This window comes from Helianthus annuus, chromosome 16 (genome assembly GCF_002127325.2).
Source record: "Helianthus annuus cultivar XRQ/B chromosome 16, HanXRQr2.0-SUNRISE, whole genome shotgun sequence".
NCBI classification, from domain to species: Eukaryota; Viridiplantae; Streptophyta; class Magnoliopsida; order Asterales; family Asteraceae; genus Helianthus; species Helianthus annuus.
The window spans coordinates 75,371,653-75,443,741 of record NC_035448.2 but is presented as its reverse complement, the minus strand read 5'-3'; the positions used below and the strand labels follow the sequence as shown (position 1 = coordinate 75,443,741).

The 72,089-nt window shown below is 39.2% G+C and overlaps 1 protein-coding gene, 1 long non-coding RNA gene and 1 other non-coding gene across 3 annotated transcripts; all 3 read left to right on the top strand.

The window, feature by feature from the left end:
• The first annotated feature begins 24,668 nt into the window (after positions 1-24,668).
• LOC110919347 (glutamic acid-rich protein-like) lies at positions 24,669-26,462 on the top strand. The gene is made up of 4 exons (XM_022163619.1): positions 24,669-25,133; positions 25,185-25,290; positions 25,442-25,785; positions 26,454-26,462. Exons 1-4 carry the CDS (start codon positions 24,669-24,671, stop codon positions 26,460-26,462), a joined length of 924 nt encoding a protein of 307 aa, XP_022019311.1.
• A 3,678-nt stretch (positions 26,463-30,140) lies between these two features.
• On the top strand, positions 30,141-30,747 carry LOC110915848. The gene is made up of 2 exons (XR_004884435.1): positions 30,141-30,254; positions 30,537-30,747. It is a non-coding gene; the product is annotated as an uncharacterized LOC110915848 (transcript).
• A 664-nt stretch (positions 30,748-31,411) lies between these two features.
• LOC110918285 lies at positions 31,412-31,807 on the top strand. Its single transcript, XR_002581203.2, has 3 exons — positions 31,412-31,461; positions 31,586-31,640; positions 31,722-31,807. It is a non-coding gene; the product is annotated as an uncharacterized LOC110918285 (long non-coding RNA).
• The last annotated feature ends 40,282 nt before the right edge of the window (positions 31,808-72,089 follow it).

Sequence of the window (72,089 nt, the reverse complement as noted above, 5' to 3'; positions counted from 1 at the left end):
AATTCACTCAGTGTTGATGCAATCATTCAGCAATATGCTGAAGAAGAGGAAGCTAGACAAAGAGAATGGTGGGGTGAAAGTGAAAAGAAAGTGGAAGAGAAAGTAGAAAAGGTGAAATTGGCAGAAAAGAAGATCGATGATGGATTGATAGATACATCACAGGAGCTCACAGCCGAAAATCTGATGAAGATGGCAGACAAAGTTCTAGCTGCAAAAGAACTGGAGGTAGATTCTAGTTCTGGAACTGAGTCAAACGGCAAGGTCAGTCAGATTAACACGAATGTAGTGTCAGGTAAGAAAGAGAAAAGCGAAAGTGACTGCAAGAATTGCAAGAAAAACTACAAAGATTTTAGTACTATCGCTTATCTCAACAACAAAAAGGTTGAAGATCTGACAAAAAGGGTCAGAGAGGTTGAAAACCAAATCTTAAACCGGGATAAATTGCTAAAAGCTTCAAACGATCGTGCAAAAGAGTTAACTGAAAAAATTGAAAGTGATAAAAGTGACATAGAAAGAACAACAAAAGAAAATGTTCAACTGTCGGGTGTGTTAAGGGTGAAAGAGGAATTAATAAACAAACAATTGGATGAAATTGCTAATCTGAAGCTTCAATTCCAAGAAGCGAAAATCGAAAACGAATGCATCCAATTAAAATTAACCAGTTACAACTCCGCAAGCTTTGTTCTGCAGCACATTGTTCCCAAACCCATCGGGAAAAACAAAGCTGGCGAAGATGTATTTTCGAACGAAACTGGAGTGGGATATCATCAAGTTCCACCACCTGTTTTAAACAATTTCTCAAAGAAAAAATCCGGGCTGGTTAATGATGATGAAAATTTAGATGAAATAAAACTTCCAGAGTCGATTGATGTTACATTCTCATCATCATCATCTGATGATAGTGTTCAGACTGATATTGTCAAAAGCATGGCGGAAAGTGTTTTAGAGTCTGATTCAAATGAAGATGATGGATGTTTCTTGGATAAATACATTCCGAAACAAAAGTCCAAGAACAACTTAAATGAAGAACCAAATCTTGTCATGTACAAGATGTTGGGTTCAGATAAGTTGTTTTCGGATTCTGAGTTTCCGAATGAGAATGTAAATATCAACAAATTGAAAAATGTTTACAAATTGATCGAAGTTGAGTTGACAGAAGTGAAGAGTTTGAACTAAACAAAAAGACAAATGAATTTTGAAAAAGATAAAGCTTACTACAAGAAACCCGTTATTCCTCCACGTTTTTCTAATAACAATCGAAACAATTGGTCGGGTGGACATCAGGGGGGTAAGTCTTATCAGAAGAAAAATGTTCAAAACAAGAAGTTTGTTGAAAGGAAAGTGTTTGTGAACAGTTCGACTTCATTTTCTAATGAAGAACCTGAAATCTTTTCAAAATCAAACAAAGAGTTCTTTGAGGAAAAAGCTTCACAACCTCAGTCTGAAGGGACAAGTCGGGTTGTTGACACCCGAACATGCTTCAGATGCAATCAAGTTGGGCATATTGCATGAAAGTGTACCAACTTGAAGCCTAAGACTGATGTTGTTGAAAATCAAAAGAAGAAAAATGATGTGAAAGAAAAAGCTCCATTGGTTGTTGAGAAAAAGAGCTTGAAAAATGACAACACCAAAGTCAAAACTGAACCCCTAAAAAAGGTGGTAATTAAAAATGATAAATTTTACAAACGGGTCGCAACAACTCAACAAACATGGAAGCCGTAAGTTGCTGAAATGAGAGCAAGTGGTTCAAAACCAAAGGTTTCTGAAATGGAAAAACAATCATCTTCTACCACATCGGTAAAGATGAGTATTCCTTTAGATCTTTATGAAAAGCTTGAAAAGGAAAAATCAGTTACTGAAAAGAAAAGGGTTGCATTATCTCAACAAGTTTGGAAACCAAAAAGTGAGAAGAAAATTTCAATTTCTGAGGTGAAAAAGTCTGAAGAATCAATTACGGTTGATTATGATGCAAATTTTCCACCTCTCAAGGCTGAAAATTTCAAAATTCAAATTGCGAGAGTCAAAGTTACACCTAAGGCTGATGAGGCCTGGGTGGACTCGATGGTTGACTAAACAATTTGAAATGCCGGAGCTTCCTTGATCGCGAAGCATGAATCGGCATCCTTAATTGAAATGTTCTAATCAGTTTGGTTTATATGCAGGATCTTCCACAACTTGTTTCATGATGGATCATGGATAGTGGAGCTTCCAGACATATGACAGGGAAGACTGCATTGTTTTACGATGTAAGGAATATAAATGGAGGATATGTTGGATTCGCGGGTAATCAAGGTGGTCGGATCATTGGTGAAGGAACGTTATCCAATGGGATTGTAACGTTTGAAAGAGTCAATTACATTGCCGAACTGGAAAATAATCTACTAAGTATTTCTCAGATCTGTGACAGAAAGTATACCACTCACTTCACTGACAAAGAGTGTTTGATTCTAAAACCGGGATTTGTTGTCCCTGAGGAGTGGGTCATCATGAGGGCACCAAGAGTCAACGACCTGTATGTATTGGATATGAGCATAGCAACAACAACAACGGGTCAGGCTCACTGTTTTGTGTCAAGAGCAACTGAGAAGGAGTCAAGATTGTGGCACCGAAAGATGGGGCATATACATCTTCGAAAAATGAATCACTTGGTGCACAATGATCTGGTTACAGGAGTTCACATCAAAGGTTTTCATCTGGAAGGGGAGTGTATAAGTTGCATTAAAGGCAAACAGAAGAAAAAGTCACACCCCAAAAAGCAAGTCAATTCAGTTTCACGACCGCTGGAAAGACTTCACATGGATTTATTTGGTCCTGTGAATGTCAAAAGCATTACAGGAGATTACTATTGCTTGGTCGTCACTGATGATTATTCTAGATTTTCTTGGGTATCTTTCTTGAAGACAAAGGATGAAACGTTTGAGAGTCTGATGGCGTTATTCAAAAAGATTGAGAATTTGTACCAGAGGCGTATCCGAAGAATTAGAAGTGATAATAATACTGAATTCAAAAACAACAAGATGGAAGAATTTTATGAAGAAAGAGGTATACTGCGTGCTCCATACACTCCGCAGCAGAATGGAGTAGCAGAACGCAAAAACCGGACACTAATCGAGACAGCCAGAACTATGCTCACAGATTCAAAACTTCCAATAAATTTTTGGGCTGAAGCTGTTTCCGCCGCATGCTATACTCTCAACAGAGTTCTCACTGTCAAGAAATTCAACAAAACATGTTTTGAATTGATCAATAACCGTAAGCCTAACTTGAAGTATCTTGAACCGTTCGGGTCACCCTGTACGGTGATAGAACCTTTTGGAAAATTTGGTCCAAAGTGCATTGAGGGTATATTTGTTGGATATGCAAGTCCTTTGCGTTGTGTTTTCGTGCCAAGTGAAAAGCGGATTATTGAAGCTGCAAATGTTGAATGTCAAGGTAATACGATGCCGCCTCAGAACCCAGGAGATTCATGGCGTTACCACTACGACACGTTGTGGGATTCATTTGATGTAATGGAAGAACCTGAAGATGAAGAAGACTTCTTTGATGAGTTGGATATTCTTAGAGACTATGAGTCATCAGAAGAAAGATTTCCAGCACAGTATTCTAGGCAATCTCAGAAAACTTCAAATGATGAAGAAGCAGGTCCTAGTAATGCTGGTGAAAAAGATGATACCTCTCAAACTCCAGAGAATCAGACAGCAACAAATGATGATACAACATCTGATGTTGGTCCAACTTTTGATCATGGGGATTCAGAATCTGAGGGGGAGCAAATCCAGATCTTAGATCAAGCAGATCCTATCAGTGAAGAAGGTGCAAATCAAAATGTCACTAATCTGGAAGGCAATGTAGATGTTCCGAGTGAAGTAATGCCCAGAACTCTTTCATATCATCCAGAGGAGCTGATCATCGGAGAGCTTCAATCAGGAGTTCGCACCAGACATCAAATTGACCAAGGGCTTACTAGTTTTTATTCATCAGTAGCACCTCTACAAACTGAATTTTCACTATGTTGTTTTATCTCGCAGATCGAACCTCGAACGTACAAAGAGGCGCTTACTGAAGAATCTTGGGTCAACGCGATGCAAGAAGAGCTGAACCAGTTTGAGAAATTAGGTGTTTGGAAACTGGTGGATTTACCTGAAGGTCATAGGAAAATAAACACCAAATGGGTGTTCAAGTGTAAGAGGGACGACAGAGGAGTAGTTGTAAGAAACAAAGCTCGACTCGTTGTTCAGGGCTTCAGTCAGCAGGAGGGAATTGATTTTACCGAAGTGTATGCTCCAGTGGCACGACTTGAAGCAATCAGAATCTTCCTAGCATTTGCATCATGGAAAAACTTTAAAGTCTACCAGCTTGATGTGAAGTCAGCCTTTCTCTACGGCAAAGTGAAGGAGGAAGTCTATGTCGGCCAGCCACCTGGCTTCGTCGACCCATACCAGAAAGACAAAGTGTATCTCTTGGATAAAGCGTTATATGGCTTACACCAGGCCCCGAGAGCCTGGTATGAGACATTATCTAAGCATTTGCTAGCCAATCACTTCATCCGGGGAACAATAGACGCCACCCTCTTCACAAAGATAGTCGACGATCACCTGCTGATAGTACAAATTTATGTGGATGACATAATTTTTGGGTCAACAAACGAGAACTTGTGCAAAGACTTTGAACAAGTGATGAAGCAAAAGTTCGAAATGTCATCAATGGGGGAAATGAAATTCTTTTTGGGACTCCAAGTTGATCAACTTCCTGAGGGAATTTTCATACACCAGACAAAGTATGTTCATGATATTCTAGAGAAATTCGGAATGTCAGGTTCTACTCCTGCGGCAACCCCATTAGCAACAAATCATGGAATTCACCCAGATCTCACTGGAGATAGGGCAGATGAAACACTTTATCGTTCCATGATTGGTTCATTGATGTATCTAACTGCTTCAAGACCCGACATTATGTATCCGACGTGCCTCGCAGCAAGATTTCATTCTAACCCGAGAGCTTCGCACTTGATCATTGTGAAAAGGATATTACGCTACCTGAAGGGAACTCTGATCGGAGTGTCGCGCTCCGGTCAAAGATAATATTTATAAGCCCAAATTACCCTTAACAATGTGTTAGTGGTAGTAAGGGGTCGAACCACGAAGAGTATGTGGTTTGTGTATGGATTCGAATGAATTAAAACAATTGTCACAATTTATGAAGCTTGCTAAAGTGTTTTTGTATTTTCGTTTGATGGAGAAATATGATTTAACTAAATGAATTGATGCGAATGGTTAACAACTACTAATTAACGATTGCAAGAAAACGATTACTAGAACAATAATGATAAAAAGGAATCACACCCGGTTTCGGTAATTATTAATCTAGGATTTCTACAAGTTTTAGTTTCAACTCAAATGCATTTGATTAAGGGATTTAGTGTACCGTGACTTAGGTGCTACTAGCTATCAACGTCCCGAAGAACGGACAAAAAGACACTTTGTAATCAACACAAGTAAATCCTAACAACGACAACGTACAATTACATATCACCGTTTCACAAAGTCATAACTTTTAACATCGTTCGACAATTCACGAATTCGTAACAAACGTAATACTATTGTCAAAAGTTTCAAAAACCAAATACAAATTGTCACTAAGATGAAACAAGAACAAATTGAAACCCTAGAATTAACAACTACCTACACCGGGGTGAAACCGAGATGATTAGCCGCTCATGGTTGATGCAACTTGATCACCGGATGCTTGGAATGCGGATGGAGTCATCTTGAAGCTTGTAGGATGGAGGAATGATGGAGAATTAGGGTTTATGGAATGATGATGGTGAGAAGGATAATGGATTGGTGAACTAGGGTTTGAGGATTGATTGTGTGATGATGATGAATTCGGGTTGTAGAGATGATAGATGATGGAATGGTAGGTGAATAATTCAAGATGGAATAGTTGGTGAATAAGGCTCCAAGATGATGTTCAAAACTCAAAAGAAGGTGTAACTCCCGAATTGAATAATCCCCAACCAATAGGAATCGATCCAACACTTCAAACCCAAAATTTCGCGTTTCTGACTTTGACGAGCCGTCGCCGACGGTGGATGTGTCCGTCGGCGACGGTGTGTGGATGTTTGAGATTGGCCGACGGCCTACTTTGCTGTCTACGGTGATAATCAGGCGACAGATATTTATACAAGCCGTCGGCGACGGCCCATATGGGCGTCGGCGACGGTCCCCAGAAACCCTTCTTTCTGTTTTTCGCACTCCTTGCTCCCGGTTGACCCGTTTTGCTTCCCGGTGGTCCCGTTTTCACTCCGGTGACCCGTAAAGATCCCGAAAAGCTCCTTAAACTCCAGTAGACCTGCAAAACACAAATCTAATCAAGAGTAGGCAATTCGAAACTAAAACTTGTGTAAAAACATCAAATTAAACAATTACAAGCACCGGTTTTCAACCATGTATCACATCCCCACACTTGTCTTTTGCTTGCCCTCAAGCAAATCTGTTTTTCACTTTCACGTGGGTCGAACAACGAATATACATCCCATTCCCGAGACAAAGGTTAAGGTCTGATGTCATGATAAAGTTCAAACTCTTTACAATGTTCAATGTATTTAATGGTCACGTGCTATTACATACACAAATGGTTACCCAAGATTAACCCGCCCGTAAAACTAACAACTCATGCATATCCCTCACAATGTGCTCTCCACTCGGCTTAAAATTTGCTAACATGTATAATGTATTAGCATTTCAACAATTAATCGCTCAAAACCGATTAGAACACGTACCCGCATAGGCTTGCAACTCAATCATTCTCCATTATCGAACACAAATACTAAGCACAAGTCAAAAGGTCTTTGAAGGGTTGTAACGGGGCTAGGCGAAGGGTAGGAAATAGGATATTTTTAAAGTGGCTAGAGTGATGAAAATTCGACTTTTTTTTATTACAAAAGACTATCCTAAACCAAAGTAAACTATAAGCATCCACTATGGGTAATAATCTTTCACCCTTTTATTCGATAACTACTAACGCTTCTTTTTGTGTTTTTCTTCCACAATTTTCAATTCTTTTTCACATATTTTCTTTTTCGCAACAACTATACAAACTTAAGCTCCTATAATCGAATTTTCATCACACGGGTTTAAAAAGAAAAGGTTTAAGGTTTATGGGCTATAGGGTGGTCAAATGAAAGGTTTAGGCTCAAAATGGGCAACTAAGGAATTTGTTCGGGTAAGGATAGAAAAATGGTTTAAAGATAAAAAGGTTTACCTAATGCCTTAATCATTCTCGTGCTTGTATTTGGTCTATAGTCTCAAACGTATCAAAAATTGCAAGTTCTACAATACGCGACTAATGGCCCACTCAAACAAAGAAACATGTAAATGTGAATCTATGATATATAGGTGGCTCAAACCTCACGTATAAGGGTATGATATGTGATATGCATATATTGCTAGTTCCTTAGGCGAATTATTCCCAAATAACCACCCGCTAAATACCCGTTATGCTTATTAATTTGAACTTGACCATGACAAAAGACCAAATGGGTTGTGACATCCCTCGTTGACTTGGTTACTTGTGCTTTTGAGATTGCTTTGAAAACAAGACATTTTTGAAAAATTTTTGAAATTTTCCCCCATCCCCACACTTGAGGTAAACATTGTCCTCAATGTGTAGTGTTTAAATGGACGGGCCAAAGTCGAAAATTTTTACTACTCCCCCATCCCCACACTTGAAGTACATATTGTCCTCAATGTGTAGGAACTAGAGTTTTTCCAATGCACAAGGGATGTGACACGACTAACCTTCCCAACTTTTCACCCCGGAAATTAAAATACACATTACAATCCACTTATTCTAAACTACCAATCAAAGTAAAAAGAAACACATGCACCTGGTTTTTATTTCTTGATGCTCATATCCTTCGTCTCTTCATAAAAGTGGTTGTCCCGCGAACCCGTTATACCTACAAATTCTAATCCTTGTGTAGAAGCATGCTTCTCACAACCATCAAAATTTGTTAGTTACTTAGTTCTACCATTTTTATGAACACATTACCAAGCCATGCATTATCTCACTTCGATTTTATGTGGAAAATATTTTACAACAACAACAAACCTAACTCACTTTCGTAGGAATCACGATTGCATTTAGCTTATGCAACAAGCCCTTTTAAACCTCCCAATAGCTTGGGAGGACGAGAGGTCTCGTGAGGGTTATCTAGGGAACACACCCACAAAGTTCATCTAACTAGGCAATAATTTAAATAATCAAAATGAGAAAAACGAAAATAAACTAATAATATACAATCAACAACAACAAAAACGTACCTCGCCTCTACCGCTGATATCTCTCATTAGGGTTCACTGGCGGGTTCGGCTGGTACAGATAACCAGTAAGGGCCTCAAACATATCCCTATAGTTATCCAGCGGGCTTGACTCTTGTTGGGGTGGCGGCTGGTACGGCATCGGAACGAAACTCGAGCCGACTGCTTAGGGCCAGTGAGGGATTGGATCGGAGGGCCCTCGCGGATGAGGAAGGTTGGGGTAATCGGTCCACCCCGAATGTTCAGCATATGGAAGCCCGGCTTGATAATCTCGTTGATGGCGTTCTTGGTCATGGAGTACCTTGAAATTTTTAATCGCCACCTGATTGGAGAAAGCCATTTCCCCCCATCGGCGTTGGTCCAACTCTGCCTGTGCATTCCGGCGCCTAGCATCCTCTTCCTCCCACGCTTGTCTGCGGGCCCTCTCCTCTTCTTGCAGCTGTATCATGCGTTCCATTTGTGATTGTTGCATCGCATATTGCAGCTGCTGTTCCTCCAACTGTTTTTCCACCCTCTCTCGAAAGGATGATTGAAAACCCCATTGTTGTTGTGAGTACGCCCCTTGCGCCTCTTCCCATTCTTTCCGACTAGCATGGTACTCTCTTGCTTCACCAATACCCGCCGACACATTGTCGTAGATCGCTTGATCCCCACGGTTCCACAACCGATACGACGGTATTTGTCTTTGATTCACAAAATCTGCCACATTGGCAGAGATTTCCCTATGCTTTTTCCAGTACCTACGCCTCGGTCCTCGTGGACCGGAAGGATCAATGTCCTCCTCAACATCGGGCATCTCCTCATCGCCCCCTTCTTCCTCACCTTCTTCATCACCCTCTTTGTCGTTGAACCGATAACTATCCCCTTGCTCATCTTCAACCGTGTGCAAATGCCCAAAAGATTTCACGGTTATGTTCCAATGTCCCCTCATAGAGGCAAAGTTGAATTGATCAATGGGTTTGGATACCCATAGTGAGTCTTGAGGTAATGCATTTTGTTGGAGAATCATGGCGCTGATCAATCTTGGGTAAGGAATCATTTTGCGTTTAAACGATTCCCGTGTATCCCATGTGTTAATCATAACAATTTGACGCCACGAGAGCTTGGGCGTCCCATATGACAATGCATGCACCACCCGACAGTCGGGTGCCTTCACCGTTCCACGGTCTCCAAACCGTACCATAATGTTCTCCAACGAGATACCTTGCAATATCTTTCCCATCAGAGACATATCTGCCCTTGCGTTACCTGCACCCCAGAACCGGGTAATGTATCCTCCAAGAGAGTCACTGGGTCAGCATCATTTCTCTTGTTGTCCAAAAACTGATCATACCCATAATAATCATACGCGTCGACCCCAAGCGAGTCAAACCTCGCTATAGCATTCATGTGCTCGAAGGACATAACCATTTGATTTTTCCCAATGTTCCCAATCAACTTCCATCTATGAGCTGGTCTATCGGAGTGTTCAAAACGAAGAGTGGATAGCCACTCACAAACTGCCCCCAAGTATACCCGATTGGTGATGTCATCACACCAATCAATCACTCGCTCCCAACCGAGTTTCTCGAACCTTTGCACTATACCAATCTTCCTAAACTCTTCAACATCCACCGTACGTTCACAAACCGCCCTGTCGGGTACGGGTTTTGAAATGCCCGTAACCATTTTCATCTTCCACATCTTGGCTTCCAACCTCTTATTATTGTATCTAGAAAGAGCCTTTGTTTTCTCTTCCTTCCATGCCGAAGCCGACCCACTGTTCTTAGCCTCTTCCCAAGCCCAATCTTGTCTTTCAAGTTGACCATCGCCTTCTTCTACATTACTAAGTTGTTCCCAACGTCTTTGATATACCCCGGAGCCCGAACCGGCTCCCGAAGATGACCCTTGACCGGAGGTCTTTGCCTTCTTGCTCCCACGAAATATGGCTACAATCACAAGACAAAGATAACAACAATTAGTACATTCCAACCTTCAACAATCTCAAACTTTGAACATGATATGTAATGTTGAACGTTAATCCAATTTTAGATGTAAAATCGCCTTTTTAAACTTCCAAAATCGCTCATTTTATCATCTATATTGACTAACACTTTTAATCCTAAGATTTTTCAATAAAAATCATGGTTCAACAATGTTCAACATCACTACTATGTTCAATCATGCAAAAATCTTAGTGTAATTACATCACTAAAACTAAGCATGCTCAAATCCCACCCAAATCAAACAAACACCCTTGAATTTATGCTTAAACATCCTACATTGTGATAAACAACCTACTCTTAAACAATAAGTCTAAAATTTTGGAAGAAATCACAACACATATGAAAATCATGCACAAATTGAGTGAAAGTTCATACCTTTAATGAAGATTGACAAGAACAACCAAAGAAAAGTGTAAAACAAGAACTTGGATGAACACTCTTCAAACCCTAAAACACACGTCCAGGAATCTTGCAATCGAGCAAGAATTGATGAATTTGGTTATGGGGGTTTTGTTCTTCTCTGAAAATCACTCCAAATAGGCCCAAGAAGCAAGGGATTTGGTGGAGATTTGAGAAAGTTATGGGAAGTAGAAGGATTAGGGTTCTAGAGGAGGTTGGGGAAGAAGGTGAAGATGAAGGACAGAGAACACGTATGGATCTGCTAAATGAGGGTAGGTGGGCATGTGATACGGTTTCTAAGACTTTTGTATGGTAAAATTCGTGTTTGGGACGACTTTCAAGTGTGTTACAAGAGTTTGGGTTCGAGTCTTGGGTTAAGTGAAAAAAATCAGCGTCGGCTGATGATAGGGGCACCGTCGGCGACGGACAACCCTACCGTCGGCGACGGTTGTTGGTTTTCAAAAGTGACGCGACGGCTTATGTTCCTGTCTACGGAGAAAGGTGGGCGACGGAGTTTTGTGAGGACCGTAGGCGACGGAGACTTATACCGTCGGCGACGGTTTGCAGAAATTCAATGTTTTAATTTTTAATTTATATATATATATTTTTTTATTTTATTTTATTTTATTTTATTATTTTATTTTTTTTTTGAAAAGAGAAGAGAATTTTAATTAACTTTTATTAAGGGGCTATGTACATATAAAAATCCTAAAAAATATTAAAAATCTTTTTGTAATTTTTTATAAGTTAAAATTTTGAAATGCGAAAGCCGTTAACGGCCCTACCAACCCCCGAAAAAATCGTGTATTGTCCTCAATACACATAAACAAGTCTAAAACATACCTTGTATCTTCATGACCTGTTCGTAATGTCTGGACTTCACACAATCAAGAAGGATTAGTAGGAATTGAAAACGATAATCCTCGAAACATCCAAACAATTGAACAAATATACATAACTTTACACAAATTGTTACCGGTCCTTTTTATTCGACCTCGTAAACCGGGAAACTTACCACGAAGCTTACCGATTCCTTGTTTTCATCCACTTTCTCGTTACCCTCAAGAAACGGTTTTAGCCGATGACCATTTACCGTTTGCCGTACCCCATCCTTCGGATCCTCGATAGTAACATCACCCAATTGTCCGACCCGGGTGACAACATAGGGTCCCATCCATTTGCTTCGGAGCTTTTCGAGAAAGAATTTGAGCTTTGAATTGTAGAGCCACACCTTTTGGCCCACTTCAAATTCTTTCTTCCTCAACTTGGCATCATGCGCTCTCTTCATTCCGTCCTTGTATTGAGATGCGTATTCATATGCCGTCTCCCGTAGCTCCTCCAATTCACACAACTTGAGCTTCCGTTCCTTACCTGCATCATCATATTGCACATTAACCTCTTTAATAGCCCATAATGATTTGTGCACAAGTTCAACCGGTAAATGGCAGTTTTTACCGTAGACCAACCGGTAAGGTGTAGTGCCTATGGGTGTCTTATGTGCCGTTCGGTAGGCCCATAAAGCATCGTTCAATTTAATTGACCAATCCTTACGGTCCGCCCGAACGGTCTTTTGCAAAATCTGTTTGATTTGCCTATTCGACACCTCAACTTGCCCGCTTGTTTGCGGGTGATAGGGGGTAGCAATCCTATGGTCAACACCAAACCGTTTTAAGAGTTTTTCAAACCGAAAATTTTTAAAATGGGATCCTCCATCACTTATGATGACACGAGGAATCCCAAACCTTGAAAAACTATTGGTTTGGACAAAGTTGCATACTACGGAATGGTCCTTTGTCTTGGTGGCTATTGCTTCGACCCATTTTGACACATAGTCAACGGCCACCAAGATGTACAAATTGCCATAAGAATTGGGGAATGGGCCCATAAAATCAATACCCCATACATCGAAAACATCGACTACAGGGATTGGTTGCATGGGCATCTCATCCCTTTTTGAAATACCCCCTAATTTTTGACACTCAATGCAATTTTTAGCAAACTCGTTTGCATCCTTGAAAATAGTAGGCCAATAAAGGCCACTATTCAACACTTTATGACCCGTTTTGTGACCACTAAAGTGACCACCACATGCAATCGAGTGTAGATGTTGCAGCACGCTCGGAATCTCTTCGTCATCAATGCATCTCCTTATAACTTGATCCGCACACTCCTTCCACAAATGCGGTTCTTCCAACCGATAGTACTTGATTTGGGACATGAAGTGTTGCCTTTTCCGTCTATTCCAATGTGCCGGGATGTCACCTGTAACAAGATAATTGACAATGTTAGCATACCATGGCAATTTATCTAATTTCATTATATGCTCATCTGGGAAAGACTCATTGATCTCAAAGGCTTTCGGATCATCTTCCACCATCAACCGGGACAAGTGGTCCGCTACCACATTCTCAATGCCTTTCTTGTCCCGTATCTCCAAATCAAACTCTTGGAGCAACAACACCCATCGGATCAATCTCGGTTTCGCATCTTTCTTCTCCATGAGGTACCTAATTGCAGTGTGATCCGAATAAATAATCACTTTACTACCCCATATATAAGACCGAAATTTATCCAATGCATATACCACCGCAAGTAGCTCTTTTTCGGTAGTTGTGTAGTTCAATTGTGCATCCGAAAGAGTCTTACTTGCGTAGTATATGGCAACGGGTTTCTTGTCAACCCGTTGTCCCAACACGGCCCCCACCGCATAATCACTTGCATCGCACATGATTTCAAAAGGTAACGACCAATTTGGCGATTGCAAGATTGGGGCCTCCACTAACTTCTCTTTTAAATGGTTAAAAGCATTTTGGCAATTTTCATTGAAATCAAACGGTTGGTCTTTTAACAACAAATTACATAAAGGCTTTGTTATATCACTAAAACCCTTAATAAACCGCCGATAAAACCCCGCATGACCTAAAAACGACCTAACACCTTTAACGGTCGTGGGATAAGGTAAAGTAGATATGACTTGTACCTTAGCACGATCAACCTCTATCCCACGACTTGACACCACGTGCCCCAACACAATTCCTTCTTGAACCATAAAATGGCTCTTTTCCCAACTAAGGACCAAACTAGTTTCAACACATCTTTTTAACACTTTATCTAGTTGGTCCAAACAAGTCTCAAAAGATGATCCAAAAATTGAAAAATCATCCATGAAGATTTCCAAAGACTTTCCCACCATATCGGAAAAAATACTCATCATGCACCTTTGGAAGGTGGCGGGAGCATTACATAATCCAAACGGCATCCGCCTAAATGCGAAGGTACCGTAGGGACATGTAAATGTAGTCTTTGCTTGATCTTCCGGATGGATGGCAATTTGGTTATAACCGGAATAACCATCTAGGAAGCAATAAAATTTTTGCCCCGATAACTTCTCAACTATTTGATCAATAAAAGGTAAAGGAAAATGATCTTTGGAAGTTGAGGTATTCAACTTCCTATAATCAATACAAATTCGCCACCCGGTTACCGGCCGGGTAGCCACCTCTTCACCTGCGTCATTTTTGACGACTTGTATACCGGCTTTCTTGGGAACCGTCTGTGTTGGGCTCACCCATTGGCTATCCGAGATCGGGTAAATGATACCCGCATCAAGCCACTTCAACACCTCTTTCTTCACGACCTCCCGCCTGTTCGGATTTAACCGCCTTTGTGCATCTCTAACGGGAGTCACATTCTCTTCCGTGATGATTTTGTGCATCACCACCGAGGAACTAATACCCTTCAAATCCGCAATGGTCCATCCAATCGCCGCCTGATTGGTGACCAACACTTCCATCAACTTTTTCTCTTGCTCTCCGGTTAAATTTGATGCAATGATAACCGGTAGAGTGTTTCCCTCTCCAACATAAGCATACTTGAGATGCTTCGGCAATGCTTTCAACTCCACTTCCGGTGGCTCCACTAAAGACGGCTTCAATTTAGTATCAATGCTCTCCGGTAAGCTTTCAACTTGGTGCGTCCATGTCGGTTTTCCTTCTCTAACCGCAAGCACCTCCAAACTCCTCACTTCCTCGTCCATGCTTTGTTCCACCTCCACCTGTGACCTGTCAAACATATAACAATCCTCCATTGTGTTTTCCCCATAAACGACTGTGTCGCAAAGAGGTATACACGTGTCAACAATGTCTGCCATAAAGCATTCATCATCAACTGGAGGGTTCATAAGTCCGGAAAAAACATGCAACCTCAACCTCCGGTTTCCAAATGTCATGTCAACCGTTCCCGTTCTGCAATCAATTTGAGCATTTGCAGTTGCTAAGAACGGTCGACCCAAAATCACCGTAGGTTGTTTGGTTGGGTCCTTGGCCACATAATCAAGTACAAGAAAGTCCACCGGATAGTAAAAATCCTCGATTTTCACTATCACATCCGAAACAATTCCACGGGGTAGTTTAGGTGTCAAATCGGCTAACACCACGGTGGTGTTTGACGATTGAAGTGGACCAAACTCGTATTGGTCATACAAACTACCCGGTAAAATGCTTACACTAGCACCAAGATCTAGAAGTGCCCGGTTGATTTTAAAATCGCCCACTTGAATTGAAATGATAGGCGCACCCGGATCTTGGAGCTTAGGTGGAAGTGCACCCGAAAGAATCGAACTCACGTTTTCGGTTAAATCTAATTTTTTTGGAAATTTGTGAGTCCGTTTTTGGGTACACAAATCCTTCAAGTACTTAGCATACGACGGTACTTGTTTAATTGCATCCAAAAGAGGTAAATTGATTTTTACTTGTTTGAAAATTTCCAACAACTCTTCTTGTTGTGGACCTCTTTTGTTTACAACCTTTTTCGTCGGTCCCTTCAATGCTTCGGGATAAGGGGCGGTATTAGCCTCCACACCCTTTTCCTTAGCCTTGGGGACGGGGATAGTCGCAACGGGAGTAACATTATTCTTTTTCAAATCATTTTTATCTTGACCCGTTTGACCATCCTCAAGCTCCTCATCACTAGCATCTTCCACCACCCCTTCGACAAATTGGGGTGGTGGTGTTTTGACACCATTATCAACAACTCGACCACTACGTAAAGTAACTTTATTAATAGGTACCTCACATGTGTTCCTCGAGCTCGACCCTTGATGCTTAGGGTTTATGGTGGTGTCACTTGGAAGCTTCCCCATGCCTCCCTTTATTTGGGCCACTTCTTCCGCTAGTTGACCCACTTGTTTCGCTAATGCCTCGTGTGCTTTGTCTCGGATCTCATTTGCCTTCTTTATTTCTTTGACATCACTGTGAGTCTCCTTTTGCATGTTGAGCAAAGCATCCATCTTGGCACTCAAGTCATCACCACCGGTTTGGTTGTTTGACCCACTTCCGTTACCGCCTTGGTTGTTGTAATTCTTTTGGTACCCACCTTGGTACCCTTGGTTGTAATTCCGTTGGTAGCCTCCTTGGTTACCACCTTGGCGGTTTTGGTATGATGACCCACTTCCTCCTTGATTACCCGATTGGAAATTCGAGTTCATTTGATTCGAAGCGTTGCCATACCGAAAGTTGGGGTGATTTCTCAAACCCGGATGCTAAGTGTTGGAGTTCATATCATATTGTTTTCTATCTCCATACACTTGATTGACTTCTTCGGTGTAACCACTCGACCCCATTGAGCATTGCTCGGTCGCATGCCCAATATCCCCACATTCTTCACAAACCGCAAACTGAACCGCGTTCACCTCTTTCTTCTTTTTCAGTTGAGCTATTTACCGTTCTAAGGTGGAAATCCGGTCTTTGGAATCGAGATCGGGAAGTGACCCGGAAACTGGATGTCTTTTTGCTCTATCGGCCGACTCTTTTTCCTTGGATCGTTTGCTCATCCTTTCCAAAAATTCCCAATCATCATCCTCATGATTGCTCAAGAGTGTACCATTACTTGTTGTCTCGAGACGATTCCAAGTTGCATCATCCAAACCCCGTACAAAGCATTTCACCAACTCCCATTTTTCTATTTGGTGATGTGGGCATCTCCTCATTAGCTCTTTGAATCGGGTAAATGCTTCATGTAGAGGCTCACTCGAAAGTTGACGGAACGACCGAATTTCATCCCTAGCATCATCGGTCTTTGCCATAGAATAGTATTCATCCAAAAATGCTTGTTGCATTTGTTCCCAAGTTCGAATACTATTGGCCGGAAGTGTAAGGAACCACTGTTTTGCTTTATCTTTCAACGAAAATTGAAATAACCGAAGCTTCACTTCCTCTAGTGCGAAATTATGCCCCCCAATAGTATCACAAATGGAAGAAAACTCCGTTAAATGTGTGTACGGCTCATCATTGGATCTCCCATTAAAGTGAGGAAGTATGTTGATGTAATGTGGCTTACAATGAAACATCCTCCTTTCGCATACTATCGGAGAATTATTCTCGGTCACTATCGGGCGGAAACGGTCATTTACTCCCCGTGGAGGTTGTTGACGACGTTGTGGACCATTAACTTCTTGATCGACCGGTCTTCGATTATCCCGTCTTTCATCTCTTTGATCCCCCCTTCGATTATCCCTTGGGTTACCACCTCCCACGAAACGAGGAATCCGGTTAGGGTTTACATTGTTGTTGTTGTTATTGTTGTTGTAAAACCCATCATTCCGGTTCCTTTGGTTATTGTTTTGTGGTTGACGGTTGTTCCCATAACCATCGTTTCTTCCACCTCCGTAACCGTATTCATCTTCCCCAACATAATTGGCGTTTTGGTAACCAAATTCCTCATCGTCATACCTTCTAGCATTGTAGACGTTTCCCCTATTCACATAACCCCAATCTTCATCATCATTAGCCCGATCATCTTAATACCCCCCATCGTCCGAATTTTCCGTATGAATGCTTACGTGTTCCGGCGATTGATAACCGGGAACACTATACGGTTCATCATCGGGGATTGCATTCCTTAAATCGTCGATGTTGAAAAACGGGTCTTCATTTGCGGGATTGCCACGATCACGGTTACCTCTTCGATCGGAATTGACATTCCGATCATCAAGGTTGATAGGTAACGATGCTTGTCGGTGAAGGGTTTGTTGTTGAGGTGTTCGTTGGGTGTTGTTGGTATTTTGGTTTCGGAAAGGTGGAGTAGGTGGTCTTGCGTTGGAGTTACCACCCGGTTGTTCTTGAGGTATAGGTTGGGAGTTTTGAGCGGGATAAAAGGTTCCTCGGGATTGGAATTGATTTGGATGGAGGTTTTGGTTGGGGTTAAAGTCTTGGTTGGAGTTGTGGTTTGCCATTGAATCGGTTTCAATGGTCGGTGTGAGTGGTGGTGTTTGGGTGGTTTGATTAGAAGCAAGAGTTGCTTCTAACCGGCTTGCTAGGTTCCTTCTTGCAAGTCTTTCAATTTCCGGTTCGTAAACTAGAGGTGAAGTCCTCCCGGAATTTCGTGTACGCATGCACTACCTGTAACCTGCACAAGTAACACACCCCGCGTAACAAGGAAAAAGACAATACAAAAAGAAAGCAAAACAAATTAAACAGATAATCACGCAAATTCAAACAATATCCAAACACAAAGCGCACGCACTCCCCGGCAACGACGCCAAAATTTGATCGGAGTCTCGCGCTCCGGTCAAAGATAATATTTATAAGCCCAAATTACCCTTAACAATGTGTTAGTGGTAGTAAGGGGTCGAACCACGAAGAGTATGTGGTTTGTGTATGGATTCGAATGAATTAAAACAATTGTCACAATTTATGAAGCTTGCTAAAGTGTTTTTGTATTTTCGTTTGATGGAGAAATATGATTTAACTAAATGAATTGATGCGAATGGTTAACAACTACTAATTAACGATTGCAAGAAAATGATTACTAGAACAATAATGATAAAAAGGAATCACACCCGGTTTCGGTAATTATTAATCTAGGATTTCTACAAGTTTTAGTTTCAACTCAAATGCATTTGATTAACGGATTTAGTGTACCGTGACTTAGGTGCTACTAGCTATCAACGTCCCGAAGAACGGACAAAAAGACACTTTGTAATCAACACAAGTAAATCCTAACAACGACAACGTACAATTACATATCACCGTTTCGCAAAGTCATAACTATTAACATCGTTCGACAATTCACGAATTCGTAACAAACGTAATACTATTGTCAAAAGTTTCAAAAACCAAATACAAATTGTCACTAAGATGAAACAAGAACAAATTGAAACCCTAGAATTAACAACTACCTACACCGGGGTGAAACCGAGATGATTAGCCGCTCATGGTTGATGCAACTTGATCATCGGATGCTTGGAATGCGGATGGAGTCATCTTGAAGCTTGTAGGATGGAGGAATGATGGAGAATTAGGGTTTATGGAATGATGATGGTGAGAAGGATAATGGATTGGTGAACTAGGGTTTGAGGATTGATTGTGTGATGCTGATGAATTCGGGTTGTAGAGATGATAGATGATGGAATGGTAGGTGAATAATTCAAGATGGAATAGTTGGTGAATAAGGCTCCAAGATGATGTTCAAAACTCAAAAGAAGGTGTAACTCCCGAATTGAATAATCCCCAACCAATAGGAATCGATCCAACACTTCAAACCCAAAATTTCGCGTTTCTGACTTTGACGAGCCGTCGCCGACGGTGGATGTGTCCGTCGGCGACGGTGTGTGGATGTTTGAGATTGGCCGACGGCCTATTTTGCTGTCTACGGTGATAATAAGGCGACGGATATTTATACAAGCCGTCGGCGACGGCCCATATGGGCGTCGGCGACGGTCCCCAAAAACCCTTCTTTCTGTTTTTCGCACTCCTTGCTCCCGGTTGACCCGTTTTGCTTCCCGGTGGTCCCGTTTTCACTCCGGTGACCCGTAAAGCTCCCGAAAAGCTCCTTAAACTCCAGTAGACCTGCAAAACACAAATCTAATCAAGAGTAGGCAATTCGAAACTAAAACTTGTGTAAAAACATCAAATTAAACAATTACAAGCACCGGTTTTCAACCACGTATCAAACTCCATCGTTGGGGTTGTGGTATCCTAGAAAAGGCGACTTTACGCTCGAAGGGTATTCCGACTCGGATTTCAGATGCTGCAAAGTCAATGCCAAATCAACAACTGCAGGATGCCAGTTCTTTGGACCTCGCTTGGTTACATGGCAGTGTAAGAAACAAACGTCTGTGGCGCTATCCACATGTGAAGCAGAGTACATTTCTGCCAGCAGTTGCTGTTCTCGGATCCTGTGGATACAGCAACAGATGCGCGACTACAGTTTGCAGTTTCTTAACACTCCTCTTTTTGTTGATAATGAGGCCGCAATAAATATAAAAAAAAATCTGGTACATCACGCTAAAACCAAACATATAGAAATTCGTCATCACTTTATTCGCGATTGTTTCGAGAAAAAGTTGTTACGAATTGAGAAAATCCACACTAACGAGCAAAAAGCTGATTTACATACCAAAGCATTTGATAGATTACGTTTTAAATATCTTTTAAAACTGAATGGTATGATGCTCTTGTCGGTGAAGGATGGAATTATTAGCGTTGATGAGAATACCACTGTAGATGATGTTGATAATCACTCTGCAATGGTTTGTCGATTTTTTTCATGTTTTGGTCTTTAGGGGGAGATAGGTATATCTGTATATACTTTTTAGAAAATCCAAAAACATTAAAAAAATCAAAAAGTCAAAAACATGATAAAATTTCAAAATCCAAAAACAATAAAAAATGAAAAAGAGCCGGTGTAAAAAGGGAATACGATAGTACATCAGCTAGACTGTTACGGTATGCTAAAGATTTGTAAAGTTTTAAAAGGTTTAGACAGTCTCACTAATGATGTGTTGATAGGTTTTTACACAGTCAATAGATTTGTTCGGCATATAAACTTAAAAATACATAACGAGACTTACTTTGTGGGGAACACTATTTGGATATATAGGTAACCCCTGAAATCTCGTTTGATAGGTCCCTTATTCTGAGATACTAGGTCTTTATACTCTGTGATATATGGGGTATTATTCCGGGACTTCTGCTGAATGGAAGTTCTGACCTAGTCCCCAAATAATACTTTCCGCAAAATGCTTGAAACATAGCATCACCCTCAGCAAGCTGATGAAACAATAAAATTGATAGTCGCTGCTGTTGAAATTAAAAGATCCTCTAAAGGGGACACACCGAAAAGTCGAAGCCGTCATCTCTCTGCGTATACGGAAGTATCGACCTGAGCTCTCACGGCCCTCGCATTTAACCCCTTACAGATATCATCTGTGGTATATTCACCTATAAGACTGAATACTGGGAACTTGATACGGGAGTATATTCAAAAGGTGGGACACATGAATGAGTCAAGTTAATAAGACATCTAAATCGTATCCTGAATAAATTGAAATCTGTGAGAAAACTTAAAATGGATCAGTATATCGACGATCTAGGTGAATTGTTTAATTCTGAGTATGAATTAAGCTTAACGGTACTTGTAACATGTCGGTAGCTGATATGATTCCCTAACACGCTCACCAAAAATATGTTTGTAAAAAGATGTCTTTCATTCTGTCTTTCAGTTTCAGTTATACTCTTCTAGTTTAGAATCTGCATTGAAAACTCAAAAAGATTTTGCATTTCTGCTTTTATTTTAACAAACCAAAGCGGAGGGTTGATCTTCAGATTCACAGTCTGATGCAAGTTGCAGGAAGTTGTTCTGAGTTGAAAAACAAGTTTGGAGCTAATCATTGATTCAAACAGAAATAATAAAAGGTCAAAATGCAAGTTCATTAAGTTGAAACTTGTAAATTTTCAGAAAAATGTTTGATCAAAACATCAGTTTGTCTTTGCTTCGGGTCAACCAAGGTCATTAAGTTGAACTTGGTAGACAAATTAAGTACCTAGGGTCATTAACTTGGACCTAGATACTTAAGTGGATTTCTCAAACACTGATAATGTGAAAAGGTCAAAAAGTCAAATCGGTTTGAAAGTCAAAGTGTCTTGGATCGAACAGGCCAGCCGATCGGCTGGACCAGCCGATCGAACAGCCTAGCCGTTCCATTACCACCTGATAAATAGTGGTTCTTGCTTCATTTGAACGTTTACGCACTTCGATCGAACAAGAACTCTCTCAACCGATTCACTGTTTTTCACTAATTTATTGGATTCTCTTTGCATCATATCATTGATTTGTTGGCTTGCTCATCATTTTCAATGGCAAAGGTATGTAATTCATCTTCAAATCTTTGAAATGCATACTGTTCTTCATGTTCTTCATCTGTCGGACCTTTAATCTCAGATTTAGGAAGATTTAGGAATTGTTGATCAAATCTGGTTATAGGGTTTTGATCGCAATGACAAGATCTACATGTTTACCGTTTCAATTTTTGAAAAATCTTGTTTGAACTTGTTAGATCTGAGAATAGATGTTTACGGCTGTCGGCGGGTTGTTCCTGAAATTAGACACTATGTAGGAAGTTTTAGAAAAAGATAAGCATAGGGTTTTGATCGCGACATAATTAGGATTCTAGATCTGTGCTTAATTTGTGATTTAGATGATAAAATTTTTGAAAGCATCTGATAGTGTTGTTCCTAGCCGATTCTGTGACAAATGCTAGCCGATCGGCTAGACCAGCCGATCGAATAGCAATGTGCTAGCCGATCGGCTAGACCAGCCGATCGAGCAGCAATGAAGATCATGTGTTTATGTTGTTGCCTTGAAATTTGTGCCAAATGAATGCTATGAAATCTGTGTGTTAGAATCTTTTGATGAGTACTGTTTGATCATAGCTTTGCCAGCCGATTGAACAGCATTTCATCATAGCCTTGCCAGCCGATCGGCTAGACCAGCCGATCGATCAGCAATGTGCCAGCCGATCGGCTAGACCAGCCGACCGAACAGGAATTGCTAACCTATTGAAAAGCATATGCTAGCCTATCGAGCAGCATTACTTGTTGAAAGGATGGCATTCTTTCTTCACCTAGATTTCTGTGCATAAGTTTGCCAGCCGATCGAAGAGCATTTGCTAGCCGATCGGACACCATTTGTAAGAACTTCATTGACATAATTTGCCAGCCGATCGACTAGCCCAGCCGATCGAACAGGCACTGTCATTCTATTCATTTCCAGCCGATCGAACAGCAATGCTTCTCGATCGAACAGGCCAGTCGATTCTGTAGTGTTATCACATAGAAATTCCAAGTGTTAGAAAACTGTTCAAAATTTTCATCCTTATGCCTTTATTCTTGTTCAAGTGATTTATTCTGAATATTCTTGCAGGGACGAGGAAAAGAAAAGGACAAGGGTCATAATATACCTTGTGCACTCGATACTAAATCGACATCTGGTACTGTTGTAGAAAAGATGGCAACATTCTTGAGAGAGAGCAGAATTGCTAAAGCGATGTCTGATAAAACTGTGGTTTATGAATCACATGTTAGAGCATTCTGGGATACAACAAGGTTTGATGAAACAGATAAAAAGATTCATGCTGTATTAAGAAAGAAGGACAAGAATGGAAAAGATATAGATGTTGGGATTGAATTTAATGTTGCAGATGTAAGAAGAGTTCTTGATCTACAAGATTCTGATGATGATCCGACAATCATGTCAGAACGTCTTGTAAAAGGTTTGTGGTGCAGAATGGGTTTCACGGGGTACATAAATGGAAAGATGTACAAAAGATGCTTCTCCAAAGCATATAGGTACTTGATGCATTGTGTGGTGCATTCATTGGGTCATAGAAAGGGTGCTTATGATGAGGTTGCTGATTATATCATGAACATCATAGCAAGCTTGGTGTTGAACAAAAAGTACAACATTTCTCAAGTAATTTTTGAGTATATGAAGGAAAATTGCCAAGCTGGAGGAGACAAATACATCATGTATCCTAGATTCATCATGATGATTTTAAATGACAAAATCAAAGATCTTCCGAAAGACAGTGAAGATGTGATGGAGATGAGCATTGTAAATAAGGTAACAATTGGAAGAATTACAAAAGATAAGGATGTGAAAACCAAGCAGATGATTTGCAAAATAAAAGATAAAGAATATGTTGCTCCTGAAAACGATAAGTGGAGGCATGACAACAGTGATTCAGACAATGAAGACTCAAAGATGAATGAGTTGGTTGAGAAAAAGACTAGTGAAATGGGGAGCATTAAGACAATTAGATCACATATTGTTTAAATGTTACTAATCTTGTTGTATATGTTTGTCTTGTAGGGTCTTCTGGAGAGCCGCAGCAGAAGCTAGTGGATGAGACAGTTGTAGAGCCATCTGTGGTGATTGAACAAGGTGCTGAGTTGTTAAAGCAAACTTTGGAAAGTTATTTGAAAAAGAACGAAGAGATTGCAGCACAACAAGCTCAAGGAACAAGTGTTCATGCTGAAAAGGTTACAAGGGTTGAACCAGAAACAAAAGATCAAAGTGGTTCAAGTGATGGAGATTCTAAAGCTACTCAATCTGAGTCTAAACTAATTCCTGAAACTCTTGGTAGAGGAAAAGCTCAATTGAAGAAAAGACCTTCAAAGAAACAAAAGGGATCAGATGAAGAAGATTCTCCGTATGATCCTGAAAAGTCAAAGAAGCAAAGAAAGAAGAGAAAAGCAGCTCCAGCTAGAACAATTCCAAGAAATGTCAGATCAAAGAAATCAGGAGCTGAGTCACAAAAGGATAAAGAAGGAAAGAAAGTTCAACATGTGCAGAAAGAAAAGTCTCCAAGTGTTGATATTCCAAAAGAACAAGAGGCGAAATCAAAAGAAGTTCCAGTTGTTGAAACAGAAAAGAAGACAGGTGATGATGATTACGTCGAGATCACAGGCTTCAAAGTTGCCAGTCCTAAACGTGTTCAACAAAATATTCCTGGTTCACCACATTAGAAAGAAGAAGATTTCAACTTTGATTTTGATAATATTGGTCCTGCTACGGGTATTTTCTCAGAAGATCTTCCAGGAGAAAGTGATATGTTTAATGATAAAGCTGTCAAAGAGTCAACAAGTTGGAGAAAGAAAAAGGCAAAGCTGAGGTGGAACGTGATATGCTAAGAAAACAAGTTGAAGATTTGATGATAGCACATGATAAAATAGTTGCAGCACTGGTAGAAAAAGAAGCAAGAATGAACAAAATGAAGGATGATGTCGATGATAGTTCTAAAATGTTTGAACTGTTGACACTCGAGATATCTACACTAAATGTCAAGATAAAGAATCTGGAAGAGGTGAACCAGTCGCTCAATCAGCTTCTCAGTGAAATGAGTGAAGCTTCTTCGAATGAGATGAAGGCTATGAAGTTGGAGATGGAAGCTATGAAAGCTGACAAAGTGATGAAAGATCAACAACTTCAGATGCTGGTTGCTGTAGTTGAAAGCCATCTAAAGATGAATATTCATGCTGCATTCGATGAAATTGATGTAATAAAGGCAAATGAAAGAAGAATGGAACGAGAACGTCGTGTAGCTGAAGAAGCAAATCAAAAGAACAAAGGTGTGGTTGAAGAAGTTGAAGTAGTTGATGGATCTTCGAGTTAACTTGATGCTGGTGGTTCTTCTTCACAGCCTGATGTTGAAATGATTGAAGTTGTTGAAATTCAAGAACAAGTTGAAGATGATCAGGAGATAGTTGATGCTGAAGAACCTCATGAACCTGAATTCTTAGTTGTCGGTGAGCCTTCTGAGCCAGTAGTTGTTGAAAATATTCTTCGAAGGGTTGAAATTTTTCAGAGAAAAAGAAAGGCCAGGGAAGTTCTGCTACTTGAGTGGAAGACAGACAAATTTGTGCTAATTGGCTTACCCTGTGCCATACAATTCAAAAGAAGTGACCAAGTTGTTAAAGTTTCTTGATCGAAAAAGGAAGGGAAAAATAGCTCGTGGTGAGATTGTGGATGAAGAATCTGATATAGAGATGTTCGGAGATGATGAAGAGGAGGATGAAGATGAGGAGGATGAAGATAAGGAAGATGAAGATAAATCTGATGACAAAGATGATGACAAGTCTGATAAAGATGATGATGACAATGATCAAGGTGCTTCTGGATTATTAATCAGAGATCCAGCTGTTCAAGAAAAGGTGGATGATTTAGTGAACAACGAAATCAATGAACAGGAGGATGAAGATCAGAATGAAGCATCATCATCTGGAAAGCAACCTGTTGATCAGGTACTTCTCTCAAATCCTACCATCTTTCACTACAACAAAAATGGCTTTTTAGGACCTTTTCTGTGGGACGCTTGTTAAAGAGGGTCCTAAAAAACTATTTAATAGGACTAATGAACTTTTGCGGTCCTTTTATAATATACTCTACTAAACCGGTGTCCTAAAAAACTATTTAATAGGATGGATGATTTTTTTGGGTCCTATTATCATATAATTTAATATGACACTTAAAACGTAGATCCTAGTAAAGTACTTTATAAGACATTTAATTGTTAGTGTCCCATTGTGTGGTATTGTATTAGGACACTTGATCATCTGGGGTCCTATTATAACATAACTTAATAGGACACGTTGTAGTTAAGTCATAAATGTTCAGTGTTATAGGACCCTTTCTAGTCGAAGTCATATTAGAACTTAACTTAATAGGACACTTGACACTTGGGTCTTATAACTTTAAACTTTATAGGACGCTTAATCATTGTGGTGTTATTATAATACACCGTAATAGAACACTTGATATTTGAGTCATAAAACATTAGTTTTATAGGACGCTTATTCGCTAGAGTTTTATTATAATATAACTTAAAAAGATACTTGACACTTGGGTTTTATAAATTTAACCTTTATAAGACGCTTAATCATTGTGGTGTTATTATAATACATTGTAATAGGGCGCCTGATATTTGAGTCATAAAACATCAGTTTTATAGGACACTTATTCGCTAGAGTTCTATTATAACATAACTTAATAGGACACTTGACACTAGGGTCTTATAACTTTAACCTTTATAGGACGCTTAATCATTATGGTGTTATTATAATACACCGTATTAGGACACTTGATATTTACTAATGTGGCTAAAATTTAATACATATGGTTATGTATATTATTTTCTGTGACCAAAGGTTATACAATATCTACACTTAAAATTTTTTTTAAAAAAAAACATGGGCCTTTACATAACATTCATCACATCATTGTCACTTTGTTTATTTTCGTGTGACGAAATATTATCAAATGTTATGAAAAGATGTGTGATTAAATGTTAAACTTACAACGTATTAAAAAATTTCCCAAAATTATTTTATTCTAAAACTTTCCACCAAAATATTTATCCTATAATTTAAATTTTCCCTCATAATATTTAATCCTAAAAGTTCCCACCAATATATTTCATCCTAAAACTTCCCACCAAAATATTTATCCTAAAAGTTAAACTTACCCCCAAAATAACTTCCCCCCAAAAATATTTCATTCTAAAACTTCCCACCAAAATATTTCATTCGAAACTTCCATCTCAATTAATATTCTCATTTGAAAATTATATTAGTTAATATTATAAAACAAAAAAAATCTTACTACATATTTAAAAATTTATTTTATTGTTATATATTCTAACCATATGTGTTTTCTTCTAAGTAATATGTAAGAGTATGCATATTAGTTACGTTTATATACGTTTCTAATGTATGCAAAATTAGTACTAGTGCCAAATTTCCCGTACCGAATTGTTTTCGTTACCCACTTTTTGGCGTTTTCGGTACCGTACATATATGATACCGATTTTAATTTTCAAATACCGGTAACGTAGAGTATCGTACCAAACATTTTCAGTAACCGGTACCTGTACCCATAGTTGATGATTCTCGGTAGCGGTATTTTCGTATTGATACTGAGCTCATCCCTAATAATATATGTATTAATAGACCATATTGGGCCTTAATGGATCATAATGGCCAATAGTGGGCCATATATGTGTGTTAATGGACCATATTGGGCCTTAATGGATCATAATGGAGAATAGTAGTCAAACATGTCTTGATGGACCATGTTGGGCCTAAATGGATCATAATAGTGGATCATACATGTCTTAATGAACCATATTGGGCCTTAGTGGATCACAAGGACTAATAGTGGATCATACATGTCTTAATGGACCGTATTGGGACTAAATGGATCATAAAGACAAATAATGGATCATATATGTGTTAATCGACCACAATGCACAACAGTAGATCATACAAGTCTTAATGGACAATATTGGGCCTTAATGGATCACGATAAACAATAGTAGATCATATATGTGTTAATAGACCATATTGGGCCTAAATAATTCACAATGGCCAAATAGTAGATTCTACACGTCTTAATGGACATTATTGGGCCTTAATGGATCACGATAAACAGTAGTAGATCATATATGTGTTAATGGACCATATTGGGCCTAAATAATTCACAACGGCCATATAGTGGATCGTATATGTCTTAATGGACCACATGTCCCTTAATGGATCAAAATGGACAATAGTTGATCATACATGTTTTAATGGAACATATTAGGCCTTAATGGAACACGATGGATAATAGTAGATCATACATGTTTTAATGGACCATATTGGGCCTTAATGGATCACAATGGACAATATTTGATCATACATGTCTTAATGGACAATGTTGGGCCTGAATGGATCATAGTGCACAATAGTAGATCATACTTGTTTTAATGGACCATATTGACCTGACCATATTGGCTCTTAATGGGGCACAATGGACAACAGTAGATCACACATGTCTTAATGGACCATGTTGGGCCTTAATGGATAATAAAGGACAATGGTAGATCATAAATGTCTTAATGAACCATATTGGTACTTAATGGATCACAATGGGTAATAGGAGATCACATATGACGCCCGACAATTTCAGGTTAACACCCTTAACAGAAACTCCGTTATCTCAATCATTCATTCATACAGTATACTTGATTATGGTTAATTAAGTGTCGGTTATTGCACAAATACTCACAAGACAGTAGTTCAAAGAATTACATAATCACACACGAGTATGTCTCTAAATGTGGGTAGACAATTGGAATAGTATCCCTAAGCAATTAAATAAATATATATTTGGTGAATATATATGTTATATGACCTACATGTTTGTTTTGTGAACTTCCGTGAAATTGCGTATGTTAACGTGTTAGTGATTTTTTTAGCAAATCAGTTATAAAGCGCATCTTCATATTTATGTATATTTTATTTTAAATAATAACGGCCTACGACGGGTAAAACCTATTATTCAACTGCCGATTCTGGCCAAACACATTTGATTTAACAAATATATATGAACCGAATACCCATTTAGTGAAATTTATATAACCAACGTATCTGGTTTATTTAATTATGGTTTAGCGAGCAAATTTTAGTAAGTGATCGAGACGCACGACAATTAAACGGGTTCGTATTCGTGGTATGGACCCATTTAAATAAACGTAGGTATAAAAGCATCTCAAACTCCTTTCTCCTTCATTTTTCTCCATCAAAACCCTAGCCCCCATTCTTATTTCTCTCACAACACTAAGATCTGCAAGTCTAGAGAGAGTGGGGGAGTGAAAGCCGTGAGAGAGAGGATCGATGATAGAGAGATAGACGTGTGAGAGATGTGGCAGCTGCACGCAGAGGTGCAAGACCACAGCAGCGACGGCTGCAGGTTGGGCGACAGGGAGTTGTTTTAGATCTGGTTCGGCGATGGTTCAAGGGTTTGGCGGTGATTGGCGGCGGAAACGATGGTTACAAGGTGGTGGAATGCAGCGGTTAATGATGGCGGAGAAACCACAGACAACAAGGGGCAGAGGTGACATGGTTAGGGGGTGAAACAAGAAGATTGAAAGAAATCAGATCTGCAACGATGTCGTCGTCCGGCAACGATCCCCAGAAACCGTCGTCGGCGAAGCCGTACAAGCCTCAACCGGTTCACCCTGACAATCTCCCCATCGATTACTCCGGTTTCATCGCCATCATCTTCGGTGTCGCCGACGTTATGTTCCGATACAAGCTTGGTTCACAGCTTGCTCTCATATTCTGTGCCCAGTCACCTGCCAATATGAAGAATATAGAGAACTGATTTAAAGCAGATTTCCACTGGCTTTATGTTTGCTATTATGGGAATGGTGACAAATTACTTGAGCCCGGCTCGTGGAGCTGTGAAGACTTGAGATTTTCGACTTGCTAGTTGTTGGAGGTTTCATTCAATTGTAATTGGATAGTTTCTATGTTGCAGTTGACTAATGTTGTGACTTGTGGTGGCATTAAAAGATGGAAACTTGTTATGCTTTGGACACTTGGAATAAATGGGTCTTGATAATAGTAACTACAATAATTGAATTAGAATTAGGTCATGTAGCTACAATAATTGAATTAGAATTAGGTCACAGTAACTACCGATAACTGGATTAGCAGCTGGTGAATAGGAGATTCAACATAACATTTTGAGTGTAAGTTGTACCTATGGGGATTTGTGTTAAAATGTTTCACCCTTTCAGCAACCTCAAAGTTCGCATAACTTAATGGAACTTTTTTCTTCTGCTACAGTACAAGCTTGGTTCATGGCTTGCTCTCATATTCTGTGCCCAGTCACTTGCTAATATGAAGAATATAGAGATTGATTTAAAGCAGATTTCCACTGGCTTTATGTAAGTTTGTTTTCTTATATCATATCATTCGTTACACCAACTTGTAGAGGTCTTCTGGGTTCGGTTCCACTGGCTTTCATGCAGTCTCCTGTCCTGTTAAATAGTTTAGCTTAATATTATACGATCAGGATTATAACTAACTGAAACATGTTCAGTTGATTGGCCTAAACTTACTTTGATTATTGGTTTATTTTCAACCCATTTTTTTAGCTAAATAACATATTTGACCTACCGTTAGAGATAAAACATAACACAATAAAATGTGTCGATATTGTGATTCAGGTTTGCTATTATGGGAATGGTGACAAATTACTTGAGCCCGGCTCGTGGAGCTGTGAAGACTTGGGATTTTCGACTCGCTAGTTGTTGGATGTTTCGTTCGATTGTAATTGGATAGTTTCTATGTTGCAGTTGACTAGTGTTGTGACTTGTGGTGGCATTAAAAGATGGAAACTTGGTATGCTTTGGACACTTGGAATAAATGGGTTTTTATAATAGTTGTTTAACAAAAAAAATAAAGCTGGCTAGGGCATGAAACGGATTCCGGTGATTCGGGTGTGGTATTCCAGCAACCATGGTGGTTGACGGCGGGTTTTGGTGGTTCTTTCCGGTAAATAGAAGTTATTATATTTTTATAAATAGTTGGCTTGTTTAGGCTCATGAGCCTAGTCAAGTTTGATATATGAGGCTCAGGTTTGTTTATTAAACGAGCTCCAATCTAGGATCGAGCTCGTTTTTTAAGCTTGGCTTGGTTCGAGCTTTTAGCAAACTGATCTTGAGTAGCTCACTGGTGTATCGGATCGTTGATACCCCTAGTCAAACAGGTTGAAAGTCATCTAAAGTTTTATTAATTTATAAAACCTCCTAAATGGTTTCAACTATCTATTACCGAAATAATACAATATTATTTTTTTTAACTTATAACATTTTGATATGTTAAGTTTCAAAGTTAATGGACAAAAAGTGGCGGGTCAACTCAACCTGGAGACTTATTTCAACCTGTACAAAAGAATTGGGTTGACCCGAACATGTTACCCGACCCGACCCGGCCACGTTGCCACGTCTACTTTGTCTCTTCTAGTGTTAAATCTTATCTTATGCAACTTACATGCTTGTTTCAGCTGAAGTTGATCCGGAATGGGTTTCATCACAAACCACAATTGGTCATGTGGATGGAAATAGTGAGCTAGCTCATAGTGTGCTTGAGGTATTTTTTTTATTTTATTATTCTTAATCTGCACACATTATTTAACATGATGATGAGATCAAGTAATTAATCATTTATGTTAGTATTTCATTATACTTAAGCAACAATCTGAATTTCTGAATAGAACTGATTTAGAGTGCATTGGTGCATCCATCGCATGGCCCTATCCATTCATCTCGGTATGTATTTGTTAAACTTGTGATACAAATAATTTTAATATCATGGAACTTAATGATTGTATGTGGATGGTTTATTTGTAGGTAGTCCATGAGGATTGAGGACGCATGATGACTCAAGATTTTATGCTTCTTATTTCTTTAATTGCTTGTAATTTCTTTGTTAAATATTAAAACTTTATGTTAGATAATGTTATAACTTATTTATGGTTAGTGTTTTTGTTATGAACATGCTTATTTGAAATATAATGAAGTTTTATTTCTTTCATTAGTTGATGTTATACAATAACTATTAGGATGTTATTTGTTAATGGTATGTTTATAAAATTGGTTTTATAATCTTATTTGGGATATTAGGACCATTTTCTTGATATTAAAGTAGCTATAACGTTACATCATAAGGGTCCTCTAAATTAATTTTTAAGGACGCTTGTATGTGTATCAAAAAATTAAAAGTAGGTAATCACATATTAGAACATTGTAAAAGTGTCCTAATATGTTTTTTTAGGACGCTATTTAAGTTGTCTATAGACATATTATGCGACCATAAAATTGGTTTCATAATCTTATTTGGTATATTAGGGCCCTTTTCTTGGTACTAAATTAGCTATAATGTCACATCATAAGGGTCCTATCAATTAATTTCTAAGGACGCTTGTAAGTGTATCAAAAGATTAAAAGAATGTAAGCACATGTTAGAACATCGTAAAAGTGTCCTAATATGTTTTTATTAGGACACTATTTTGGTTGTTCAAAGACATTACGCGGCCATAAAATTGGTTTCATAATCTTATTTGAGATGTTAGGACGCTTTTTTAGTTCTGAGACTTATTACGACCCCTTTACATGAAACGCTTTTACCGTTGGTCCTATTAAATGAAAGGTCCTATAAGATAGCATTTTAGGACGCTTTTGCGCATACTAAAAACCCAGTTTTCTTGTAGTGTTTTATTTAAATGCTCAACAATAAGGAGAGGTAGAGATTACAAGAACAAGGGCTGAAATGCTTGAGGAATTGGGGTTAGAAGATGGAAAGTTCAAGTTCGACATTGAAGATGAAATACCTCAGTCCCCAGCAAAGGATTTTGAGCCTAGATATCCCCATGAAGCAGATCATTATGACGATGTGATTGTTGAAACTGCTTCAGATTCGGAGGAAGATAGATATGATTTTCACTATGAAGGGGAAGATGCGGCATTTCCATCGTTTGCAGAGATGTTTAAAGATAAAAATGAAGATGAGATCAGGAGAAAGATTGTAGAAAAGATTTCTACTGAAGATATTCCTGAACTAGTTCCAAGAGAGATTCCTGCAGAAGAAAGAAAGAAATGGTTCAAGAACATGCCAAAGGAAAGAAAAACTCTCAGGTCGCTTCAATTTTTCACACATAACAAAGATCTTTCTTGGGGAGACATCTTGTCTTGGGGATACTTAGAAGATCTTAAAGTTTATGCTATCAGACGGGAGCAGGGAGTTCAATATTTTGAGTTCTTAGCTGATATTGCTACTTTACCTTGGTGGGACGTAGATACATTGGTGGTAACAAAGAACATTAAACAGTATTACTACGGTCCAGAAGTGCGTGAGCATGATCAGAAATTGTGGAACTATATCAAACAACAAGCTGCGAATCATTATCCAGATTGGAAACCACATTTTCCAAAGCAAATTGTTACTTACCTGGAGAACGGAGAAAAAGATATTACTTTAGATGTAAAGCCTCCCAGGTGTTTGAAGAATATGCCGCTCAGAGCCATTGAACAAGACTTTCATGATCTATTTCAAGACTGGCTATACAATCCATCTACAGCTGAGGCAGTAATCTCTTTGTATGACAAGTCCACAGGAGAATCTCGAAATATTTGTATCTTGGATCCTATGTGGCTGGTGAACTGTTCAAAGAAAGACATAGACTGCTTGTTTGTTAACAAGATAGTTTATGATAAGAAAGACAAAGAGATAGCTATGCAATATCAAGGAGTAGTAGATGTTTGCTTCGCCAAAGAAATCAATTCAGGAAGATACTAGAAGTCGAAATGGAGAGATCTTGAAATTGATGAGTTCTTAAAAGTTTACAAGCGAAGTCAAAGATCTGAAGCGATAGCTAAAAGAGCTGCTGAGCTGGGAAAAAGAAGAATGGGGTTTGTGCCGCCTACTGATCAAACGCCAATCGAATCTGAAGAGAACAAGATACCGAAATGGGATCGAAAGCGTGATGGCGACCCAGAGTATAGAAAATGGTGGATAACTGAGGGCAGACATAAAAGAAGAAGAATGTTAGAAGAAAAAGCAGAACAAAGAAGGCAAAAGGCTAAAGAAAGGAGACACAACAGGAGGAAATAAAGACTATGTTGGAAGGAACTGCAGCTACATCCGAGGGGGAGTCTGTTAGTGCAATAACGTCTGTAGCTTCCGTCAACATGTAGTCATATTTTGTATAGTTGTGTATATGTTTTGTATGTTTGTATGTAAAGCAGGACAGGATACGGTGAAGTTTTTGTTAAGTGCTAATGCTGCCAGCCGATCGGCTAGCCCAGCCGATCGGACAGCCCGGCCGATCGAGTAGGCTGTTCGATCGGTTAGCATTGTCAGCCGATCGGCTAGCCCAGCCGATCGGCCAGCACTCTCTTATTCTGTCCTTGCCTATAAATAGCTGCTTGGTCAGTTTATTTAGAACCTTTTGACACTTTCACTTTCGAGTAACCTTTTGTAAGTCTAAGTTCTTTCTGGTTCCTGTACATTTTCACATCATTCAATAGAATATCAGACGGTGATTCAGAGTAGAATGTTGTCTTTGTATATCTGCTATGTGATTATATGAATTCCGCGCATTAATCACTTACGATTCAACTACGTTTTCGAACAAGAAGATCCCATCCGAGGGACCAACATGTTGAAAAGAAGCAAGATGATGCTGAGATGAAGCAGACAGAAGCTGCTGAAAACACCAAGGTGCCAATCACAGAGGTAAATTCTGATTCTAACATCTTACCTGAAACTGTTGAACAGTGCAAGAAATGCATGGAACCGTACAGAGCTTGTACTGAAAAAGATGAGCAATTCAGAACAAGAGATCTTGAATTCACTAAAATTGAAAACATTTTCAAAGAAAAATGCAAAGAAATGCTAGAAAAAGAAAAAGTTTTTAAAGAAAATGAAGAAAAACTTTCTGAAAAATGTAAAAAGATAGAAAAAGAAAATGAAGTTTTAAAAGAAAATGTTTTGAAAATGAAAAATGAATGTGAACAAAAAGAAATTGCTTGTCAAGAAATGAAAAAGGAATATGACTCAATGAAATTAGCATATCACATTACAAAAGAGTCATATGAAAAAGTGAAAGACGAAATGAAATATGCTCAATCAAGAATGAATTATCTTTCTGAAACAACTAAAGAGCTTAAACGAATGTATTCAATAAAACAAGATGTTGTTAACTCCTATATTGAGGATGTTGTTAAGCTAAAGCGACAGATTGCTGATCTAGAACAGGATAATAACAAGTTAAAAAGTTATCACGTGTCGTCATATGTGCTTGAACGAATTTTCAATATAAAACCAAGTGATGGTGATTCTGAGCAAAACAAGAAAGGGAATTGGCTCAGGGTTTCATCAAGTTCCACCATCGGAAAAGTTTGCATTTTATGATGAGGAAAAGGTCGAAAAAGCTTTCAACATGGTAGACCAATTGCTAGACAACATTGACATAACCTATTCCAAATCTGATGATTCTCATGATTCAGAGGTGGTAGGTAAAGTCGTTGAGAGTGTGTTGAAAGAAGAGCGGTTGATACAGGTAAATCTGAATCACAAGATGAAGATGAAGGAAATCTTCATGATGGATATCTGAAGAACACAAAATCCAAGAAAAATTTGAATGATGATTCAAAAGGATTGGTGTATACCATGATTGGATCGGACAAATTGTTCTTAGAGGTTGCATTCCCGATTCAGAATGTGATTTCAGAAAAGGTTGACAAAGTTTTCAAAATGGTTGAGATTGAGAAGTCTGAGATTTCAAAGTTTGTTGGTAAGAGTCGTAAAGGTTCGTATAACAAACGTGGTTTCAAAAAGAAGAACATGAAGGCTGGGTTGGGTTATAAGAAGAAATAGAATCGAAACAAAAATGAAACGCCAAATTATCAGGCAAACATGAGTTTTGTTCAGGGAAACAGTTTAGCAGCAGAAAAAGAACTCAAAATGAAACAGTCCAATGATGAGTTCTTTGCTAAAAAGAAAAAACAACAACCACAGGTCAAAGATGTGTCCATGAGAACATGTTTCAAATGCGATCAAAAAGGACATCTTGCACGCAAGTGTCCAAATCTAAAACTTGTGGATGTTGACGAAAAGAAGATTGATGCTGAGAAACAAAAATCTGAGAATGTGAGACAAAGGTCAACCAGATTTGATTCGAAACAAACTTGGAGGTACAATACAAACAAGTTTGCTTCAAATCAAAATTGGAAATCAAACCCGAACAGGTTTGATTCAAGACAAACCTGGAATTCTCACACACCCAGATACAGAACAACACAAAGTTGGAAAACATCAGTTGATATGACAAAACCCCAACAGTTTTGGAAACCAAAAGTTGTTGTTCAAAATCAAAAGGTTCAAAAAGAATCACATTTTTACAAACGTGGCACTCCAAAAGGTCAAACAACATGTGACTTCGGCAAAAGATGAGAAAGTTGAAGTTAAAATTGATAAAATCATTGTGAAAGATGACAAAGAGTTTCCAGCATTGAATGAAAATTATTGTGTTGAAATGCCTAAGGTTCAACAGACATAGGCTAAATTGTTCAAGTAATTCAGTTAGTTGAATGTGCAGGTGCTCAAGAATACCAAAGAGTGTGAAAATGGAAACTGTAGCAGCCTGGCACAAAAAGAGGAGGAGGCTGCTGTTGGACCCTGGTTTGGTTGAACAGGGAGTTTATTTGTTTTTATGTACATAAATAATCAATATTTTCAAAACCCTAAAAATTTGAAAAATTAAAAACCAAAAATACTTTTTAATGTTTGTCAAAAATAGAAATTTTCAAATATATGTTGATTGAATACGCTGAAACCCTCACGGCTGAACAAACATGATTACTTTCACAAGATTGAAAAACGGTTTTCAAACTGTCGAAGATCAATGGGTTGTAAATCATGGGGGTAATTGTTGGTACTTTATGTTATATTTTCTGTAGTTCAGGGCACATTAAGCAGAAAATGGATGGCGAGACAAAGCTATCAGTATCGTGTTGTCAGATTTTTTCTTTTAATGGTTTTGCATTTTAGGGGGAGAAAAATTGTCATCAGAAAATCCAAAAACATTAGAAAATTTGAAAAAGCCAAAAACATGATAAAATTCAAAAATTGAGTTTTTGTGTAAAAAGAGGAAATGATAGTACATCAGTAGACAGTTACAGTATGCTAAAGAAATGTAATGATTAAATAGCATTAAACAGCCTCACTGATGATATGCCGATAGGTTTTAATACATTTATTAAACTTTTTCGGGATATAAACCTAAAATTCAAACTTGCTTATTTCGTGGGGAACACTACTTGGATATATAGGTAACCCCTGAAATCTCGTTTGAAAGGTCCCTCTTTCTGAAATACAAGGTCTTTATACTCAGTGATATCTGGGGTATTATTCCGGGACTTCTGCTGAATGGAAGTTCTGACCTAGTCCCCGAATAATACTTTCCGCATTGCTTGAAACATAGCATCGCCCTCAGCATAAAAAACGATCAAACATTGCAAAATGATAATCGTGTGTTGTTGAAACAAAAAGATCCTCTAAAGGGGACACACCGAAAAGTCGAAGCCGTCATCTCTTTGCGTATACGGAAGTATCGACCTGAGCTCTCACGGCCCTCGCATCTAACGCCTTACAGATATCATCTGTGGTATATTCACCTGTAAGACTGAATATTGGGATTTGGATACGGGAGTATATTCAAGAGGTGGGACACATGAATAAGTTTAAGTCTTAAAACACCTAATTCATATCCTGAATCAGTTAAAACTTGTGTAAAATTTAAGTGGATCAATATATCGACAATCTAAGTGAATTGTTTAATTCTTAATGTGTAACTAAGCTCAACGGTACTTGTGACTTGTCAAAAACTGATATGATCCTCTGACACATACTCAAACAAAAATATTGTCTGTAAATATGTTTGTACATATTTCTTTACTGCTTTATATTTTCAAGAAAATACAAAAAGATTTTTTATTCTGCTTTATTTTCGATAACCGATGTTTGAGACGCTGAGTTTCAAAATTTAAGTAAGCTGATTGTGTTTCTAAAAATAAAACAAGTACATTAATTTGATACTTGAATTAAAATCAAAATTTCAAAAACAGTTTGTGATATCTCCAAGGTCATTAATTTGGACTTGGATGATTAACTGTGAGGTATTTGGATGCTTATATTGTTAAAGAGTCAGTTTCCGATCTTGTTCGTTGAAACTGCAAATCCTCTGTAGTTTGATGATACGGGAAGTGATTAAATTGTTTAAATTGTCAGAATACGGTTTCTGGAAGTTTAAAATATTGTTACTTATAACTGTATGAGTGTTGCAGATAGTCCAGACTACGATCCTGAGAGCAGAGTCTAAGGGGGAGTCCGAAGACAAGCTTGAAGCAAGAGGGAGCTTGTAGATGAAAGCTAGGTGTCGATCCCAAAGCCCGGAAGCTTGACGAAAGAGGGAGCCTAAAGAAGATGATGAGGCAAGAGTCAGGAAAAGATCCTGAAGATGCTGAAGAAGAGAAAGATTGATGGATGCTTATAATGTTACAATCTGAATGAGAAGGCAGAATGATCAAGACTAAAGATGTATCATGTTAACGATTAGACATTGAAGACTTCGTCAATATCCGAGGGGGAGTCTGTTAGTGCATCACGTCTATTGACTTCGTCTTGTATCATGTAATAGGATAGGTTAAGATAATCAGTGCACGAGGTTCGAGAATCGAAGTTTAGAGGTTAAGGTGCTGATTCCGCTCGAAATGGACCAAGACCATTTGGAGCGAAATCAGAAACTCATGATTCCGCCCGAAATGACTTAGGTTCATTTGGAGCGAAATCAGAAAGTTCTGATTTCGCCCGAAAGTGTCCCTTGGTCGTTTGGAGCGAAATTAACCCACCTATATATAGTGCACTGTTCATTTCATTTGGGACGCGACTTCCAGATCTGTAACGAAGTGCTGCCAAAATCTGTTCAGGTTGTAAACAGTGTTAAAAGCAATATAAGTGACAGATATTATTGTATCAAGCTGTTTCCACGTCCGTTTCACTGATTCCGCCTTTGATACGGATATAAGCTCTTCTGAACGACTCAGTCGGGTCATATAACGATCCTACAATCATTTAAAAATAGTCTTAATCCAATTATGTATTAAGACAATGATACACTAAACTCTATTGTATTTCGGTGTATCCTTGCAATTCAATAATGTCCACACACTGATTTTTCTCATGTCATGATTCGATAGTTGACAAATCATTTTCGTGCTTCTATGTCATTTGATCTTGTTGATTCTGAGTCTTCCTCAGTTAACAATCAAAGTTGTGACAATCCGTAATTCTGAGGTTAGTTGCCTTAGGTTCCATAACCTCTGACGCATATCTCGGTACCTAATTATTTAATTTAGTTCGCGATCCTACAATTCATTTAATTAAATGTGCACTCGAAATCGTTTATTGGACCTCACATACCTGACCATTTAAGTATAACTTGCGTATGGAACAATCGGACCTCATGGGCTTTAAGCAAGTCCCGTATACTCTTTACTTGACCGGCCCATATATCTGGTTCGCCAAAACAAACCCACCGGCCCAGCATCTTATCGGCCATTTAGTAAAGGGAACCGGCCCAATTATTGTTTGTGTGCGGTTTATTTAGGAAAATGGAACTGGCCCAACCTCTTAGGTAACCGGCCCAACCCCTATCCATATATGTTGCACGTATTCGTATTATACTCAAACTCTATCCCTGATCAGTTTAAAAACATAACAAACCCCTACCATCCTCCATCTTCTTCGTGCGGCTCCACCTGACTTGTTCGGCAGCAGGAAACCCCCCCCCCCTCGTGAAGCTTCACCTCGAATATTTCATCCTATACCTTGACACTTTCGGTTAGTATAATTATACTTGGTTCGATCCGGATTAATTGCTTGTTATTAGGTGCAAACTTATGTGATATATGTGATGTAAAACATGACGTGATGATATCGATTTTGTAAGTGTAAATGATCGTATGATTGAATCTGATGGTGTGTTATGTGATATTGTATGATCGATGATCATGTACTGATTGCCATATATGAAATTATATGATGATTAGTTTATAATGGAGACTCATGTGATGCTTGGTATGTGAAATTGTTATGTTAAATGAATACTTGGAACATGCTTAGGAATATACTGATATACGATGATCCCTAAGTTGTTAAATTGGTTTGGTATAAGTTAGTGGTGATATTAATATTCCATGGTTATGTACGGTATGAAGATGATCACACGGTGCTCGATCTGTGTTATGTACGGACGGCATAAATGGACTAGCTTAGGTTAATATCACGCATGAATTGAATAAGTGGAATGTATTCACATAGGAAAACTGGTAATACGGACGAGTTCAAGGACTAGTGTTGCATGACCACTTTGTTTGGTTGTTTGCTTTATTAGCGATTAATATTGTGATAACGTGCTTAGCAATTGTTGTTGATTACATCTAAATAATTGTTGCTGGGATTAAGTGATGACCTTTAATGAAGTGGGTTTAAGAACATAATGAATTGGAAGGGGATTAGGGAAGTGTTTGGGCCTCATCTAGTAATCGGGTCACCTAGTAAATACCCAGACTTGGGCCGGGCTGAGTAATTGATTCGGAAAAATAATGGGCCGCACACCTCATCCGGGGGTTACATGTTAATGGGTTGGGTAATTTACGACTGTACGAGGATATAAGGCCGCACACTTGCTTGGGTTGCACATTCACTTGTTGAATTGCACACAATGTGAATGAAGAATTAACTGATTAGTTTAACTGAGTTCCTATAATTCCTAGATGAAAATAGATCTAGTTGGGCCAAGGATACACTAAAATAATTAAGATGGGCTGGTGGTGATCGGGCCTGTTTTGTTGGGTCTACAAACATAGTTGTAACTAAAAGTGTTACGGACTAGATATACTAGATCGGGTTGAGGGACTAAATGAACATACCTGATTGTTAGGTGTGAATTATTTGATCAAGCCTGCTAATAATGGGCCGCATAAGGGGGCGGGTAATGGGTACCCGAACCTGGGGAATTGGGTAGGACTAACCTGTTGTGCGGATTTTGCAAATGGTATTCATTATTAATTGCGTAAAATAGGACATGAGACATGAACTAGTGTTGTAGATATATCATGACCATGATCTGGATGCTTAGTAGGATGTACAAGATGCTATATGTTTATTTATTTGTTGTTTGAGTAGTACATGTAACTAGGCATGTGGGTTGTGAATTCGTGTAACTGACTGTCTCTGGTAATCCACGATAGGATTTGATTGAAGAACTGAAAACAAGTAACTAAGTCTTACCGAGCAACCGAAGGTGAGTTCATTGCTCTTTTCTCAAGCATGGATCCCAGTGAAGGGTTAACGGGTAACGTTCCGATGAGGAATGCATGGGTAACGGGATGTTGGTTATTGTACTCTGTTTTTCTATCACTGTAAGACCACTACATCTACCGGCACGTTGCTTGTAGGGCAACGGGGGTTATTAGTTGATAGCGCTATTAGGTTTGGCACCCTCACGACGTTCAAGGGGAACGGGCGTGAACTAATTACCTTAAAACATGACCAATGCTTTGATAGAGGCATTGGGGTTGGCAATCACATATCATCTGGCCATTCGGTACTCGAGTAATAACAACATCAAAACGGCAAACATCATAACAACAAACAACATATCATTTTGTAAACTGTTTTACTCACTCGATCGGTAACACAACTTGGTAAACAAACACAAACCTTGAACTCACTAGCGTAGTCTGACACACTTGTTTACATGCTTGTAGGTGATTACTGAAGGAACTTGGGAGCTTGCTGTCTGATGCTGCTGGAGTGGTTGTGGTCATAATAAACAGTTATCTTAATTTGCTTTTGATACATTACACATTGATACTTTTATGCTTCCGCTCAGTACTTTGGTTTTGGTTTAACTTTCAAACGATACATTTCTTTTAATTTGGTATTTTATTATAACTTGTGTTTGATATGATTGGTGGCTCTTTGTTGATTCGTTACACCTCCATTAGGGACACGCCCTAGGTGGTAATTTGGGGGTGTGACAGTTTGGTATCAGAGCCACTGGTTATAGAGAACTCGGTTTTAAAAATGTTTTTATAAAACCAGACTATAACCGAATTGATCCAAACATTGACCGTGACACTCAGCTTCAGACTGCAAGGTTCGTTCCTCCTTAGCTTATACTTATATGTCTAGTAAGCGTAACTATATATATATAGCATGCACGATACAACATGGTAGGCATCATGACACATCGATGGTGTAACCTAACACTTGCATCTAGTAAATTCTAATCTTGTTGGTAGTGCTTATTTTGTGTTGATTGGGGTGGGAGAAACTTCAAACATGAGTTAAGAAGCATCGAGAGGAGCATGCAAACCGCCTTATTATCATGGGTGCACACATAATAATAACGCGTGGTGCATGCAAATCCCAATGAGGCTTAACGAGTGTAAGAGGGGTTCTTCCCTGTATGTGTATGAACAGGGTAGTTAATCGTTCTCAACGTGATAAACCTGAACACTTTCCTCGTTTTCGACCCCTAAATTAGTTCATTTCCATATATAGAAGCATGAGTGGACGAGGAAACGGACGTAGCAACTATTGATTGAAACCTTGTGTGCTTACTCTTTCTGTCATTTTTTCCTTTCTGCGTTAATACCCTCTTTTGGAACGTTGTGAGTGTGCATTCTTTCGTTTAACTTGCGTTACGTCATCAACTCGACAGGCATGTCTACACCGTCCGCATCTTCCGACCAATCCCGGGCGCCAGGGAAGGCACCCGCTGATACTCACTCACCCCCGCGTCAGATGGAGACGCGTGCTGCTTATAGGAAGAGACTCGCACAGGGCGGGGAGTCGTCCTCCCGACCTACGCATGCACTACCAGTTAACTCCCTCAGCGCTCAGGCCGAGTCGGCTGTGAGTAAGGCCCTCCGAGATTATAACCAGATTCTAATAGAACAAAACCAAGTCTTAATGGAGCAAAATCAGAAATTACTAAGAAAGGTTGATATCCAAGGAGGGCGATTGGAAGCTCAAGAGAAGCAGATACAGGAACTTACTAGGAGAACTACTGACTTGAAGGCAGAAGCCCTAAAAGGGTGTGAGGTACAAGGTCTGATACTGAGAGACGCTCGAGTGGATCATGAAAGGCTTAACTTGTGACAACCCTCATTAAACCAGGTATCCGTACGACTTAATTAATTATTGATTGTTGCCTAATTACTGTGCTTAACTGAGATTTCTGATAGACTGCTACTTGATTGTTGATATTTGTACATATCTGCATCATACTTTGATTTTTCCGTCACTACATTATTTATTTACTGAACTCTAGTGACAAACATGATGCACAAAAGCACAGTAGCATTTGAACGGATAACCTATTGAACATGCTGATATAGCCAGCATCAGGCAAACACTGCCTCTAAAGGCCTGTATGAGCCAGAATTATTTTACTACACCCATAGTGTGTGTAGGGATACAAGGGTTGTATATTTGCGTCTCTAGGAATAAGATATAGAGATTTGGATGAGCCTAAAACGTACTTTAAGCACGGAACACAGCACTTTTATGTACACACTAGCTTCTAGCTAATTAATAAAGTGCCAAAATACAAAGAATTATTCCCGACACTTTGCTGAGTAAATTGTGTCGCTAAAAATATTACTTACGACGCTTAAAGGATATCTAAAGCACTTTAACGGATTCCTATCCAACCGAACAACCGGACAATACCCGGAACATGAAAATATTGCCAAGAATAATATTGATACTTTTCTGAGCCAGTTAGGGTCCCTGATTACCCTAACACCCGTATCATAACGCAATAAACAACTAACGAGGTTAGACCTTTATGTAACCGACTTAACATAACTGAACCATAACTGTTTAGTTGGAAACGAACCGGGTGGCCCCACCACCCTAACCAATCGGCCAACAAGGTGGACAAGGGAGTACGTCCTTTTTAATATTTTATTATTCTTGTCTGATATCTAGAAGGCACGAGATCCATTGGACGATAACGCTTAAAATCTCTATATAAGCTCACATCTCTCACACACTAACACACACCTCACAAAATCACTCTCTCTCCCTCCCTTGGCACCTCACGGCCGAACCCCCTCACCACCATCCATCCGCTTTCAAGTTCGAGTCTTGCCATTCCAAGATCATTCAAGCTTCACGGGTCACGTATAAGGAGCTTTGGTGCACTCGGAACGCAAAGGACCTCTACCGTTTGCTTTTATCCACGCAGTTTTCGACTAGAATCTTCCCTAGCCCCGAGCTAGAGGTATATTGTTTAAAACTCGTTATTAATCGTATCTAAAGTGGTTAAAAGGATTTTTATCGGTTAAATGTCGGTAACCCGCTTCATGAATCTTTAAAGTCTACTAAAAAGTGAAAATCGTTGGATAAAAGAACATAACGCGTGTAAATGTCGTAGTATTTGAATATGTTGGTTAATATGGCCCGATCTACGATGTGGTGGCTCTTATCATCGTTTAACCCGACTTTGTTGAGATCCCGAATCTTGACATACACTTGTTTCTAGCAGTACAAGGGTTAAAAGGTGAAACTCCACCACACGGGAAACATGAACTTGTGTAAAAGTGTTTTAACATGAAAAATAGTATTTAAAACGAGTCGATCTACGTATGTACAAGTGGTATATACGTAGGACCGGGTGTCGAGAAAATCATGTTTTATAAAAGTTGTATAACATGTTAACAAATGTGATTTTTATAATCTACAAGTGTATAAACACTTGTGAAATGAAAGATCCGACAAAATAACAATTTTTATAAAAATTGTCGGAAGTTGTAAAGAGTGATTTGTTCCAAAAACGGGGTTTTTGCAAGACTAAACTATTTTATACATAGATCCACTAAATATAACGAGATCTACACCATAGTTTTTGGAAAAACTACAAGTTCATGAAACGATGCGATTTTACATACTAGTCTACAAAGTAAAGTGTTGACATTTGTTTATTATGTTGGAAACTGATTGATTGATTGAAGAATTGTTGAAATGATTTTGTAAAAGAAAATGATACGCTTGAAAGCGTGGCCACCTCCAGTTACAGGGGAAACTCTGGCGAAATTTTCTAAAAATCTAACACTTAGGGTTATTTACAAGTGTTAGACTACTTTGACATGTTTTCAAAAATATATTTCGCCACAACTTTATTTATAAATAATCGGAGGTGGGATTTTCACAAAAACTAAACGTGATAAATATATATTCGGTAAATATATTTTGTCACAACACTGTTTATGATTATTTTGTGAAAATGTATAAATATTATTTTTAGAGTAAAAATAATATTTACTAACTTGTCAAACCCAAAATAATACCAACGCTTATACGACAAGCATAAAAGTTACAACGGTAATTTCTATTACCACCTAATCATTAAAACGTAACTTACGCATTACGCGGAAATATTCACCAACACGTATGTTGTTAACGTATTATTTTGGAAAGTATTGTGTAAAGAGAAAATATATTATTTTTGAGAAAAATAATTATATTTTGGAATAAGAAATAAAAATATATTAAGTGGGACTTAATGAGATAGTATAAATACACATGTATTTAAATCCCCCATCCTTGGGAAGGAAAGTAAAATACCAAGTATGTACACGAAACGGTTGTCTAACCGTCTCCTAAAAATATAAGTTTTAAAGCTAAGGCACGGCCATCCGTCTAATAGAATTAGCACCTGTAGGTCGTTGCACAGCTTCGGATATTCGGATTACTTGGTAGAGATACGCATTCACTGTGAGTTCATGTCCCCCTTTTCTCTAACTGTTTTCAGTTTACTTAACTGCGGGGGTGAAATACATGTTACTATGATTTACGAGTACTTTACAACGGTATGTTTAACGTAAGGAGGTGTTATACGATCATGTGAGTGGATAGGAACAACATGGGGCCATTAGTCCTCATGGAGGGACCGAGGGACAGGAGCGGTAGATCTATCTGGGTGTAGCGAGCCCAGCCCCCGGCCAAACTAGAAACGGACCGTGGGGTGACTTTGTCCACATACTTTGCCGTGGCATAAATCTGCTAGGTTTGAGTCTCCCTATTTGCACTTCACATATGTCAGTGGCCTTGCAAACCATTGATGATCACAAGTCCTCTTACACTGCTACATAGCACAACTATTTTTATACTCACAAAGGTTTTACATACTCACTTACGCATGAACTCGCTCAACATTATTGTTGATTTTTCAACTCACATGTATTTCAGGAAATTAAACGGATCTGGCACGGTATGGAACGTTTTCCGCTGCACTGGTCATGAAGTCATCAGGGTTTAGGGTTGTGTCTCTTACCTGGACAAGACACAATCCCTAAATCACGTTTATGTTTTGTTATAAGTTGTAATGTTACTGAACAAGGTTATGGTTGCATGTTAAAAACAATGGTATTGTATGAAGTTTTCAAAAACTTAATGGATGACTTGCATGGTTTTTAAATTCATATAGCTTTGTTATGATTAAGCTATGGTATTAAGAAGTCACACAAATTAACCACGCTTCCGCAAAGCCAGGGTGTGACAGCTTGGTATCAGAGCTCTGATCATAGCGAACTAGGATTCTTTCTCGAGTCTAGACTATGATCACTAGGGCTCTCACGAAAACATTTTTCTGCATACCACTTAAGTCCAGATCCAAAACGTTTTTACAAACAAATGTTGAGCACATTTCATTTATTCATTATTAGGCTCAGTCCTGAAGACTGAGGCTCGGTCTTGGAGGCCGAGGCTCGATCTTAGAGATCGAGGTAGATGTTTGTTGTTTTAGGCTCAGTCTTGGAGGCTGAGGCTCGGTCTTGGAGGCCGAGGCTCGATCTAGGAGGTCGAGGTAGATGATAGAGCAGTCTTAGAGACTGGGAGGAATTTGGCTAGTGGGACTAGGAATGTCAGTCTAGGAGACTGGGAGGCTAGTGGGACTAGGAGAATTATTTGATTGTTTATGGTTGACTTACATGTTTACATGAATATATGATTGATTATTATACGTATATGTGTTTGTGTTACAAACGTCATGCTTTCATCATGTACTAGAAAGATGGACACTACGAATCCCATGGCCATAGTATTAGACGACATAGTTTCATCGGAGCACGAGGTGTACGTTCCCGATACTACCGGCACAGACGATGACGACTCTCAGCCCTTTTTGCGCCGCCTGAATGTCGTAGTAGAGCCTACTGATGGCCATCTTGTTGGGAATTTACCCTTCGCGGTGATCCCTGTTCCTGTGCCCCTTGCCGCTTACCCTATTGTTGATATGCCCCCCGACGTGGCCTCTGACGACGATAACGTTCTACTAGAAAGAGGACCCATTTGAGGGCGAGGCCCTACTGCTGCTGGAATTAACCTACTGCTTGCGGACGCTCCTGCAGGGGAAACTTATGCCCATTCCCCTGTCCCAGACTCATTTGAATTTCTGACATCCGCATTTTCACATATATAGGGAGTGCAGCACCATTCACTCGATGCCGACCCTGATACGGCATCATCAGCTGCACCGGTCCCCGCACACAGCTTGAGTTTGATCACAGTATTGAGGGTGATCTTGTTCTTCCACCTGGTGTTGATCCAGACCATGACCTTGAGTTCATACACTTAGACCAGCCCTTGGAGGATCCTGTAACCCCTGTGATGGTTGATCCAGCTGATTTTGAGATGGAGTTTGTTGATCCGGAGCCAGCCGTGGCCCCTGAGCCAGGCGTTGCTCCTAACACCGCATTGGAGCATGACCCTGATCATGCCGATGCACCTGCTGTTGCTCCTTGATTGATCATCTGCTTGGACGAGAGAAAATTTGGGGTAACTGAGCAAGACAATTTATTATTACGGGGGCCCACGTAATAACGACTTGTAGTGCACAGAAATCCTGGTGGACTCTGCGGGTCAAGCTAATGAAAACCAATGTAGCAGGAAATAACTCGAACACGAATGACAAGGTGATGTAGCCTCGAATTCATTCTATTACAAGCAACAAGCCAGTGGCAAGACTATGAGAAGGCTCAGAACATCTATTTCCCCACCCATTCATTGAGTATATTTATGTGTAAAATTGGGTGAGTACATGATGGCTTACGGTGCTATGTATCTCATAGACAATTGGAAAGTTGTCTAACCCACTTCATGCCATTCCGGCAGAAGAGAATGCCACCCAGGCGTGACACAAACACCAGTATGTTGCCAAGGATAGGAGCCGAGCTGCAAAAACGCAACTCACAGGCAATTGCACGACATGAAGCTCTCCGCTTTTAGCACGGCAATGGCACTATTGGAAATGATCCCTAGCTGACCGCACCTATAAGCAGTTCCTAAACTGCAAGCCTTTGAACTTCGACAAAACAGAAAGCGCCATTGCATTTGTTCGTTGGCCCGAAAAGATTGACTCCATTCTAAGAAAGACAAACTGTTCGCCCCAAATGGAGTGATACCTTTACCTCAAGGTCATTACTAGACGGCACACTCTCATGGTGGGACCATCATGTTCAGGCCCTTAGCACGGATGCTACTTATGCACTGAGCTGGGACGAGCTCAAGGAAATGATTGAGAAGAAATGATTGTCTAGGACTGGAATTCAGAAGCTTAAGATGGAATTCTGGAATTTGAAAATGGAGTGACCCGAGATTCCTTAACATGTCTAGAAATCGCACGACTTGCCTAGGGTCATCCCCTACTAAGTCATTATTGTTGTATGATACAGTTATGTACATATAAGCTTTACATTGTGGTCTCGATTTGTGGTAATGCAATCGCAGTATTCTCATCACTTGTGATGTTTGATCTATGGTTTATGTTCTATGACATGAGATGTTAAGTGGCTGATTTATTGATAGCATGAGATGTTATGTGCTGATATTGTTGAATACATACGTACATTTTACTTGCTACGACCTAACTTACGTGAAACATCTTCTAGAAGATGCCACCAAGACGCGAAATGCGCATGCCCACCTCAGAGGCGGAACTTCAAGAGATAATTGCTGCAGCTATAGCACAGCACGAGGCCCTACGCTCCGAACCTAGCAGAGGCACCTCAGAAAATAACGGTTGTTCCTACTAGCACTTCCTCAATTACAAGCCTCCGAAGTTCGACGGCACTGGGGGTGCCATAGCTTTTGTGAAATGGATTGAAAGTATGGAATCCATCTTTCGAATGAGTGGTTGTACGCCAGAAGAACAAGTCCCATACGTTACGGAGTTGTTTCAAGATGGAGCTCGATTATGGTGGAATCTTCAGGTTCGAATAATGGGCCTAACTACAGCATACGCGTTAACTTGGGATGAGTTGAAAGGAATGATGCATAAGAAGTATTGCCCCCAAGCGGAAACCCAGAAGTTGGAAGGGGAATTCCAGAGCCTGATGATGGAAGGTCCAAAAATGTTGGCATACATGCAAAGACTTCATGACTTGGCACGAGTTGTTCCACACTTAGCAGAACCAGAAATGAGGAAATTAGGACAGTTCATTTGGGAACTGGCACCACAAGTCTTGAGCTTGATGGCAGCATCTACGCCACCAACGACTATTGCTGCAAGCAAGATGGGTTTGGCACTCGTTACGGAAGCCATAAGACTAGAAAAACTTGCAAACCCTGATAGGGAGACTCAGGTAGAGTCATCTGGAAAGAACAAAAGGAAGCTTACCGAAGATACCCGAACGAATAATGATGAACAAAGATCTATTCGAGGTTGTTTTGACTGCGGAGACAAAGGGCATTTCAAGAAAGATTGCCCTAACAACAGACAGGCCAATGATAAGATTTACTTAGAAACTAAATCAGGACGTGCTGGGTGCAAGTATCACCATGAATGTGGATGTCGGAAGCCTAGGTGCGGGAGGAAAAGGCATAACAAGGATGGTTGCGGGATGAAGAGTCCCAAACAAGGAGAAAATCGTAACAACGCTCAAGGTGGAAGCAGGAAAGGAAATGGCCGAGTGCTAGGATGCTTTGTTGGTGCAGTTGTCTGTCGACTACATCTTGGTTCGAGTCTTAGAATCAATAGAATTGATTGTATATATGAGAAATAGTGATTGTATAGGTTTTAGGTTGTTTGGATCGCTCATAGGGTCATAGAGTTCTTGGACCGCTTTTATGGACATGTCTGGAACCGCTTTTATGGACATGTCTGGAACCGCTTTTGTGGACATGTCTGGAACCGCTTTTATGGACATGTGTCACATGAGCGGACCAGAACGCCTATATATAGCCCGATGAGCGATTCCATTTGTAACAGTTGTAACAGTTAGAGAAAACGTGCCGAAGCTTTGCCGGTGCGAGATTTGAAGTGTAATCAGCGTCAAATCAATAAAATAAGTAGTTAAAGTGATCTGCGTGCTGTTTCTACCTTAGTTTCTTGTAATTCCGCACCTGAAACCAAGGAGAAAGCCTCTGAACGACTCGTTCGGGTCAGAATACGATCCTACAAGTGGTATCAGAGCTCAGGAGGAGGTTCTCTGCAGAAATCAGCCGGATTTCGTCACTTTTTCTTACTTCTACACCTTCTTTTTCTGATTCGAGAAGATTTCACGGTCGGAATTTGCTCAATTTTTCACAGATTGTGCGAGATAGTACCGTGACAAACCCTGGAAAGTTTCAGATCAAAATTCAAAGTTTTTAGGGGTCAAAATGATGTTTGAAAGTGGACCGTGTTTCTGAACATTGTTGGAACCGCTCGAAATTTTGGTCTGGAACCGCTCGAAATTTTAGTTTGGAACCGCTCATTCGAACGTAACTTGAACCGCTCATTCGGTCGGATTACCCTGGAACCGCTCATTCGAACGATCAGGAACCGTTTATCCGGACAAATCAGGAACCGCTCATTCGGTCGGATTACCCTGGAACAGCTCATTCGAACGATCAGGAACCGCTTATCCGGACGAATCAGGAACCGCTCATTCGATCGGATTACCCTGGAACCGCTCATTCGAACGATCAGGAACCGCTTATCCGAACGATCAGGAACCGTTTATTCGGACGAATCAGGAACCGCTCATTCGGTCGGATTACCCTGGAACCGCTCATTCGAACGATCAGGAACCGCTTATCCGGACGAATCAGGAACCGCTCATTCGATCGGATTACCCTGGAACCGCTCATTCGAACGATCAGGAACCGCTTATCCGAACGATCAGGAACCGCTTATCCGAACGATCAGGAATCGCTTATCCGGACATTGTGAATCGCTCATCTGGACAAGTGTGGACCGCTTATTCGGACGGATAGTAAGATCGCTTATTCGAACTGATTTGAATCGCTTATTGGATCATTTCTGGATCGCTTTTTCAGACAATTTCTGGACCGCTTATTTGTCATCCAGTTTGTGTATCTGGACCGCTTATTTGGATCAACTGCTGTTTGGTTCGCTTTTCTGTCACATTTAGATCGCGTATTCGTCAACAAACACGTGCCGTTCTGTTTTGCGAAACATGGCAATGATGTTCGATGAACAGGAGAATTATTATTTCGAAAGATTTAATAACTGGAATAACGGATTTCTAAATGAGGGGTATAGAAAAGTGAGCAAAGATGGTTGGGCAAAAAGGTTCAAATATTTCGTGTGTCTGAAAGATGAAACGTTGGATGATCTTAAAGACCGATATGATGTTTTATTGAATTATCTGAAAGATCATGAGATATATCCGTCAACTGCTGAAAAATTGGAGAAATTTGCAGATGCATTACCAATTGAATGGAGTGAATGTTTGAAAAATTTAAGAGAGGACTCAAATTTTTCAAAACTACCTCTAAATCAATTCATCAGCAAACTTAAAGCTCATGAACTTGAAGTCAGTAAGAAAAAGAAAGAAATGATTAAGGTTTTGGAGTATAAAATGCTAGATTTGGATACAGATGTGATTGAGGAAATGTACAAAAGAGTTGCTAAATGTGTCAGAGCAAAAAATGTGCTAAAATACGATTTCAAACGAGGTTGTTATATTGATAATGTTGGTAATCCTCTTGATTTCGTTAAACTCTTTTGTGCAGGTAAATTTATGGAAAATGAAGAAAAAGTTCCAAAAGCTGAAGAATCGGTGAAGAATGAAACAATGTGCTCAACATGCGATAACTTTAAGACTGATAATGACAAACTCGTGAGAGACATAGAAAGTTTAGCATCTGAAGTCAAAAAGTTGAAAGACGAGAAGCACGTTGCTGAAAAACAGATTCTTTCTTTGGAAAAAGATTGTGAGAAGTTGAAAGCCGAAAACGACAAACTGTTGATTGATTTTAACAGTTTGACTTTGAAATATCAAGAATTTGAGGGGCAAGTGAAAATTCTTGAAGATGGGAAAAATGTGTTTAGTAAAAACAACATTGAAAAACAAAAGATGATAAATTCCCATCTTCAGAAGATTGTCGAACTTGAAAAAGAAGGTGAAAGCGCTCAAAAGAGAATCAAAGAGTTGGTAAAAGAGCTTGAAAGCAAAAAGAAATCGTCAGAAGATGAGGATTTCTGGATAAAGCTTGAAAACAAAAACCTAAAAGCGAATGAATCAAAATTTCAGGAACAGATTAAAATTTTGACAAATGAAAAGTCTGTTCTTGAAAATTTGAAGGTTGAGAATGAAAATTCCATCAAGTCTCATCTTGAGAGAATATCTCAGCTTGAGGAAGAAGCTAAGAATTCCAGGACCAAGATAGATAAACTTGAGAAGAAATTGATCAGTTTTGCGACTAAATCTGACAAGTTGAATATTCCTTGTCCAAAACCGATCAATTCAGTTCAGATGAGTGAAAAGGCTACAAACGTTGACAAAGTCAAAGTCAAAGATTGTGATGATAAAACTGATGAGGAAAATGAGAAATTTTATTCAGCAGATGAGTCTGTGACAGAGTCTGATGATGAAAATGTTAAGAAAGAAAAACAAAAATTGTTTTTAAAGTTGAAAGAAAAATTTCAGAAAACTGTTCTGCAATCAACTGAAAAAGGTGAATGCTCTAAGCAAAAACCTGTGAAGAAGATTGTAAAACAGAATCAAAACTTTAAAAAAGAAGGAAAAAACTCATCAGTACGATCATCCAATCAAAAGAAAAAATTACAAAAAATTGAAAATGAAAATTCAAAATTTGTTGTGTGCAGAACAAACCACAGTGCAAAAGCGTCAAAACCAGCACATTTGAGGAAGGAATATCACCAAGCCAGACAATGCTATGATCTGAGCATTTGGTGTGAAAAAGGTGGTAACTGGTATGATAACAGGGTGTGCTACAGCTGCGGATATCAGGGGCATATTGCTGTTAACTGCCAATACTGGAGTTATGAGACCAGGAGGTGCTACAATTGCAATATCAAAGGTCACATTGCCAGAGATTGCCCAAAGAGATCGAATGACAGATTGAGGGCAAATTTTCAGAAAATGGCAAAGAAGAAACCAGTCGTTGTCAAGCCCAGAGAATTGAAAGCTTCGGACCAAAATGTCAAAAAACCTAAAGTTCAAGAAACAAAAGTGAAGCTGTCTCAGGGGCAGAAAGACCGACTGAGAAAGAAGAGAAAGAAAGCGAGAGAATATCTCGAAAAGATTTTGTCCTCGGGTTCATCCGACAGATCAAAGAAGAGTGCTGATGAATCAACTCCCTCAACTGCAAAGTCAAGCAAGTCGAATTCATCAGATACAAATCTGAGGACAAAAGAGGAGAAAAAGAAGAAAGTGAAGTTTTCACTTCCTGGCGATGAATCTGTTTCTTCAAAAACAAAGGAGCCACATGTCGGCGATGAATCTGACTCACTAAAGTCAGACAAGCCACATTCAGGCAATGATTCTGGAATGGTAAAGCCAGAGGAGCCATGTGTTGAGGTAAAGGTCGAGAATTCTAGTTTAACAATGGATGAGAAAAATTTTCCACCATTGTTGAACAAGAATTCAAAATCACCCAAGGCTGGTCAGGCTTGGGTGAAACTTTTCAAATAGAAAAACCTGACTTGCCGGAGCTCCCAGGTTTGTAAGCGTGGAGCATGAATCGGCATCTTTTTAAATCTGTGTTTGAAGATTTTGCAGGAATTGCCGGAGATCCCAAGATGGTATCGTGGATCATGAATCGGCATCTTTCTTGAATTTTATTCGGTAACGTCAATCATGCAAACGGTAAAGAGGTTTGGTTGTGTTTGTGAATGTTTTACAAGTGGTACAGAGGATTCTGGACTGCATATGGTAAATCAAGGACATTAACTTGTACTTGGATTTTCCTACTTTTGTGTAGAAAACAAGATGATGAAGTAACCCCGTACCTAAACTGTTTGGTAAACAAACTAAGTTTTCCGGAAAAACCATTTTGATTAAAACAAACTTAAGTGTTTTGAGATCACAATGGGAAAATAGTTTGTTGTGAGGGGGAGTTCTGATTGTTTACGCCAAAGTGGATGGAGAATTGAAGTGATTCTCATCAGGTTGTCAAGTTTGTATAGTTTGTTTCAAATTTTCCCAGAAAATCAAAATTGAAACATATTTTGATTTTAGGGGGAGAAAAATTTTAAAAAAATAGAAAATTTGAAAATGTCAAAAACATTGAAAAAGTCAAAACGAGTTTTGTTGTGAAAAAGAGGAAATGATAGTAAATCAGTGGACTATCACAGCACGCTAAAGAAATGTAATGTAAAATGTGATAAACGGTCTCACTGATGATGTGACGATAGGTTTTGGTACATTTAGTAGATTTATTCGGGATATAAACCTAAAATTTCAAACTTGTGAAATTCGTGGGGAACACTACTTGGATATATAGGTAACCCCTGAAATCTCGTTTGAAAGGTCTCGTATTCTGATATACTAGGTGTTTATACTCTATGATGTCTGGGGTATTATTCCGGGACTTCTGCTGAACGGTAGTTCTGACCTAGTCCTTGGCTAATACTTTTCACAAAATGCTTGAATATAGCATAAAGCCCTCAGTTGATTAGACAATAAAATTGATAATCATCTGTTGTAGCTGAAAAGATCCTCTAAAGGGGACACACTGCTAAGTCGAAGCTGATATCTCTCTGCTGAACGGAAGTTCTGACCTGAGATCCCTCAGTTCTCGCATCTTTCCCCTAATTTATGTACAGACATCATTGTAGTGTTCATACCTGTAAGACTGAATATTGGGATTCTGGATACGGGAGTATATTCAAGAGGTGGGACACATGAATTGAACTAAGTTCATAAAATACCTAAATAGTATCCTGAATAGATTGAAAATTGTATGAAAATTTAAGAGGACAATTATATCGTCAATCTAAGTGAATCGTTTAGAACTTAAAACGATTAAAAGCTTAACGGTGCTTGTGTTATGTCTCAAAAACTGATATGATCCTCTTGCACAAACTCACAAAAATATGTTTGTTTTGCATTTAATTTTTGTTTTTGCATTTATGTTTCATATTTTCAAAAATCCAAAAAGATTTTCGACAACTGATGGTGAAGAGCTGATTTGTCGAAATCTCAAAGGCTAAACTTGATGAACATACAGGTTGGTTAAGACATTTGAAATGTTTTAAATGATTCAGTAGGTTGAATCAGTAATTGAAATGTTTCAAATTTGTGAAGCAGTGGTTTATTGAAAACAGTATCACATAATTAAGTTGATTCATTAAGTTGAATCACAATTATTCTGTTTTGTGATAGAGTGGTTGAGTTTTGCAGGTTTCTGATCCTGTTGCTACAGAGAGCCAGGAGATAATTTCGATGGTGGTAACAAAATCCCAGACGACTATCCTAGCAGAGTGATAGGGGGAGTCTGATGAAGGTTATAGCCAAAGAAAGTTAGATCCAGGCAGAATTCTTGAAGAAGACCGAACTATATCCGAGAATGTCTTGTTGAAGACTCTCACTGAAGATTCCGTCAACATTCAAGGGGGAGTCTGTTGGTGCAGTTGTCTGTCGACTACATCTTCGTTCGAGTCTTAGAATCAATAGAATTGATTGTATATATGAGAAATAGTGATTGTATAGGTTTTAGGTTGTTTGGATCGCTCATAGGGTCATAGAGTTCTTGGACCGCTTTTATGGACATGTCTGGAACCGCTTTTATGGACATGTCTGGAACCGCTTTTGTGGACATGTCTGGAACCGCTTTTATGGACATGTGTCACATGAGCGGACCAGAACGCCTATATATAGCCCGATGAGCGATTCCATTTGTAACAGTTGTAACAGTTAGAGAAAACGTGCCGAAGCTTTGCCGGTGCGAGATTTGAAGTGTAATCAGCGTCAAATCAATAAAATAAGAAGTTAAAGTGATCTGCGTGCTGTTTCTACCTTAGTTTCTTGTAATTCCGCACCTGAAACCAAGGAGAAAGCCTCTGAACGACTCGTTCGGGTCAGAATACGATCCTACATGCTTCCATTGTGGGGACATTGGACATCTTAAGAGAGAATGCCCGGAATTGAAACAAGGCCGTGAAAGAACCCCCAGCATCGGAGTTTGTGAAGCATGCCAGGATCCAGGCATGATTACTGGTACGTTCTTTAATAACCAAAACTTTCGCATCTATCTTGTGTGAAACTGGTGCCGATTATAGCTTCGTATCATTTGAATTTAAGAATATGCTTGGTTTAACTGCTAGTAAATTAGATACTCGATCAAATTAGCAAATGGGAAGTTAGTAGAAGCTAACGAGGTGATTCGAGGTTGCGTAATCGAACTGGGAGAGCGCGAGTTTGCTCTCGATCTACTACCAGTCCAGTTGGGAAGCTTCGACGTGGTAGTAGGGATGGATTGGTTATCAAGTAACAAGGCAGAGATAGTTTGTCACGAGAAGGTTATTCGTATCCCGACCGATGATGGTGAGACCATTGTTGTTCATGGAGAGAAGCGTGAGACGCCGTTAAGGATGATTAGCTGCCTGAAAGCGAGAAAGTGTTTGCAGAAGGGATGTGTTGCTTTTCTGGCACACATTATGGATAAAAAGGCTGTTGGGCCGAAGATCGAAGACATCCCTGTCGTGAGGGAATACCCAGAAGTCTTTCCAGAAGACTTGCCTGGCTTGCCGCCTCAAAGGCAAGTGGAGTTTCGCATCGACTTAGTTCCAGGCGCTGCGCCTGTGGCTAAGGCACCTTACAGACTTGCTCCGTCTGAGATGCAAGAACTGTCGACACAACTTCAAGAGTTGTTAGACAAGGGTTTTATCCGACCAAGCTTCTCGCCTTGGGGAGCTCCAGTTTTGTTTGTGAAGAAGAAGGACGGTAGTTTCCGTATGTGCATTGACTACAAAGAGTTGAACAAGCTGACGATCAAGAATAGGTATCCCCTGCCAAGAATCGATGATCTGTTCGACCAACTTCAAGGTTCAAGCTTCTATTCAAAGATCGATCTTCGATCTGGATACCATCAGCTACGGATACAGGAAGAGAGTATCCCGAAGACAGCCTTCAGAACTCGATATGGACACTACGAGTTTCTCGTTATGCCGTTTGGTTTGACAAACGCACTTGCTGTGTTCATGGATCTGATGAATCGAGTTTATAAGCCGTACTTGGATAAGTTCGTGATCGTATTCATCGATGATATTTTGATTTATTCAAAGACGAAAGCTGAGCACGAGCAGCATCTTAGAGCCATTCTGGAGCTACTAAAGAAGGAACAATTGTACGCCAAGTTCTCTAAGTGTGAGTTTTGGCTAAGAGAAGTGCAATTCCTTGGACACGTGGTGAATGGAGATGGAATCCACGTGGATCCAACCAAAATCGAGGCGATCAAAGATTGGGAAACGCCAAAGACGCCAACCGAGATTCGGCAATTCTTGGGTTTGGCTGGCTATTATCGAAGGTTCATCGAGAACTTTTCAAAGATCGCTCAACCGTTGACGCTCCTCACGCAGAAAGATAAGAAGTTTGATTGGGGAATCAAACAGGATGAAGCGTTTCAGGTATTGAAAGACAAGCTTTGTAACGCGCCGATCTTAGCTCTACCGGAAGGTACCGACGATTTTGTGGTGTACTGCGACGCATCGCGTCAAGGATTGGGTTGTGTGTTGATGCAACGCCAAAAGGTTATCGCCTACGCATCACGCCAACTGAAGGTGCATGAAAAGAACTATACCACGCATGATTTGGAGCTAGGCGCAGTGGTTTTTGCCTTAAAGATCTGGAGACACTACCTTTACGGTACAAAGTGTACAATTTTCACAGATCACAAAAGCCTCCAGCATATATTCAACCAGAAGGAGTTGAACATGAGACAAAGACGATGGGTCGAGTTGTTGAACGACTACGACTGTGAGATAAAGTATCATCCAGGGAAGGCGAATGTGGTCGCCGATGCCCTAAGTCGTAAGGAAAGAGTCAAGCCCATAAGGGTTGGAGCCTTGGAAATGATTATCCAAACCGATCTTTTCTCGCGCGTTCGTGCAGCGCAGCAAGAAGCTCTCAAGGAAAGAAACCTTGCAGAAGAGTATCTCCGTGGGATGGAGAAGTTACTGGTACCAAACAAGGAAGGGACGTTATGTTTTGAGAAAAGGATTTGGGTTCCTTTGTTTGGTGGTTTAAGGAAGGTTATTTTCGATGAAGCTCACAAGTCGCGGTACTCTATCCACCCTGGAGCAGATAAGATGTACCAGGATCTTAAAGATTATGATTGGTGGCCTAGTATGAAAGGCGATGTTGCAGTTTATGTGAGCAAGTGCTTAACATGTGCCAAGGTTAAGGCAGAATACCAGAAGCCTTCGGGACTTCTGCAGCAACCAAAAATTCCCCAGTGGAAGTGGGAAGAAATCTCCATGGATTTCATTACAAGGTTGCCAAGAACGCTAAAAGGCCATGACACTATCTGGGTGATAGTGGGTCGCTTAACAAAGTCAGCACACTTCTTGCCTATCCGCGAGAAGGATCATACAAGCAAATTGGCTGAAATGTACATGAGAGAGATTGTTACGCGCCATGGAGTACCTCTCTCGATTATCTCTGTTAGAGACGGAAGGTTCGTGTCGAGGATATGGCAGTCCTTCCAGGAAGCTTTTGGCTCAAAGTTGAATATGAGCACAGTTTTTCACCCGCAGACCGATGGTCAAAGTGAGCGGACGATTCTGACGTTGGAGGACATGCTGAGAGCATGTGTGATGGATTTAGGCGGTAGCTGGGATAAGCATTTACCCCTGGTTGAGTTTTCATACAACAACAGCTACCACACCAGTATTGGCGCCGCGCCATTCGAAGCGTTATATGGACGCAAATGCAGGTCGCCGCTCTGTTGGTCTGACGCGGGTGATAGACAATTGGTAGGTCCCGATGTAGTTCAGGAAACCACAGATAAGATCGCGCAAATCCGAGATCGCATTAGTGCGGCTCGTGACCGTCAGAAGACCTACGCAGATCTGAAAAGGAAACCTCAGGAGTTGAGGTTGGGGATATGGTTTTGTTGAAGGTATCACCCTGGAAGGGTGTGGCACGCTTTGGGAAGCATGGGAAGTTGAATCTGCACTACATTGGTCCTTTCAAGGTTTTGGAAAGAATTGGGACCGTAGCATACAAGTTGGATCTACCTGCCGAACTGAATAATGTTCACGATACATTTCATGTATCCAATCTGAAGAGAAGTCCAACTCAAATTAACATTGCCATTCCTACCGACGAAATTCATATTGATGACACGCTCCACTTCGTTGAAGAACCTGTCGAGGTCACGGATTGGAAAGTTAGCAAGACCCGCCGGAGCAGTGTCAAGCTCGTCAAAGTTCGCTGGAATGCTAGACATGGTCCTGAGTTCACCTGGGAGCGTGAAGACCGAATAAAAGAGAAATACCCCCACTTATTTCCTAAGAACCCTGCTTCTACGAGCAGAATTTAAAATTTCGGGACGAAATTTATTTAACGGGGGGAGAATGTGACAACCCTCATTAAACCAGGTATCCGTACGACTTAATTAATTATTGATTGTTGCCTAATTACTGTGCTTAACTGAGATTTCTGATAGACTGCTACTTGATTGTTGATATTTGTACATATCTGCATCATACTTTGATTTTTCCGTCACTACATTATTTATTTACTGAACTCTAGTGACAAACATGATGCACAAAAGCACAGTAGCATTTGAACGGATAACCTATTGAACATGCTGATATAGCCAGCATCAGGCAAACACTGCCTCTAAAGGCCTGTATGAGCCAGAATTATTTTACTACACCCATAGTGTGTGTAGGGATACAAGGGTTGTATATTTGCGTCTCTAGGAATAAGATATAGAGATTTGGATGAGCCTAAAACGTACTTTAAGCACGGAACACAGCACTTTTATGTACACACTAGCTTCTAGCTAATTAATAAAGTGCCAAAATACAAAGAATTATTCCCGACACTTTGCTGAGTAAATTGTGTCGCTAAAAATATTACTTACGACGCTTAAAGGATATCTTAAGCACTTTAACGAATTCCTATCCAACCGAACAACCGGACAATACCCGGAACATGAAAATATTGCCAAGAATAATATTGATACTTTTCTGAGCCAGTTAGGGTCCCTGATTACCCTAACACCCGTATCATAACGCAATAAACAACTAACGAGGTTAGACCTTTATGTAACCGACTTAACATAACTGAACCATAACTGTTTAGTTGGAAACGAACCGGGTGGCCCCACCACCCTAACCAATCGGCCAACAAGGTGGACAAGGGAGTACGTCCTTTTTAATATTTTATTATTCTTGTCTGATATCTAGAAGGCACGAGATCCATTGGACGATAACGCTTAAAATCTCTATATAAGCTCACATCTCTCACACACTAACACACACCTCACAAAATCACTCTCTCTCCCTCCCTTGGCACCTCACGGCCGAACCCCCTCACCACCATCCATCCGCTTTCAAGTTCGAGTCTTGCTATTCCAAGATCATTCAAGCTTCACAGGTCACGTATAAGGAGCTTTGGTGCACTCGGAACGCAAAGGACCTCTACCGTTTGCTTTTATCCACGCAGTTTTCGACTAGAATCTTCCCTAGCCCCGAGCTAGAGGTATATTGTTTAAAACTCGTTATTAATCGTATCTAAAGTGGTTAAAAGGATTTTTATCGGTTAAATGTCGGTAACCCGCTTCATGAATCTTTAAAGTCTACTAAAAAGTGAAAATCGTTGGATAAAAGAACATAACGCGTGTAAATGTCGTAGTATTTGAATATGTTGGTTAATATGGCCCGATCTACGATGTGGTGGCTCTTATCATCGTTTAACCCGACTTTGTTGAGATCCCGAATCTTGACATACACTTGTTTCTAGCAGTACAAGGGTTAAAAGGTGAAACTCCACCACACGGGAAACATGAACTTGTGTAAAAGTGTTTTAACATGAAAAATAGTATTTAAAACGAGTCGATCTACGTATGTACAAGTGGTATATACGTAGGACCGGGTGTCGAGAAAATCATGTTTTATAAAAGTTGTATAACATGTTAACAAATGTGATTTTTATAATCTACAAGTGTATAAACACTTGTGAAATGAAAGATCCGACAAAATAACAATTTTTATAAAAATTGTCGGAAGTTGTAAAGAGTGATTTGTTCCAAAAACGGGGTTTTTGCAAGACTAAACTATTTTATACATAGATCCACTAAATATAACGAGATCTACACCATAGTTTTTGGAAAAACTACAAGTTCATGAAACGATGCGATTTTACATACTAGTCTACAAAGTAAAGTGTTGACATTTGTTTATTATGTTGGAAATTGATTGATTGATTGAAGAATTGTTGAAATGATTTTGTAAAAGAAAATGATACGCTTGAAAGCGTGCCCACCTCCAGTTACAGGGGAAACTCTGGCGAAATTTTCTAAAAATCTAACACTTAGGGTTATTTACAAGTGTTAGACTACTTTGACATGTTTTCAAAAATATATTTCGCCACAACTTTATTTATAAATAATCGGAGGTGGGATTTTCACAAAAACTAAACGTGATAAATATATATTCGGTAAATATATTTTGTCACAACACTGTTTATGATTATTTTGTGAAAATGTATAAATATTATTTTTAGAGTAAAAATAATATTTACTAACTTGTCAAACCCAAAATAATACCAACGCTTATACGACAAGCATAAAAGTTACAACGGTAATTTCTATTACCACCTAATCATTAAAACGTAACTTACGCATTACGCGGAAATATTCACCAACACGTATGTTGTTAACGTATTATTTTGGAAAGTATTGTGTAAAGAGAAAATATATTATTTTTGAGAAAAATAATTATATTTTGGAATAAGAAATAAAAATATATTAAGTGGGACTTAATGAGATAGTATAAATCCACATGTATTTAAATCCCCCATCCTTGGGAAGGAAAGTAAAATACCAAGTATGTACACGAAACGGTTGTCTAACCGTCTCCTAAAAATATAAGTTTTAAAGCTAAGGCACGGCCATCCGTCTAATAGAATTAGCACCTGTAGGTCGTTGCACAGCTTCGGATATTCGGATTACTTGGTAGAGATACGCATTCACTGTGAGTTCATGTCCCCCTTTTCTCTAACTGTTTTCAGTTTACTTAACTGCGGGGGTGAAATACATGTTACTATGATTTACGAGTACTTTACAACGGTATGTTTAACGTAAGGAGGTGTTATACGATCATGTGAGTGGATAGGAACAACATGGGGCCATTAGTCCTCATGGAGGGACCGAGGGACAGGAGCGGTAGATCTATCTGGGTGTAGCGAGCCCAGCCCCCGGCCAAACTAGAAACGGACCGTGGGGTGACTTTCTCCACATACTTTGCCGTGGCATAAATCTGCTAGGTTTGAGTCTCCCTATTTGCACTTCACATATGTCAGTGGCCTTGCAAACCATTGATGATCACAAGTCCTCTTACACTGCTACATACCACAACTATTTTTATACTCACAAAGGTTTTACATACTCACTTACGCATGAACTCGCTCAACATTATTGTTGATTTTTCAACTCACATGTATTTCAGGAAATTAAACGGATCTGGCATGGTATGGAACGTTTTCCGCTGCACTGGTCATGAAGTCATCAGGGTTTAGGGTTGTGTCTCTTACCTGGACAAGACACAATCCCTAAATCACGTTTATGTTTTGTTATAAGTTGTAATGTTACTGAACAAGGTTATGGTTGCATGTTAAAAACAATGGTATTGTATGAAGTTTTCAAAAACTTAATGGATGACTTGCATGGTTTTTAAATTCATATAGCTTTGTTATGATTAAGCTATGGTATTAAGAAGTCACACAAATTAACCACGCTTCCGCAAAGCCAGGGTGTGACATAACTCGCTTGCTGAAAGGATAGGTATGATGGATTGGAGGGTCCATCAGTTGGAGGAAGCCCGCTTCGCACCTGAACCCGAGCCAGCCCCAGTCCCGGCACCTCCCGAACCAGAGGCGGAAGGGTCTGATGAAGAGCCGGAAGAGGAGGAAGAAGAGCCAGAGGAGGTCTCGGATAATGACGGAGACGATGATGATGGTAGTGACCTCGGGGATGGTGACGTGGACGACTGACTCGTCTTTCAATCGTTTACCTAGTTATTTTTTTTTCTTTCAGTTGTTTTCGTATAAACAATCATGGTGATTAAAACTTTTGCGAATATTCGATGTAGTGACTTATATGGTTTAATTTGAATGGATTTCTTATTTTATCGTTTAAGGTATATTTCTTGTACTGAGTCGTCACCTTACCTCTTTTTACCCTTGCACCACAAGAGTCACATCTTTGACTCTACGACAGTTACCTTAATTATGGTAAACCTCTCGCTGGCCTTTGTACTATCCGGTGCCTATGGGTTGATGCAATGCCTCTATTGGTTGATGCAATACTCTTGTAAGTTTCGACATGGTCGTTGGCATGGACTTAGTTATCTAGGTATCAAGCAGAAAATTCTCTGCAAACAGAAAATCGTGCGTCCCCTCTCTCCAGTAGGGAATCCTTATCAGTTTAAGATCATCGTAGTGGTGCCGTTGTTGGCATTGTCACAGTCATGAAAGCCCAGAAGTGTCTACGGAAGGGCTACCCTGCCATACTAACTCCTGTCACCGATTTGCCGCTTTAAGAAAGGAAGATCGAGTGTCTTCCACTTATCCATGAATTTCCTGACATACCTCCTAAAGAGTGAGCTGGTTTACTTCCACATCGTTAGGTGGAATTCCAGAATTGACCTTATGCCAATCCTGATTTCCTTCTGGGATACAGCAATCCCTTGGGTTCGCTGGAAACTATCACAGATTCATCATGGGATTTTCGAAGATGGCGTAACTACAACCTCCTTAGCACAGCTGGGAGCTGTGAATTCTTGGGAAACGAAGTCGCGGAACGTCTTTTCAGCTTTTGAAACCCAACTCTGCAACGCACTGAGCATTACTCCTATCTGAGGGTACTGATGGTCTGGCGGTATACCATGATGGTTCGAATCAGAGTCCCGGTTACGCACCGATACAACATGAGAAGGCGACGGCTTACGTGGTGGACATACAGGAAGAACTGCACGAGTCACAACCTGCGGTGGAAGCCGTAGTCCTTGGATTTTAAATTGGAGGCATTACTTGGACGGTACCGAATGCACCAATTGGACCGATCACAAGGGCCTCCAGTGCACCCTTGTTTCAATAGAGCTAACCATGTGATGGCATCGCTTGATGGAACTTCCGAACGAACACGGGATTAGGAAAACTATACCCACGCATCCCTGTAGACGAACCTTATCACTTTCACTTGTCATCGCCGCTAGAAGTGAAGCAGTCACAGTTACACGCGTTTGTCGTTTTGCAACACTAATCTTTACCCACCAAACTCTGTATTGGACAAATGATACACTCGCGCGACCGCAATGTAATGAACTTCCCTGTTGTGCCATGCCGCCATGCACCACTTCTGGAAATTATTTCTAGACAACAAATTTGCTGGCCAAATCCTTCGGATATTTAATGGACCCCTGTTTCGCTCGATTCTTTGTACGAACCTCATTAATTCCCAATTTCTTTGATCGGCAACTGATATAACAAAACGCTAGCAACCATACCATGATTTCCATCGATCACAAGATTAGCCCCCCCCCCCCAGCCGTTGTAAAGCATCTATAGATCGAGTTCGTCGGAACTCACTTCAAGCCATTGTTTTAGATCAATTTTCGGGACGAAAATTCTTTCAAGTTGGGGATGATGTGACACCCCGCGAAAACGTTTAACAAAACTAGCTTCCTCAGTGACTGTTTGCTAAATTTCGGGGCGAGATTCCTCTTCAAGTTGGGGATGATGTCACAACTGAGCAGAACCCGCAACAATTCTGATTTCTCACTTCGTTTCTCTCGCATTTGACGCTTGCCAATTTCGGGACGAAATTTCCTTCAAGTTGGGGATGATGTGACAATCCGTAATTCTGAGGTTAGTTGCCTTAGGTTCCATAACCTCTGACGCATATCTCGGTACCTAATTATTTAATTTAGTTCGCGATCCTACAATTCATTTAATTAAATGTGCACTCGAAATCGTTTATTGGACCTCACATACCTGACCATTTAAGTATAACTTGCGTATGGAACAATCGGACCTCATGGGCTTTAAGCAAGTCCCGTATACTCTTTACTTGACCGGCCCATATATCTGGTTCGCCAAAACAAACCCACCGGCCCAGCATCTTATCGGCCATTTAGTAAAGGGAACCGGCCCAATTATTGTTTGTGTGCGGTTTATTTAGGAAAATGGAACTGGCCCAACCTCTTAGGTAACCGGCCCAACCCCTATCCATATATGTTGCACGTATTCGTATTATACTCAAACTCTATCCCTGATCAGTTTAAAAACATAACAAACCCCTACCATCCTCCATCTTCTTCGTGCGGCTCCACCTGACTTGTTCGGCAGCAGGAAACCCCCCCCCTCGTGAAGCTTCACCTAGAATATTTCATCCTATACCTTGACACTTTCGGTTAGTATAATTATACTTGGTTCGATCCGGATTAATTGCTTGTTATTAGGTGCAAACTTATGTGATATATGTGATGTAAAACATGACGTGATGATATCGATTTTATAAGTGTAAATGATCGTATGATTGAATCTGATGGTGTGTTATGTGATATTGTATGATCGATGATCATGTACTGATTGCCATATATGAAATTATATGATGATTAGTTTATAATGGAGACTCATGTGATGCTTGGTATGTGAAATTGTTATGTTAAATGAATACTTGGAACATGCTTAGCAATATACTGATATACGATGATCCCTAAGTTGTTAAATTGGTTTGGTATAAGTTAGTGGTGATATTAATATTCCATGGTTATGTACGGTATGAAGATGATCACACGGTGCTCGATCTGTGTTATGTACGGACGACATAAATGGACTAGCTTAGGTTAATATCACGCATGAATTGAATAAGTGGAATGTATTCACATAGGAAAACTGGTAATACGGACGAGTTCAAGGACTAGTGTTGCATGACCACTTTGTTTGGTTGTTTGCTTTATTAGCGATTAATATTGTGATAACGTGCTTAGCAATTGTTGTTGATTACATCTAAATAATTGTTGCTGGGATTAAGTGATGACCTTTAATGAAGTGGGTTTAAGAACATAATGAATTGGAAGGGGATTAGGGAAGTGTTTGGGCCTCATCTAGTAATCGGGTCACCTAGTAAATACCCAGACTTGGGCCGGGCTGAGTAATTGATTCGGAAAAATAATGGGCCGCACACCTCATCCGGAGGTTACATGTTAATGGGTTGGGTAATTTACGACCGTACGAGGATATAAGGCCGCACACTTGCTTGGGTTGCACATTCACTTGTTGAATTGCACACAATGTGAATGAAGAATTAACTGATTAGTTTAACTGAGTTCCTATAATTCCTAGATGAAAATAGATCTAGTTGGGCCAAGGATACACTAAAATAATTAAGATGGGCTGGTGGTGATCGGGCCTGTTTTGTTGGGTCTACAAACATAGTTGTAACTAAAAGTGTTACGGACTAGACATACTAGATCGGGTTGAGGGACTAAATGAACATACCTGATTGTTAGGTGTGAATTATTTGATCAAGCCTGCTAACAATAGGCCGCATAAGGGGGCGGGTAATGGGTACCCGAACCTGGGGAATTGGGTAGGACTAACCTGTTGTGCGGATTTTGCAAATGGTATTCATTATTAATTGCGTAAAATAGGACATGAGACATGAACTAGTGTTGTAGATATATCATGACCATGATCTGGATGCTTAGTAGGATGTACAAGATGCTATATGTTTATTTATTTGTTGTTTGAGTAGTACATGTAACTAGGCATGTGGGTTGTGAATTCGTGTAACTGACTGTCTCTGGTAATCCACGATAGGATTTGATTGAACAACTGAAAACAAGTAACTAAGTCTTACCGAGCAACCGAAGGTGAGTTCATTGCTCTTTTCTCAAGCATGGATCCCAGTGAAGGGTTAACGGGTAACGTTCCGATGAGGAATGCATGGGTAACGGGATGTTGGTTATTGTACTCTGTTTTTCTATCACTGTAAGACCACTACATCTACCGGCACGTTGCTTGTAGGGCAACGGGGGTTATTAGTTGATAGCGCTATTAGGTTTGGCACCCTCACGACGTTCAAGGGGAACGGGCGTGAACTAATTACCTTAAAACATGACCAATGCTTTGATAGAGGCATTGGGGTTGGCAATCACATATCATCTGGCCATTCGGTACTCGAGTAATAACAACATCAAAACGGCAAACATCATAACAACAAACAACATATCATTTTGTAAACTGTTTTACTCACTCGATCGGTAACACAACTTGGTAAACAAACACAAACCTTGAACTCACCAGCGTAGTCTGACACACTTGTTTACATGCTTGTAGGTGATTACTGAAGGAACTTGGGAGCTTGCTGTCTGATGCTGCTGGAGTGGTTGTGGTCATAATAAACAGTTATCTTAATTTGCTTTTGATACATTACACATTGATACTTTTATGCTTCCGCTCAGTACTTTGGTTTTGGTTTAACTTTCAAACGATACATTTCTTTTAATTTGGTATTTTATTATAACTTGTGTTTGATATGATTGGTGGCTCTTTGTTGAATCGTTACACCTCCATTAGGGACACGCCCTAGGTGGTAATTTGGGGGTGTGACAAAAGTAAGTTTTATTTTGACAATGAATTCTATTGTTTCTAAAAGTCATTTACAACTTGTAAACAGTCAATTTCATCATATATCTCTCTTGGCTTGATCCCAGTCACCTTGGAATTATATCATTTCATCTCATTCGTTTGACATTGATTTCTTGAATTAATTCAGTTAAACCATTGAGCCTTGTTTATCGTAAAACATGTATTCATTTGAACTTGTCTTGATTCTGTGTCATTTACCTTAATACTGTTCTTATCGACTAAGACGTAACATAACCTTAAGAAGACATCATAGCCCAAATCTCGAGGACGAGATTTAAAACAAGGTGGGGAGGATGTAACATATCCATTTTTTTCATATAAGAGTTATATGTTGTTTAAATTTATTAACCATTAGTAACTAGTTTTATTTTTAATATAATTTTTCGACCCATATAGTTTTAAAAACTACTTTATATATATTTGGTTGGAATGTTATATTAATTAATTGGCTTATATATGTGTGACCCTTCTATTTTCTATATTAAAATAAAGTATATAAAACTTATATTATTAAACGGGTAGATTACGGGTAAGTTGACTGTTAGAAATATAAAGTACCTAGACGGGCCTAGGAACCGTTTAATAATTAAATTATAAAAGTACATTATATTTGAACCTACTCCATTTTTTAATGAAACTTGGTTCAAAATGTAGATAAGATTATTCTCGTTCTAAAGACATATTCATTGTTTTATAAAACGTTATATTTTAGAAGTTATATGGGTCAAATGAATGAAGCAGTTGAATTAATTATAATAAATAAAATAATATAATAATCAAAACCAAAACCAAAACTAATCTTCCAAATGTAATGTGTAGTAACGTGTCCCAATAAAAATCAAAACTAAAACCAACATTTACATCATATATACACGTATGTAGGGGTGTTCATCGGGTTTTTTCTTCGGGTTTCGGGTTTTTCGGGTCGGGTTGTTCGGGTTTTTCTCTGAGAAAAATTGACCCGATAACCAACCCATTTAAAGTTCGGGTTAGTCGGGTTTGGGTTATTCGGGTTCGGGTTAATTCGGGTAGGGTTATTCGGTTTTCGGGTTTAGATGTAAAATGAAAATAAATGTTTTCTTTTTACAAAATATCATCAAAATTCATATTGTTACATTATAAATATCATCAAAATTCAAAGATTAATTGACAATATGCTATTATAATATTTAAAAAACCCAAAACTTAGTGTTCCATCTGTTATAATATTCGGTTTTTGGGTTTAGATGTAAAATGAAAATAAAGGTTTTTTTTTCAGGTTTCGTGTTTCGGGTCGGGTTGTTCGGGTTTTTGGCCTGGAAAAAGTGACCCCATAACCGAACCATTTAAATTTCAGGTTGGTCGGGTTCGGGTTTCTCAGGTTTGGGTTTTTCGGGTATTCGCTAATTCGGGTTCGGGTGGCTTTGAATTCGGGTCGGGTTTCGGGTTTTGGATAAAAATGAACAGCCCTACACGTATGGATATATTAGGACACGTGTATCATTTCTTTTCAAACGTAGTTTCTAAGTTTTCCACTATAAATATGAACAACCTCACCTCTTCTGGTCGGTCTCGCATTCTCCCTCTTTTTCTTTCTAAAAATTTTAAATTTTATTTTTATACCTATAATACTTCAAGGCCCTGCCCCGTTTTAAGTATTTTAACTCCCGATCACCGCTAACCTTTCCGATGGATCTGGAGCCCCATAACGCATGTCAAGGCTCTGTCCGACTAAGTTCGTTGGGTTCGGTCTCGTGACATAGGGATAAGGTTGAATTAGGGGTACTATACTTAACACGAGTGCATTATGTATTTTTTAAAATAGCTCAGAAGTTATACCCAAGATTCTACCAGGATGCTTTCTAGTTGAACCCTAAAGTTACAAAGTGAGTCCATTCTCTTTTATCACAGTTTTATCACCTTTTTGTGATACAGTTATATTTAAAAATATTTTCTAAAAACCTAAATGTTTATCAGTTATACTTACAGTGATTAAGTTTTTGTATTCTACAATAGCTGCCAGTATGTAGGGGTTATACTTTACTTGACCCTCGTTACTATTGGCCAAAAAGTTAGCCAGTAGCATGACCACAAGCACAGGGGAATTGTGCCCCAGTAGCCATAGCCTATAACTAATATTATTTTTGCATTACTAATAAATTTAATGTATGACTAAAATAAATCTAAAGGGGAACGCTCATTTGAGAAGAAATTTAATGTGAGAAGAAAAATAAGAAAGGGCATATTAGTAAAATACTATTTCATTTACAACTCATATCATTAATTATTAACTCTTTAATTAATTAGTCAACTAATCATTAATTATCCTACATATAATCTACAAAACCTACACATATCAAAATTTTCCTAACACACTATAGAATTTTATCCTACACAGTCGAAATTTATCCTAAACATCTCGAAAATATATCCTACACAACTCGTAATTTATCATACACAACTATTAATTTATTCTACACTTTAAATTAGCTTGTTTTTTTTAATTTGGAAAAAGTATATATTTTGAAAAGGAGTTACAAATTTAACTTAGTTAGTTATTAAAGAGGAAAAATACAAATTAATAATTTTTGTAAGTTCACCAATATACCCTTATATTAAAATTAAATGCAAATATTAAATGAAGTAAAATGAAGCATTCTTATTGGTTGAAACTTCTTCTTTTTTCTTCTTACAAAAAATTCTTCTCATTTGAACCTTCCACTAAATCTAAATAGTTTGTATATAAAATAGAGCTTTATTAATCATTATCAAAATATATTAGTTATATTAAAGAAAAAATAACTAATAAACATATTAAAATAATTTTTGGCTCATGTTAAGACATATTATAATAGAACTATATATATTTTAATAGTTATATTCTTTGAATATGCTATTGAAATACATATAAAATCCTTTCCAACATATGTGTTATTCCATTTAGATGTTCTTTAATATAACTATTAATATGTGTTCTTTTATATCAGGGTTTAATGTTACAATTTAATATGTATTAAATAATTAGAGAACCACTATTAAAAGATTATATAATTAGAGAACCACTATATTAATATTATGTATATAAGGTACCACTTGACACCATTAATATATTAGGTACTATTTTCATAATACATTAATTATATTATATGTGTTATTTTTGTATATATGCTTTTGTAGCCAGTCTTGATACAGGGAATATTACATATATTTTCTTTATATAGGTGCATATGAAGTGAATATATATATATATATATAAAGTAAATATTTATCACACCCCCAAAATCCACCATGCGGAGTGTCACCGCTTGAAGGCGTGACATGACCAGGATCGAGCCACCAATCATATTGAACAACGTAATTAAGTAAATAAAACCAACCATAATACAATTGGTGACCAAAAGAAAGTAACCAACTTAAGTTAACAGCGGAAGCATAGTACGTAAAACTAAAACATGAGTTCGTAGTTCATAAGTTTAAAGACCCAAAACATAAGTTCCATAATTTTATAAAGTTTAATTATTAAGCACAGGACATAACAGTCCGCATCCCACGACGACCTCCTCCCCGTGCAAGCTCCATAAGCATCTAACAACCTGTAAGGCATGTAACAACGAGTCAACAACAAAGTTGAGTGAGTTCACGGTTGGTTGTTTAGTATTAAGTTGTTTTCGAAAACATGGTTTGTCTTTTGTTGGCTTAATTGCCGTGGGGGTTACCCCATAGTTGAAAGTATGATTAACCAGTTCCTTCCTTATTACCCAAACCATATCCATGATCAGTGGGGGCTTCCCCATGTGAACCACTAGACCGTACCATATCGACTACTAACGAAAATAAGTTGTGCCCTACATCAGTGTCTATCATCACTAACAGTTTGCCATAGTCCATTTGTACACGCCCGTCCGACTGGCACGGTGTGAGGTTTGTTAAACCTAGTAGCACTATTAACTAATGACCCCAGCGATAGGTGACACCCTTCTGAGTCTATCTTTTAAGTGCTGAAATGCGGACTCTTGTGCATCACCC

Bases quoted from the DNA above. Each gene is read 5' to 3' on its own strand.
- LOC110919347 (XM_022163619.1), top strand. From the start codon at position 24,669: ATGCTAAGAAAACAAGTTGAAGATTTGATGATAGCACATGATAAAATA. The intron at 25,134-25,184 runs GTAGTTGATGGA...TCTTCTTCACAG, and splicing joins GTGTGGTTGAAGAAGTTGAA to CCTGATGTTGAAATGATTGA. The intron at 25,291-25,441 runs GTGAGCCTTCTG...ACAATTCAAAAG, and splicing joins ACCTGAATTCTTAGTTGTCG to AAGTGACCAAGTTGTTAAAG.